This window comes from Lolium perenne, chromosome 7 (assembly GCF_019359855.2).
Source record: "Lolium perenne isolate Kyuss_39 chromosome 7, Kyuss_2.0, whole genome shotgun sequence".
Lineage (NCBI taxonomy): Eukaryota > Viridiplantae > Streptophyta > Magnoliopsida > Poales > Poaceae > Lolium > Lolium perenne.
This window is the reverse complement of record NC_067250.2, coordinates 226,708,347-226,780,435: the sequence shown is the minus strand read 5'-3', so window position 1 is coordinate 226,780,435 and position 72,089 is coordinate 226,708,347. Positions and strand designations below refer to the sequence as shown.

General features: G+C 44.0%; 1 protein-coding gene across 1 annotated transcript; it reads left to right on the top strand.

Annotated features, from left to right (window-relative positions):
- Positions 1 to 44,356: 44,356 nt before the first annotated feature.
- On the top strand, positions 44,357 to 45,588 carry LOC127312063 (uncharacterized). Its single transcript, XM_051342537.2, has 4 exons — positions 44,357 to 44,565; positions 44,655 to 44,882; positions 45,033 to 45,224; positions 45,324 to 45,588. Exons 1-4 carry the CDS (start codon positions 44,545 to 44,547, stop codon positions 45,381 to 45,383), a joined length of 501 nt encoding a protein of 166 aa, XP_051198497.1. The 5' UTR covers positions 44,357 to 44,544; the 3' UTR covers positions 45,384 to 45,588.
- Positions 45,589 to 72,089: the final 26,501 nt, after the last annotated feature.

Sequence of the window (72,089 nt, the reverse complement as noted above, 5' to 3'; positions counted from 1 at the left end):
CTCCAAGTAAAGCGCATAAGATGTGATGGAATAAAAATATAGTTTCACTAGAGGAACCTGATAATGTTGTCGATGAAGAAGGGGATGCCTTGGGCATTGTAACATCCCAAGTTTCAATAAAAGGAACAAGAGAGATAGAATTCAAGAATCCAAAAATCAGAGCCAACAAAAACTTTTTCTCATCATTTAGGACTATGCATATAGCTCACCTTAGTAATTTATTTGAGTGTGCTTTTGCCATGATGCTTGATTATGTGTTTACTCTCACTCTAAAACCCTAACAATAATCACTTGATCATCCATAGTCAAATAAAAAAATAAAATAGAAAAGAAATTCTAAAAATCAATTTCACACCCACATATGGCCTATGCCATTTTTACAAATCTTTAATCTAGGCCATTTTGGTTTGCACCATTAGTTGTAAATGGATACTAAACACTTATTAACACTTTTGGAAACAACCAAACTCAATTCAAATCAAAATTGAATCAAATTTGTGATCACATGTGATTATGGTCATATGAGACAATTTCAGCAAGATACCCACTTTGAGCCCCTGTTTTTCAACTTTTCCTTTCTACACTTGGCCAACTCTTTGTACCTCTTCCAAGATCTCATCAAGGACTACAACTTTGCTCAAGACCCTCACCTCAAACTCTGCCTAGATTTCAAATTATAATCAAGCCAAGATGAGACATTGAAACAAAACTAAGATCATATGCATTTTGAGATTTTGCAAACCAACTCCAAATTGAACCAAACCACCACCATTCTACTCCACTTAATATATGATTACAACCCACCAAAAAGAATTGCAAAATTCAAAAACATTTTTCTTTCGGGCATTATGTCAAACACCTTTAGGGCAGGGTTTAAATTGTTGCCCATACCGAATTGTGGAGAGGACCAAGTCCACTCTGGCCCTCCTCTGATGCTCTGGACCCTCCTCTCACCTCACCCCAGCATTGCCACCACTTGCCCTGGCCAATGCTCGATCACATCATCAACACCAAGCCATGCCGTGGCATGGCATGCCACCACCATGCCACCCTCACCTCTGGCCATCTCTGGACCGCACCATCGTGTCAAACTTCTTCCTCTCACCTCCCTGGACACGCTCGTGCACTCCCTTGACCAAGACCGAGCCTGCACGCTCCAGCACACGCGCGCCCAGTGGCGCCCAGAACATGCCCATGCCGCGCCAGAGCGCGCATGGCATCCACTCTGGACGCGCCAGAGCGACGGCCACCTGGAGCCCCTGCGTCACCTCCGCTCACCATCTCTCGCCAGTGGATGCGCCAAGACACCAGCTCGCTCGTGGACACGCCCGTTTGACCGCTGCCTCGCCATGACCCTCGTCATCGTCGACGCGACGCAGCTCTGGCCTGCCCCTTCCTGTCAAGCTTCCCATCGCCACTGAGCCACTGCCGCGCCACGACCAAGCGATCCGTCATCACCAGTGCAGCAGCAACCCAGAGCCACCATCCCTTGCCTCTTCGCAACGCTGGAACGGTGACGACGACGACGACTGCCGCTCCGCCCCTCGGCCACCTCCCGCTCCTATAAAAGGAGGGCCTCTCCCACTGAATTGAGCACGCCAACTTCTTCCTCTCATCCTCACAGCACTCCTCGCCACCTCAATTGAATCGATTAGCCACCCCATCGTCGGAATTGCAAGCTCGCCGCCGCCAGTACACGGAGCAAGCCGGCGAAGGAGACCACCTCAGGCGACGCCACTGCTTCCAGGCGCCTCCTCGTCGACGACACGGTCCCTGCGCACATCGCCGACGACCGTCGGAGCTCCGACGAGCTCGCCGACCCCCTACCGCCGTCTCCAGTGAGTTCACCTCTCGTCGTCGACGACGACGCTCCTCGACCGTGCGATCCCCTTCTAATCGCACGGCTCCCATTCAACGTACCGCTTCGCGCGTTTAAACCCACCGACAGGTGGTTCCCACCTTGTCAGCTGGCCCGCGGCAAAGCTGGGCCGGCCCATTTCCTTCTCACCCTTCTCGGCCTGTTAGTTTTCCCGCCAGCCCACGTTTTGAATTCAAATAGGAAAAATAGAGAAATAATCCAATCTGATGTAAATTTGAAATTTAATAGGGAAAAATCTACTAGGACAAATTTTGCAAATTTTATATATTTGGAAACCTTATGAAATTATCTACACAATGCCACTGGTTTGAACCCTATATCTGTTGTAGAATTAAAGTGAGGAAATAAACAAGACAGGGACTTTTCCGCCTTAGAATAATTCTTAAAAATCAACCATAAGTGCTTTTCAATTAATTCCAACTCCTATAATTCACTTTTCACTTATACTAATTGTTTCTACAAAAATATGTCATGCTTACTTTGAATGATCATGGCCTAGTTGAATTAAATGACTTTATGGCTATTTCTAGTCAAAGATATTGTCCAAAACTATTAAGAAATCTTATGGGAGTGTTTTCTCTCATTTAAATCTTGTCACCACCAATTTCAAATGAGGTAGAGACTCTGGTCAATTAGGTCTCATAGGAATTGTTGGTGATATTAAATCTTTGCCATGCTAGAATTAAATGGTATGAGGTACTCACCTCATTTAAATCATTCTCTTAAATGATAAGTGTGAAGAGATTGACCTTGGTCAACCTAGGTCACATATTATACATGAGAGAGATTAAATCTTAATAAGATAATAAGAGGAAATTATTTCTCTGAATAATTAAAAGTAACATTCAAGGTTAGTATGAGAGGAAATTATTTTTCTTAAATGATAAGAAGAACACATCCACCAACTCAATAGTAATGTGTGATGCTAGTTTAAAGTGTGTAGATCATGAGTGTGCCTAGTTTAGTAAATTAGTTTGGTATAATGATTGTGTACCCCGTATTCGTATTTTAGACGCTAGTACCGAGGAGTATCAAGAGGAGGAGGAGGTCTACTTCCAAGGAGAAGAAGACCACTTTGACAAATTCCCCAACCAAGGCAAGATAATACTCTTGCAAAGTGCAAAGCTCACCATGAGCAAAGCATTACCCATTTACTTAATGTTTATGATCCTATTTCCCAGTTTTACTTTACAAGCTTTAATTATTCTTGTTTTATCAAAGTACTTTTTGATTCATGATTCACTTGGATAGTGTTGGATTAGTACAAGAGTATCAAAGTTAGCCTAGAAGCAAAGCAAAGTACTTAGCACCCCTCATACTTAGATGCTAGTGCTAAATTAAAAATGACTACTCTAGATGGGAACATGTGTTTATGAAAATGATGATGTTGAAAACTTTGGAATGATGAGTCATTTCCAATGAAGGATTTTGAAGGTGAATATGACATGAAATTGACTTGGTGAAATGACTAAAACTGATGATTGAGTTGGATGCGATACCCTTCCAATTTTTGAGTACCCCCACAATACCTGATTATGGGTAAGGCTTAACTGGAAATTTATGTGTCTTAGTATGGGTTCCCTCTGAACACACGTCATAGGGGTTACGCTTGAGGCTGCCTCCGTTGTTGAGAAATGATGTGAATTGAGGTGAATTGTATGGCCAAGCCCTGTGCAGTTCCCGGGTTAACAGTTGGTTTTCACCGGGAGGCCAAGCTCATGGGGAGAGGTGCCTATACTAGGGTGTGTAAGTGAAAGGTTAACGGTTGATGATCCGCGTACTGAGTTACGATTATTCGGGGTTTATCCCTGACGGATGTAATCAAATGTTGTGGCACAAGTGTGCAACCTCTGCAGAGTGTAGAACTATTCGAATAGCCGCGTCCGCGGATATGGACAATTGGAAAGGCCATACTGTTTCCGTCATCAGAATTTATATCTATGTGACTGGTGATTATGAGCTTGAACTTGAATGTGACTTTGAATTTGAATCACAGCAGAGTTGTGGGAATGACACTAATGTTCCCACTTGAGTTAGTTAGCACATGAGGAGTTGTTTACTAAAATGTTTATCAAATAAAATTGGCTTTATGCAAATAAACTTAGAGCTTAGACCACTCTCCATAGTAATGTTAGTACTTACATTAGTATTAGATTGCGAGTACTTAAAGTACTCACGGCTTTGTCCCTGGCTATTCAAATGGCCAGAATATGAAGCCGAGCAGTAGTACGAGGATGACGATCAGCAGGACGTCTACCACAACTAGGAGCTTCTAACATCAAGCGTTGGCATGTGGACTACAGAGTCCTTGTATCTTACGCTTCTGCTATGAACTTGTGTTTGTTCGTTGATCATTAGATCAACTATTCGTGTAATATGGATCATGTGATTCCAATTTGTAAGACATTATGGTTTGTAATGAATGATGACTGTGATACTTAACTATTATGCCTCGCAACAACAATTTCCTGGGATTGCGATGTATGACATAATAGGCATCCGGACTTAAAAATCCGGGTGTTGAAAAGTTGGTATCAGAGCATCAGAGGACCTTAGGAGACCCTAGTTAGAAATGGACGTTCGGAAAGATTAGTTTCAAAAATGAATGGAGTATTTCTGAAAAACTTAGTCTTTGTCTTCTCCTTGAGTTCTTTGGAAAAATAAGAAATCATGCTCTTCCTTAAAAATATAACTAAAATTTTGCTACACTTGTTCACTTCTCTAACTTAATCCTTCACTTTCAGATGGAGCCCATGAACACAAAGTTTTACCAGCTCGGGAACGGGGGAAGCTTGGTCTTTGAGCACGACCTCAACGCCCTTTCCGACCACCTTGGTCGCCCGCACCCGGAGTTCCATGGAGTGCAGGTCAATGACCAGCCAGGAGGCAAGTTGCAGTGGATCATCACCGCTGACTTGAGGGGCAAGATGGAGCCTCCCACTTCTGAGAGGATCCTCTTCTCCTTCAGGGAGAGCAACTGGCTGGACGGACTTGCTCGCGCCCTTCAGGAGGCACTCGCACGCTTGTGCGGGATGAGCGGGGAGGCACTCAGGAGCCCTCGCTTTTCTCACCTCGCGAGGCGTAACTCTGCTGGAGAGCCCATGGACATGTTGCCCCACCCGGAGCTGAAGCACCATGTGGAGCACCTGGACTTCATCCTGTACCACACTCAGCAGGACCTCGACCACGCGCGTGAGTACGCCAACCAGACTCACGCCCACATCATCGAGCAAGGTGAAGCCATCAAGCTCCTCAACAACGACCGCAAGACTCTCCGCCAGCAGCGGGAAAAGAAGGATGCCACCATCACCCGCCTCCGCGCAAAGATAGCAGCGCTTGAGGCCACTGTCAAGAACCAGGAGGAACAGATGAAGAAGATGGAGGAAGATGGAGAGGACATTCAGGGAGGAAGTGCCTTCCTGAGTGACGACGACGACTTCGAGGAGGATGAGAACACCGAGGAGGAAGACTACGAGTTCGTCGACGCTGGAGAAGATGACCATGTCACCATAGATGTAGATGAGGATGAGGAGTAGTTCACTTGTGCACTATCGTAGGTGTGAGTTGTATCCCGCCCCATGTATAGTAGCTTGGAGAAGAAGGGTTCTTAAAACCCTTAGTGTGTTAGCTTGTAATGTGTGTTGTTTGTCATGAATGAATGTATGTTTGTGTTGTCATGAAAAGACTTCAAGTTTTAAACTTTTTAAACTTAAACACAAAACAAGCCATAGAGAATTTCCCTCTTATCTCATGATCTATCTCACTACTCAGATGGCCCCTTCAGCTCGCAACGTGACTCAAGAAGCAATGATGCAGATGTTGCAAACTATGCTGGAAGGTAGAGAAGCCGAAAGAGCTGAAAGGCAAGCCAACATTGCAGCACTTCAATAGCTTGCCAACAACAATCAAGGCCATCATGATCATCCCGGATCAAAGCTCAAGAACTTCCAGAATACCAACCCGCCAGTTTTCAGCAAGACTGAGGAACCACTGGATGCAGATGATTGGCTCCAAACTATGGAGAACAATCTAGAAGTAGCTGGAATTGAAGAGAATGAGAAAGTGCTGTTTGCCACGCACTACTTAGCAGGACCAGCAAGAGCTTGGTGGACAAGCACCCGTACCATGAACGCGGGACAGTTTATGACTTGGACTGATTTCAAGCTCAAGTTCAGCAAGTACCATGTGCCCCCGGGTCTGATAAAGAAGATGAGAGATGAATTCCGAGAACTGAAGCAAGGCCGGATGTCCGTGGTGGAATACCGCGACAAGTTTCTCACACTGTCAAGGTACGCCCCGGATGAGACCGACACTACTGAGAAGAGGAAGGAAAGGTTCCTGAATGGACTGCATGATGAGATGCAGACTGTGTTGATCAACATCCCCTTCGCCGACCTCGAAGCCCTTGTTGACTCCGCCATCCAAATGGAGGGCAAACTGCACCAAGCCAGCGAGAACCGCAAGCGCCGCATGATGAACCAGAGTGGGCCTAGCAATGCCCCAAAGTATCGCCCCAACTCAAGCGGAGGCTTCCGGAACAACAAGCCCAATGCACAGATGTCACGTCCGGGTTATCAGAACCGGAGTGGAGGAAACTCGAGGCCAGGAGGCCACTACAACAACAACAAAAATAGCAACTACAACAACAACAACTACTACAACCGCGCTCCGCCAAGAGCCCCCAACAACAACAACAGCAACAACAATAACACCAACACCGCACCAAGGACCGGAAGCAACGCAATCCCTGTTGCGAACAAGCAGGACAAGACCACCATCACTTGCTATGAGTGTGGTGTAGTGGGGCATTACTCCAATGAGTGTCCCAAGAGGCTCGCCAAGCTCGCAGGCAACCCCGCACCACCAGCTCAGCAGCAACGCCGTGTCTCCACCGGCAAGAAGTTCGCCCCCAACAACCCGAACAACCGCGGAGGTCGCCTCTACCACATGAACGCCAAGGAAGCCTAGGAAGCACCTGACGTGGTGCTGGGTATGTTCTCTGTTAACTCAATACCCGCCAGAGTGTTGTTTGATTCTGGAGCATCGCATTCGTTTGTTACAGAAGATTTTGTGTGCACTAGTAAGATTCAACCAATCAGCTTGAAACATGTCATGATAGTTCAAATACCTGGATCACCAACTAAAGCTAGAAAATTTTGCAAAGATGTACCCATCAGAATTCATGAAATAGACTTTTATGCAAACTTGATTGTTCTGGGAACAAAAGGATTGGAAGTAGTCCTGGGTATGGATTGGATGGCGAAACATCATGGATTGATAGACTGCGCCAAGAAGGCCATCACCATGACTAGTAGCACCGGAATAATAATAGAACACCTGTCGGAAAAACTACCCAGAAATTTCACCTGCAACCAAAGTGTAGCCAAGCCAACTCTAGATCAAATCAGGGTCGTTTGTCGATACCCTGATGTGTTTCCGGATGATCTACCCGGTATGCCCCCGGATCGGGATATCGAGTTCATCATCGAGCTAATCCCTGGAACAGGACCTATAGCCCAGAGAGCCTATAGCATGAACCCCGCAGAGTTAGTGGAGCTGAAGAAGCAACTGGATGATATGCTATACAAGGGTCTGATTCGACCAAGTGCGTCGCCTTGGAGATCACCAGTTTTGTTTGTGGATAAAAAGGACGGTGCCACTCGTTTGGTTACGGATTATCGTAAGCTTAACAATGTCACCATCAAGAACAAATATCCCTTGCCAAAGATAGAAGACCTGTTTGACCAGCTAACCGGTGCCCAAGTATTCTCAAAGATTGATCTGAGGACAGGTTACCATCAACTAAAGATCCGAGCAACAGATATTCCCAAGACTGCCTTTACCACCAGATATGGACTGTATGAGTACAATGTCATGTCCTTTGGACTGACCAATGCCCCCGCTTACTTCATGAATCTCATGAATAAGATCTTCATGGAATTCCTGAATAAGTTTGTCGTTGTCTTCATCGACGACATTCTTATCTACTCCAAATCAGAAGAAGAACATGAGCAACATTTGGAAGTGGTCCTAGAAACCCTGAGGCAGCACAAGTTGTACGCCAAGTTTAGCAAATGTGAGTTTTGGCTGAAGGAAGTAGGATTCCTGGGACACATCTTGTCTGCAGGAGGAATTGCTGTAGATCCATCTAAAATTAAAACCGTTGAGGAATGGAAAGCCCCAACCACCCAGACTGAAGTCCGAGCATTTCTGGGATCAGCGGGATGTTACCGCAGATTCGTAGAAGGATTTTCAAGCATCGCAAGACCAATGACTCAACTGCTGAAGAAGGACAAGAAGTTTGACTGGAATGACAAATGTGAAGAAAGCTTTCAGCTACTCAAGCTCAGATTAACCACAGCCCCAATATTGATCATGCCCGATGTCACCAAGCCATTCGATGTCTATTGTGATGCATCCAAGACTGGTCTTGGATGTGTGTTGATGCAAGGAGGCAAGGTGATATCTTACCTATCAAGGCAACTGAAGCAACATGAACAGAACTATCCAACTCATGACTTGGAGTTAGCAGCCGTAGTTTTAGCCCTGAAGGTTTGGCGTCATTACCTCATGGGTAATCGATGCGAGATATATTCAGATCACAAGAGCCTGAAGTACATTTTCACCCAGAAGGAGCTGAACATGAGACAGCGCAAATGGATTGAATTAATCAAAGATTACGACATGGAAATTCACTACCACCCCGGCAAGGCCAATGTGGTAGCGGATGCTTTGAGCAGACTGCCGTGTCAGTTGAACTCCATGATCGCAATAGAGCAACAAGCCTGTATCAAGAGTTTGAACAGTTCAGACTAGAGCTAGTGAGCGAAGGATTCCTAGCCAACATCGAGCTCCAACCCACCTTGATGAGCCAGATAAAGGAAGCCCAGAAGGGAAACGCCAGCATTGACGGAATCAAGAACCAGATAGCAGCAGGAAAGGCACCAGGATTCACCGTAGATGAAGGAGTTCTTTGGTACAACGAACGCCTGTGTGTACCGTCAGATTCAGAGTTGAAGCAAGTCATTCTGAAGGAAGCTCACGATACCCTGTATTCCATTCATCCCGGAGGAACCAAGATGTACCAAGACCTGAAGGAACAATTCTGGTGGCACGGAATGAAGCGAGAGATATGAAGCTACATCGCCAAGTGCGATATCTGTCAACGAGTCAAGGCAGAACATCAACGCCCCGCAGGACTGTTGCAACCCTTACAGATTCCTGAGTGGAAATGGGATTCTGTCGGTATGGACTTTATCACAGGATTGCACAAATCTAGCCGAGGAAATGACTCCATTTGGGTAGTGATGACCCACAAGTATAGGGGATCGCAGCAGTCTTCGAGGGTAGTATAACCCAAATTTATTGATTCGACACAAGGGGAGGTAAAGAATACTTATAAGCCTTAACAACTGAGTTGTCAATTCAGCTGCACCTGGAAAAGCACTAGCAACAGGGGTGATGTGAAAGTAGCAGTAATATGAGAGCAGTAGTTGAATAACAGCAGTAATAGCAATATGAGAGCAATGGCACCAGAAGATAGTTGATACTACTTCCAATGACATATAGAACGAGTATATAATGATGAGAGATGGACCGGGGTTCCCAGCGATCTACACTAGTGGTAACTCTCAAATAAGTGACAAGTGTTGGGTGAACAAATTACAGTTGGGCAATTGATAGGATTCAAAGCATTAAGATAGAACATCAGGCTTATTAATTATGTAGGCATGTTTTCCGTATATAGTCGTACGTGCTCGCAATGAGAAACTTGCACAACATCTTTTGTCCTACCAGCCGGTGGCAGCCAGGCCTCAAGGGAAACTACTGGATATTAAGGTACTCCTTTTAATAGAGTACCGGAGCAAAGCATTAGCACTCCATGAAAACATGTGATCCTCACATCACTACCATCCCCTCCGGTTGTCCCGATTTCTGTCACTTCGGGGCCTTTGGTTCCGGACAGTGACATGTGCATACAACTTGTAGATACAATCTAAGCAATAAGTATAGAGCTCAAATCTAAGATCATGCCACTCGGGCCCTAGTGACAAGCATTAAGCATAACAAGATTGCAGCAACAATAACTTCACAAACTTTATAGATAGACTAATCATAATGTATCATCCATCGGATCCCAACAAACACAACACCGATTACATCAGATGAATCTCAATCATGTAAGGCAGCTCATGAGACCATTGTATTGAAGTACATGGGGGAGAGTATACCGACATAACTACTGCTAGAACCCGTAGTCCATGGGGGAACTACTCACGGAGCATGGCGGAGGCGGTGGCGTTGATGGAGACGGCTTTCGGGGGCACTTCCCCGTCCCGGCAGGGTGCCGGAACAGAGAGTTCTATCCCCCGAATTGGAGTTTCGCGACGGTGGCGGCGCCCCTGGAGTCTTTCTGGAGTTTCGTCAATTGGTACGGTGTTTTTAGGTCGAAAGGGATTTTATAGGCGAAGAGGCGGCGCAGGGGGGCACCTGGGGGCGCCTCACCCTAGGCCGGCGCGGCCAGGGTCTGGCCCGCGCCGCCTTGTGGTGTGGTGGCCCCCTGGCCCCTCTCCGACTCTTCTTCGGTGTTCTGGAGCCTTCCGGGAAAAATAGGAGGTTTGGCGTTGATTTCGTCCAATTCCGAGAATATTGCCCGAACAGCCTTTCTGGAACCAAAAACAGCAGAAAACAGGAACTGGCACTGTGGCATCTTGTTAATAGGTTAGTTCCAGAAAACGCATGAAATCATCATAAAGTGCAAGCAAAACATGTAAGTATTGTCATAAAACAAGCATGGAACGACAGAAATTATGGATACGTCGGGGACGTATCAGGTAGTCATCGATAGGTTGACCAAAGTTGCACATTTCATCCCCGTCAAGACCACATACCAAGGCCCAAAGCTCGCAGAGTTATACATATCCAGAATAGTTAGCCTGCACGGAACACCGAAGTCAATTGTGTCAGATAGAGGATCTCAATTCACCTCAAGATTCTGGCAGAAGGTGCATGAAGGACTAGGAACCCATCTGAATTTCAGCACAGCTTATCACCCACAGACTGACGGGCAGACCGAGAGAGTCAACCAGATACTGGAAGATATGTTGAGAGCCTGTGTGCTAGAGTACGGATCCAAATGGGAAGACTGCCTACCATACGTAGAATTCTCCTACAACAATAGCTATCAAGCCAGCTTACAGATGGCCCCCTTTGAAGCCCTGTACGGAAGGAAATGCCGTACCCCTCTGAACTGGTCGGAAGTCGGAGATAGTCAAGTTTTCGGCCCCGATGTTCTCCGCGAAGCCAAAGAGAAGGTGCACAAGATCCGCGAGTACCTCAAGACCGCCCAGTCAAGACAGAAGAGCTACGCCGACAAGAGACGCCGAGAGATGACATTCGAGATCGGAGATTTTCTGTATCTCAAAGTCTCACCCCTCAAAGGAATGCAGAGATTCCAACTCAAAGGAAAGCTCGCCCCCAGATATGTCGGACCATTCAAAATTCTGAGTCGCCGAGGAGAAGTTTCATATCAGCTGGAACTACCGGAAGAAATGTCCGCCGTGCACAATGTGTTTCACATCTCACTGCTTCGGAAGTGCCTAGAAGTTCCGGAGAAGACCGAAGTGTTCAAGAACATCGACCACAGAGCCATTGATATCAACAAGGATCTAACCTACCGCGAAGTGCCTATTCGCATCCTTGAAGAAGCATTCAGGACCACCCGCACCAGAAGTATCAAGTTCCTGAAGATACAATGGAGTAATCACACCGAAGAAGAAGCAACTTGGGAACGCGAGGAAGACATGAAGAAGGAATACCCAGATCTCTTTAGTACCTAGTTTTCTCTAGATCTCGGGACGAGATCTTTTGTAAGGGGGAAGGGTTTGTAACATCCCAAGTTTCAATAAAAGGAACAAGAGAGAGAATTCAAGAATCCAAAAATCAGAGCCAACAAAAACTTTTTCTCATCATTTAGGACTATGCATATAGCTCACCTTAGTAATTTATTTGAGTGTGCTTTTGCCATGATGCTTGCTTATGTGTTTACTCTCACTCTAAAACCCTAACAATAATCACTTGATCATCCATAGTCAAATAAAAAAATAAAATAGAAAAGAAATTCTAAAAATCAATTTCACACCCACATATGGCCTATGCCATTTTTACAAATCTTTAATCTAGGCCATTTTGGTTTGCACCATTAGTTGTAAATGGATACTAAACACTTATTAACACTTTTGGAAACAACCAAACTCAATTCAAATCAAAATTGAATCAAATTTGTGATCACATGTGATTATGGTCATATGAGACAATTTCAGCAAGATACCCACTTTGAGCCCCTGTTTTTCAACTTTTCCTTTCTACACTTGGCCAACTCTTTGTACCTCTTCCAAGATCTCATCAAGGACTACAACTTTGCTCAAGACCCTCACATCAAACTCTGCCTAGATTTCAAATTATAATCAAGCCAAGATGAGACATTGAAACAAAACTAAGATCATATGCATTTTGAGATTTTGCAAACCAACTCCAAATTGAACCAAACCACCACCATTCTACTCCATTTAATATATGATTACAACCACCAAAAAGAATTGCAAAATTCAAAAACATTTTTCTTTCGGGCATTATGTCAAACACCTTTAGGGCAGGGTTTAAATTGTTGCCCATACCGAATTGTGGAGAGGACCAAGTCCACTCTGGCCCTCCTCTGATGCTCTGGACCCTCCTCTCACCTCACCCCAGCATTGCCACCACTTGCCCTGGCCAATGCTCGATCACATCATCAACACCAAGCCATGCCGTGGCATGGCATGCCACCACCATGCCACCCTCACCTCTGGCCATCTCTGGACCGCACCATCGTGTAAAACTTCTTCCTCTCACCTCCCTGGACACGCTCGTGCACTCCCTTGTCCAAGACCGAGCCTGCACGCTCCAGCACACGCGCGCCCAGTGGCGCCCAGAACATGCCCATGCCGCGCCAGAGCGCGCATGGCATCCACTCTGGACGCGCCAGAGCGACGGCCGCCTGGAGCCCCTGCGTCACCTCCGCTCACCATCTCTCGCCAGTGGATGCGCCAAGACACCAGCTCGCTCGTGGACACGCCCGTTTGACCGCTGCCTCGCCATGACCCTCGTCATCGTCGACGCGACGCAGCTCTGGCCTGCCCCTTCCCGTCAAGCTTCCCATCGCCACTGAGCCACTGCCGCGCCACGACCAAGCGATCCGCCATCACCAGTGCAGCAGCAACCCAGAGCCCCCATCCCTTGCCTCTTCGCAACGCTGGAACGGCGACGACGACGACGACTGCCGCTCCGCCCCTCGGCCACCTCCCGCTCCTATAAAAGGAGGGCCTCTCCCACTGAATTGAGCACGCCAACTTCTTCCTCTCATCCTCACAGCACTCCTCGCCACCTCAATTGAATCGATTAGCCACCCCATCGTCGGAATTGCAAGCTCGCCGCCGCCGCCAGTACACGGAGCAAGCCGGCGAAGGAGACCACCTCAGGCGACGCCACTGCTTCCAGGCGCCTCCTCGTCGACGACACGGTCCCTACGCACATCGCCGATGACCGCCAGAGCTCCGACGAGCTCGCCGACCCCCTACCGCCGTCGCCAGTGAGTTCACCTCTCGCCGTCGACGACGACGCTCCTCGACCGTGCGATCCCCTTCTAATCGCACGGCTCCCATTTAACGTACCGCTTCGCGCGTTTAAACCCACTGACAGGTGGTTCCCACCTTGTCAGCTGGCCCGCGGCAAAGCTGGGCCGGCCCATTTCCTTCTCACCCTTCTCGGCCTGTTAGTTTTCCCGCCAGCCCACGTTTTGAATTCAAATAGTAAAAATAGAGAAATAATCCAATCTGATGTAAATTTGAAATTTAATAGGGAAAAATCTACTAGGCCAAATTTTGCAAATTTTATATATTTGGAAACCTTATGAAATTATCTACACAATGCCACTAGTTTGAACCCTAGATCTGTTGTAGAATTAAAGTGAGGAAATAAACAAGGTAGGGACTTTTTTGCTTTAGAATAATTCTTAAAAATCAACCATAAGTGCTTTTCAATTAATTCCAACTCCTATAATTCACTTTTCACTTATACTAATTGTTTCTACAAAAATATGTCATGCTTACTTTGAATGATCATGGCCTAGTTGAATTAAATAACTTTATGGCTATTTCTAGTCAAAGATATTGTCCAAAACTATTAAGAAATCTTATGGGAGTGTTTTCTCTCATTTAAATCTTGTCACCACCAATTTCAAATGAGGTAGAGACTCTGGTCAATTAGGTCTCATAGGAATTGTTGGTGATATTAAATCTTTGCCATGCTAGAATTAAATGGTATGAGGTACTCACCTCATTTAAATCATTCTCTTAAATGATAAGTGTGAAGAGGTTGACCTTGGTCGACCTAGGTCACATATTATACATGAGAGAGATTAAATCTTAATAAGATAATAAGAGGAAATTATTTCTCTGAATAATTAAAAGTAACATTCAAGGTTAGTATGAGAGGAAATTATTTTTCTTAAATGATAAGAAGAACACATCCACCAACTCAATAGTAATGTGTGATGCTAGTTTAAAGTGTGTAGATCATGAGTGTGCCTAGTTTAGTAAATTAGTTTGGTATGATGATTGTGTACCCCGTATTCGTATTTTAGACGCTAGTACCGAGGAGTATCAAGAGGAGGAGGAGGTCTACTTCCAAGGAGAAGAAGACCACTTTGACCAATTCCCCAACCAAGGCAAGATAATACTCTTGCAAAGTGCAAAGCTCACCATGAGCAAAGCATTACCCATTTACTTAATGTTTATGATCCTATTTCCCAGTTTTACTTTACAAGCTTTAATTATTCTTGTTTTATCAAAGTACTTTTTGATTCATGATTCACTTGGATAGTGTTGGATTAGTACAAGAGTATCAAAGTTAGCCTAGAAGCAAAGCAAAGTACTTAGCACCCCTCATACTTAGATGCTAGTGCTAAATTAAAAATGACTACTCTAGATGGGAACATGTGTTTATGAAAATGATGATGTTGAAAACTTTGGAATGATGAGTCATTTCCAATGAAGGATTTTGAAGGTGAATATGACATGAAATTGACTTGGTGAAATGACTAAAACTGATGATTGAGTTGGATGCGATACCCTTCCAATTTTTGAGTACCCCCACAATACCTGATTATGGGTAAGGCTTAACTGGAAATTTATGTGTCTTAGTATGGGTTCCCTCTGAACACACGTCATAGGGGTTACGCTTGAGGCTGGATCCGTTGTTGAGAAATGATGTGAATTGAGGTGAATTGTACGGCCAATCCCTGTGCAGTTCCCGGGTTAACAGTTGGTTTTCACCGGGAGGCCAAGCTCATGGGGAGAGGTGCCTATACTAGGGTGTGTAAGTGAAAGGTTAACGGTTGATGATCCGCGTATTGAGTTACGATTATTCGGGGTTTATCCCTGACGGATGTAATCAAATGTTGTGGCACAAGTGTGCAACCTCTGCAGAGTGTAGAACTATTCGAATAGCCGCGTCCGCGGATATGGACAATTGGAAAGGCCATACTGTTTCCGTCATCAGAATTTATATCTATGTGACTGGTGATTATGAGCTTGAACTTGAACGGTGACTTTGAATTTGAATCACAACAGAGTTGTGGGAATGACACTAATGTTCCCACTTGAGTTAGTTAGCACATGAGGAGTTGTTTACTAAAATGTTTATCAAATAAAATTGGCTTTATGCAAATAAACTTAGAGCTTAGACCACTCTCCATAGTAATGTTAGTACTTACATTAGTATTAGATTGCGAGTACTTAAAGTACTCACGGCTTTGTCCCTGGCTATTCAAATGGCCAGAATATGAAGCCGAGCAGCAGTACGAGGATGATGATCAGCAGGACGTCTACCACAACTAGGAGCTTCTAACGTCAAGCGTTGGCCTGTGGACTAGAGAGTCCTTGTATCTTACGCTTCTGCTATGAACTTGTGTTTGTTCGTTGATCATTAGATCAACTATTCGTGTAATATGGATCATGTTATTTCAATTTGTAAGACATTATGGTTTGTAATGAATGATGACTGTGATACTTAACTATTATGCCTCACAACAACAATTTTCTGGGATTGCGATGTATGACATAATAGGCATCCGGACTTAAAAATCCGGGTGTTGACAGGCATCACCAAGCTTAGATGCTTGAGTCTTCTTGAAATATGCAGGGGTGAACCACCGGGGCATCCCCAAGCTTAGAGCTTTCACTCTCCTTGATCATATTGTATCATCCTCCTTTCTTGATCCTTGAAAACTTCCTCCACACCAAACTCAAAACAACTCATTAGAGGGTTAGTGCATAATCAAAATTCACATGTTCAGAGGTGACATAATCATTCTTAACACTTCTGGACATTGCACAAAGCTACTGAAAGTTAATGGAACAAAGAAATCCATCAAGCATAGCAAAACAGGCAATGTGAAATAAAAGACAGAATCTGTCAAAACAGAACAGTCCGTAAAGACGAATTTTTAAGAGGCACCAGACTTGATCATATGAAAATGCTCAAATTGAATGAAAATTGCGTACATATCTGAGGATCACTCACGTAAATTGGCAGAATTTTCTGAGTTACCTACAGAGAATTCTACCCAGATTCGTGACAGCAAGAAATCTGTTTCTGCGCAGTAATCCAAATCTAGTATGAACCTTACTATCAAAGACTTTACTTGGCACAACAATGCAACAAAATTAATATAAAGAGAGGTTGCTACAGTAGTAACAACTTCCAAGACTCAAATATAAAACAAAAGTGCTGTAGTAAAATCATGGGTTGTCTCCCATAAGCGCTTTTCTTTAACGCCTTTCAGCTAGGCGCAGAAAGTGTGTATCAAGTATTATCAAGAGACGAACCATCAACATCATAATTTGTTCTAATGATAGAATCAAAAGGTAACTTCATTCTATTTCTAGGGAAGTGTTTCATACCTTTCTTGAGAGGAAATTGATATTTAATATTACCTTCCTTCATATCAATAATAGCACCAACAGTTCGAAGAAAAGGTCTTCCCAATATAATGGGACAAGATGCATTGCATTCAATATCCAAGACAACAAAATCAACGGGGACAAGGTTATTGTTAACCGTAATGCGAACATTATCAACCCTTCCCAAAGGTTTCTTTGTAGAGTTATCAGCAAGATTAACATCCAAATAACAATTTTTCAATGGTGGCAAGTCAAGCATATTATAGATTTTCCTAGGCATAACGGAAATACTTGCACCAAGATCACATAAAGCATTACAATCAAAATCATTGACCTTCATCTTAATGATGGGCTCCCAACCATCCTCTAACTTCCTAGGAATAGAAGCTTCTCGATTTAATTTCTCTTCTCTAGCTTTTATAAGAGCATTTGTAACATGTTTCGTAAAGGCCAAATTTATAGCACTAGCATTAGGACTTTTAGCAAGTTTTTGTAAGAACTTTATAACTTCAGAGATGTGACAATCATCAAAATCTAAACCATTATGATCTAAAGCAATGGGATCATTATCCCCAACATTAGAAAAAAATTCAGCAGTTTTATCACAAGCAGTTTCAGCAGTTTTAGCAGTTTTAGGCAGTTTTTCACGCTTTGTATGAGAAGTGGAAACATTGCCAACACCAATTATTTTACCATTGATAGTAGGAGGTGCAGCAACATGTGAAGCATTAGCATTACTAGTGGTGGTAATAGTCCAAACTTTAGCTACATTGTTATCTTTAGCATTTTCTTCTTTCTCCCACCTAGCACGCAATTCAGCCATCAATCTTATATTCTCATTAATTCTAACTTGGATGGCGTTTGCTGTAGCAAATGACTTAATATCTTTATTTTCATTAGGCATAACTTTCGATTTCAAAAGATCAACATCAGCAGCAAGACTATCAACTTTAGAAGCAAGCATATCAATTTTCCCAAGCTTTTCTTCAACAGATTTGTTAAAAGCAGTTTGTGTACTAATAAATTCTTTAAGCATGGCTTCAAGACCAGAGGGTGTATTCCTATTATTGTTGTAAGAATTCCCATAAGAATTACCATAACCATTACCATTATTATAAGGATATGGCCTATAGTTGTTACTAGAATTGTTCCGATAAGCATTGTTGTTGAAATTATTATTTTTAATGAAGTTCACATCAACATGTTCTTCTTGGGCAACCAATGAAGCTAATGTAACATTATTAGGATCAACATTTGTCCTACCATTCACAAGCATTGATATAATAGCATCAATCTTATCACTCAAGGAGGAGGTTTCTTCGATAGAATTTACCTTCTTACCTTGTGGAGCTCTTTCCGTGTGCCATTCAGAGTAATTAATCATCATATTATCAAGAAGCTTTGTTGCGTCGCCTAGAGTGATGGACATAAAAGTACCTCCAGCAGCTGAATCCAATAAGTTCCGCGAAGAAAAATTCAGTCCTGCATAAAAGGTTTGGATGATCATCCAAGTAGTCAGTCCATGGGTTGGGCAGTTTTTAACCAAAGATTTCATTCTTTCCCATGCTTGGGCAACATGCATGCTCATTATCCAATTGTTTAAAATTCATTATACTACTTCTCAAAGATATAATTTTAGCAGGAGGATAATATCTACCAATGAAAGCATCCTTGCATTTAGTCCATGAATCAATACTATTCTTAGGCAGAGATAGCAACCAATCTTTAGCTCTTCCTCTTAATGAGAAAGGAAACAATTTTAATTTTATAATGTCACCATCTACATCCTTATACTTTTGCATTTCACATAGTTCAACAAAATTATTGAGATGGGCAGCAGCATCATCAGAACTAACACCAGAAAATTGCTCTCTCATAACAAGATTTAGTAAAGCAGGTTTAATTTCAAAGAATTCTTCTGTAGTAGCAGGTGGAGCAATAGGTGTGCATAAGAAATCATTATTATTTGTGGTTGTGAAGTCACACAACTTAGTATTTTCAGGAGTACCCATTTTAGCAATAGTAAATAAAGCAAACTAGATAAAGTAAATGCAAGTAACTAATTTTTTTGTGTTTTTAATATGGAGATTGCAAACAAGACAGTAAATAAAGTAAAGCTAGCAACTAATTTTTTTGTGTTTTGATATAATGTAGCAAACAAAGTAGTAAATAAAATAAAGCAAGACAAAAAACAAAGTAAAGAGATTGGAAGTGGAGACTCCCCTTGCAGCGTGTCTTGATCTCCCCGGCAACGGCGCTAGAAAATCTTGATTGCTTTGTTACGCGTACAGCACGCGTCCGTTGGGAACCCCAAAAGGAAGGTGTGATGCGTATAGCGGCAAGTTTTCCATCAGTAAGAAACCAAGGTTTATCGAACCAGTAGGAGCCAAGAAGCACGTTGAAGGTTGATGGCGGCGGAGTGTAGTGCGGCGCAACACCAGGGATTCCGGCGCCAACGTGGAACCTGCACAACACAACCAAATTACTTTGCCCCAACGTGACAGTGAGGTTGTCAATCTCACCGGCTTGCTGTAACAAAGGATTAGATGTATAGTGTGGATGATGATGTTTGCAGAGAACAGTAGAACGAGTATTGCAGTAGATTGTATTCGATGTAAAATAATGGACCGGGGTCCACAGTTCACTAGTGGTGTCTCTCCGATAAGAATAAGCATGTTGGGTGAACAAATTACAGTTAGGCAATTGACAAATAAAGAGGGCATGACCATGCACATACATGTTATGATGAGTAGTGTGAGATTTAATTGGGCATTACGACAAAGTACATAGACCGCTATCCAGCATGCATCTATGCCTAAAAAGTCCACCTTCAGGTTATCATCCGAACCCCCTCCAGTATTAAGTTGCAAACAACAGACAATTGCATTAAGTATGGTGCGTAATGTAATCAATAAATACATCCTTAGACATAGCATTGATGTTTTATCCCTAGTGGCAACAACACATCCACAACCTTAGAACTTTCGGTCACTGTCCCAGATTTAATGGAGGCATGAACCCACTATCGAGCATAAATACTCCCTCTTGGAGTTACAAGCAAAAACTTGGCCGGAGCCTCTACTAGCAACGGAGAGCATGCAAGATCATAAACAACACATAGATGATAGATTGATAATCAACATAACATAGCATTCACTATTCATCGGATCCCAACAAACGCAACATGTAGCATTACAGATAGATGATCTTGATCATGTTAGGCAGCTCACAAGATCCAACAATGATAGCACAATGAGGAGAAGATGACCATCTAGCTACTGCTATGGACCCATAGTCCAGGGGTGAACTACTCACACATCAATCCGGAGGTGACCATGGCGTTGTAGAGTCCTCCGGGAGATGATTCCCCTCTCCAGCAGGGTGCCGGAGGCGATCTCCTGAATCCCCCGAGATGGGATTGGCAGCGGTGGCGTCTCTGGAAGGTTTTCCGTATCGTGACTCTCGGTACTGGAACTATTATCGACGAGGGCTTAAGTAGGCGGATAATAGTTCCAGTACCGAGAGCCACGATACGGAAAACCTTCCAGAGACGCCGCCGCCGCCAATCCCATCTCGGGGGATTCAGGAGATCGCCTCCGGCACCCTGCCGGAGAGGGGAATCATCTCCCGGAGGACTCTACGCCGCCATGGTCGCCTCCGAGTGATGTGTGAGTAGTCTACCCCTGGACTATGGGTCCATAGCAGTAGCTAGATGGTTGTCTTCTCCCCATTGTGCTTAATTGTCGGATCTTGTGAGCTGCCTAACATGATCAAGATCATCTATCTGTAATTCTATATGTTGCGTTTGTTGGGATCCGATGAATAGAGAATACTTGTTATGTTGATTATCAAAGTTATGTCTATGTGTTGTTTATGATCTTGCATGCTCTCCGTTACTCGTAGATGCTCTGGCCAAGTAGATGCTTGTAACTCCAAGAGGGAGTATTTATGCTCGATAGTGGGTTCATGTCTCCGTGAATCTGGGAAGTGGCAATCTCTAAGATTATGGATGTGATGTTGCCACTAGGGATAAAACATTAGTGCTATGTTCGAGGATATAGTCACTGATTACATTACGCGCAATACTTAATGCAATTGTCTGTTGTTAGCAACTTAATACTGGAGGGGGTTCGGATGATAACCTGAAGGTGGACTTTTTAGGCATAGATGCATCTTTGGATAGCGGTCTATGTACTTTGTCGTAATGCCAAATTAAATCTCACAATACTCATCATAATATGTATGTGCATGGTCATGCCCTCTTTATTAGTCAATTGCCCAACTGTAATTTGTTCACCCAACATGCTGTTTATCTTATGGGAGAGACACCTCTAGTGAACTGTGGACCCCGGTCCAATTCTCTATACCGAAATACAATCATCGCAATACTGTTCTACTGTTCTCTGCAAACAATCATCATCCACACTATACATCTAATCCTTTGTTACAGCAAGCCGGTGAGATTGACAACCTCACTGTTTCGTTGGGGCAAAGTACTTTGGTTGTGTTGTGCAGGTTCCACGTTGGCGCCGGAATCCCTGGTGTTGCGCTGCACTACATCCCGCCGCCATCAACCTTCAACGTGCTTCTTGGCTCCTACTGGTTCGATAAACCTTGGTTTCATACTGAGGGAAAACTTGCCGCTGTACGCATCACACCTTCCTCTTGGGGTTCCCAACGGACGCGTGTTGTACGCGTATCAAGCTCTTTTTCTGGCGCCGTTGCCGGGGAGATCAAGACACGCTGCAAGGGGAGTCTCCACTTCCCAGTCTCTTTACTTTGTTTTTGTCTTGCTTAGTTTTATTTACTACTTTGTTTGCTGCACTAAATCAAAATACAAAAAAATTAGTTGCTAGTTTTACTTTATTTGCTACCTTGTTTGCTATATCAAAAGCACAAAAAAATTAGTTACTCGCATTTACTTTATCTAGTTTGCTTTATTTACTACTGCTAAAATGAGTAATCCTGAAGTTGAAGTTCGTACGTTTAAGCAACGAGGGGGAGAATGTTTAAGAGATGTTTGGTATAGAATTATTGATGCCCATAATAGGTGCACTAAGAAACACTCCACCACTATCCTACTTAGGAATTTTTATGTTGGTATCTCTAGCTGGAATAGGCATGTTCTTGATAGTCTCGCAAAAGGGAACTTCCTAAGTACTCCTGCACTAGAAGCTAGTTGCATTATTGAGAGTCTATTTGGAATACCCCCTGTTGATGAAGTTAAAACTGAAATCTCTCTTGAAGATGTTATGAAAAAATTGGAAACCATAGAGAAATTTTTTCCAAGTATTGAAGCTAAATTGGAAATGTTACTTGATAAAACTGATGAACTTGATAAATCCTTAGGAGGAATTGATGAAAGAATTAGTGTTCTAGGAACTTGTGTTGTCCATGACGATCAAAGCAATAGGATTGACGAACTTGAAAAAGCTATGGGAACCTTGGGTTCAACATTTTCTTCTCTTAAATATAAGGAGAAAGCTTATGTGCGTAAGGAGCAAAAGTTTATGTATGTCTCTAAAGTGCCTAAACCAAAGAAGTATTATTATAGGCCTAAAATTGACAAAGCCCTTAGTACCACTACGGATGGGGGAGCTCATGATAACAATGCACCACCCTCCGATAATACTTGATACACACTTTCTGCGCCTAGCTGAAAGGCGTTAAAGAAAAGCGCTTATGGGAGACAACCCATGTTTTTACCTACAGTACTTTGTTTTTATTTTGTGTCTTGGAAGTTGTTTACTACTGTAGCAACCTCTTCTTATCTTAGTTTAGTGTTTTGTTGTGCCAAGTAAAGTCGTTGATAGAAAAGTTCATACTAGATTTGGATTACTGCACAGAAACAGATTTCTTTGCTGTCACGAATCTGGGCTGTTTTCTCTATAGGTAACTCAGAAAATTATGCCAATTTACGTGAGTGATCCTCAGATATGTACGCAACTTTCATTCAATTTGAGCATTTTCATTTGAGCAAGTCTGGTGCCTCGATAAAATTCGTCAATACGAACTGTTCTGTTTTGACAGATTCTGCCTTTTATTTCGCATTGCCTCTTTTGCTATGTTGGATGAATTTCTTTGATCCATTAATGTCCAGTAGCTTTATGCAATGTCCAGAAGTGTTAAGAATGATTGTGTCACCTCTGAACATGTTAATTTTTATTGTCGCTAACCCTCTAATGAGTTGTTCTAAGTTTGGTGTGGAGGAAGTTTTCAAGGATCAAGAGAGGAGTATGATGCAACATGATCAAGTAGAGTGAAAGCTCTAAGCTTGGGGATGCCCCGGTGGTTCACCCCTGCATATATCAAGAAGACTCAAGCATCTAAGCTTGGGGATGCCCAAGGCATCCCCTTCTTCATCGACAACATTATCAGGTTCCTCCCCTGAAACTATATTTTTATTCCATCACATCTTATGTGCTTTGCTTGGAGCGTCGGTTTGTTTTCGTTTTTGTTTTTGTTTTGTTTGAATAAAATGGATCCTAGCATTCACTTTGTGGGAGAGAGACACGCTCCGCTGTAGCATATGGACAAGTATGTCCTTAGTTTCTACTCATAGTATTCATGGCAAAGTTTCTTCTTCGTTAAATTGTTATATGGTTGGAATTGGAAAATGATACATATAGTAATTGCTATAAATGTCTTGGATAATGTAATACTTGGCAATTGTTGTGCTTATGTTTAAGCTCTTGCATCATATACTTTGCACCCATTAATGAAGAAATACATAGAGCATGCTAAAATTTGGTTTGCATATTTGGTTTCTCTAAGGTCTAGATAATTTCTAGTATTGAGTTTGAACAACAAGGAAGATGGTGTAGAGTCTTATAATGTTTTCAATATGTCTTTTATGTGATTTTTGCTGCACCGGTTCATCCTTGTGTTTGTTTCAAATAAGCCTTGCTAGCCTAAGCCTTGTATCGAGAGGAAATACCACTCATGCATCCAAAATACTTGAGCCAACCACTATGCCATTTGTGTCCACCATACCTACCTACTACATGGTATTTTCCGCCATTCCAAAGTAAATTTCTTGAGTGCTACCTTTAAAATTCCATCATTCACCTTTGCAATATATAGCTCATGGGACAAATAGCTTAAAAACTATTGTGGTATTGAATATGTACTTATGCACTTTATCTCTTATTAAGTTGCTTGTTGTGCGATAACCATGTTCACTGGGGACGCCATCAACTACTCTTTGTTGAATTTCATGTGAGTTGCTATGCATGTTCGTCTTGTCTGAAGTAAGAGAGATCTACCACCTTATGGTTAAGCATGCATATTGTTAGAGAAGAACATTGGGCCGCTAACTAAAGCCATGATCAATGGTGGAAGTTTCAGTTTTGGACAATATTCTCAATCTCAAATGAGAAAATTAATTGTTGTCACATGCTTATGCATAAAAGAGGAGTCCATTATCTGTTGTCTATGTTGTCCCGGTATGGATGTCTAAGTTGAGAATAATCAATAGCGAGAAATCCAATGCGAGCTTTCTCCTTAGACCTTTGTACAGGCGGCATAGAGGTACCCCTTTGTGACACTTGGTTAAAACATGTGCATTGTGATGATCCGGTAGTCCAAGCTAATTAGGACAAGGTGCGGGCACTATTAGTATACTATGCATGAGGCTTGCAACTTGTAAGATATAATTTACATGATACATATGCTTTATTACTACCGTTGACAAAATTGTTTCATGTTTTCAAAATCAAAGCTCTAGCACAAATATAGCAATCGATGCTTTTCCTCTATGGAGGACCATTCTTTTACTTTCATTGTTGAGTCAGTTCACCTATTTCTCTCCACCTCAAGAAGCAAACACTTGTGTGAACTGTGCATTGATTCCTACATACTTGCATATTGCACTTATTATATTACTCTATGTTGACAATATCCATGAGATATACATGTTATAAGTTGAAAGCAACCGCTGAAACTTAATCTTCCTTTGTGTTGCTTCAATGCCTTTACTTTGAATTATTGCTTTGTGAGTTAACTCTTATGCAAGACTTATTGATGCTTGTCTTGAAGTACTATTCATGAAAATTCTTTGCTATATGATTCACTTGTTTACTCATGTCATATACATTGTTTTGATCGCTGCATTCACTACATATGCTTTACAAATAGTATGATCAAGGTTATGATGGCATGTCACTCCAGAAATTATCTTTGTTATCGTTTTACCTGCTCGGGACGAGCAGAACTAAGCTTGGGGATACTGATACGTCTCCAACGTATCGATAATTTCTTATGTTCCATGCCACATTATTGATGTTATCTACATGTTTTATGCACACTTTATGTCATATTCGTGCATTTTCTGGAACTAACCTATTAACAAGTTGCCGAAGTGCCGATTCTTTGTTTTCTGCTGTTTTTGGTTTCAGAAATCCTAGTAATGAAATATTCTCGGAATTGGACGAAATCAACGCCCAGGGTCCTATTTTGCCACGAAGCTTCCAGAAGACCGAAGAGGAGACGAAGTGGGGCCACGAGGTGGCCACACCCTAGGGCGGCGTGGCCCCCCCCTTGGCCGCGCGGCCCTGTGGTGTGGGCCCCTCGTGCCGCCTCCTGACCTGCCCTTCCGCCTACTTAAAGCCTCCGTCGCGAAACCCCCAGTACCGAGAGCCACGATACGGAAAACCTTCCAGAGACGTCGCCGCCGCTAATCCCATCTCGGGGGATTCAGGAGATCGCCTCCGGCACCCTGCCGGAGAGGGGAATCATCTCCCGGAGGACTCTACGCCGCCATGGTCGCCTCCGGAGTGATGTGTGAGTAGTCTACCCCTGGACTATGGGTCCATAGCAGTAGCTAGATGGTTGTCTTCTCCCCATTGTTCTTAATTGTCGGATCTTGTGAGCTGCCTAACATGATCAAGATCATCTATCTGTAATTCTATATGTTGCGTTTGTTGGGATCCGATGAATAGAGAATACTTGTTATGTTGATTATCAAAGTTATGTCTATGTGTTGTTTATGATCTTGCATGCTCTCCGTTACTCGTAGATGCTCTGGCCAAGTAGATGCTTGTAACTCCAAGAGGGAGTATTTATGCTCGATAGTGGGTTCATGTCTCCGTGAATGCGGGAAGTGACGAGAAATCTCTAAGATTATGGATGTGTTGTTGCCACTAGGGATAAAACATTAGTGCTATGTTCGAGGATATAGTCACTGATTACATTACGCGCAATACTTAATGCAATTGTCTGTTGTTAGCAACTTAATACTGGAGGGGGTTCGGATGATAACCTGAAGGTGGACTTTTTAGGCATAGATGCATGCTGGATAGCGGTCTATGTACTTTGTCGTAATGCCCAATTAAATCTCACAATACTCATCATAATATGTATGTGCATGGTCATGCCCTCTTTATTTGTCAATTGCCCAACTGTAATTTGTTCACCCAACATGCTGTTTATCTTATGGGAGAGACACCTCTAGTGAACTGTGGACCCCGGTCCAATTCTCTATACTGAAATACAATCTACTGCAATACTGTTCTACTGTTCTCTGCAAACAATCATCATCCACACTATACATCTAATCCTTTGTTACAGCAAGCCGGTGAGATTGACGACCTCACTGTTTCGTTGGGGCAAAGTACTTTGGTTGTGTTGTGCAGGTTCCACGTTGGCGCCGGAATCCCTGGTGTTGCGCCGCACTACATCCCGCCGCCATCAACCTTCAACGTGCTTCTTGGCTCCTACTGGTTCGATAAACCTTGGTTTCATACTGAGGGAAAACTTGCCGCTGTACGCATCACACCTTCCTCTTGGGGTTCCCAACGGACGCGTGTTGTACGCGTATCAACAGCCTTTCTGGAACCAAAAACAGCAGAAAACAGGATCTGGCACTTCGGCATCTTGTTAATAGGTTAGTTCCGGAAAACGCATAAAAACATTATAAAGTGCGAGCAAAACATGTAAGTATTGTCATAAAACAAGCATGGAACATCAGAAATTATAGATACGTTGGAGACGTATCAGCATCCCCAAGCTTAGTTCCTACTCGCCCTCGAGTAGGTAAACGATAAAAAGAATAATTTCTGTAGTGACATGCTACTTACATAACCTTGATCATACTATTGTAAAGCATATGAAATGAATGAAGTGACTCAAGGCAATGATCTATAGTTGGTAACAAATAGATAACATATAGCAAAACTTTTCATGAATAATACTTTCAAGACAAGCATCAAAAGTCTTGCATAAGAGTTAACTCATAAAGCAATAAATTCAAAGTAAAGGCATCGAAGCAACACAAAGGAAGATTTTAGTTTCAGCAGTTGCTTTCAACTTTCAACATACATATCTCATGCATAATTGTCAACACAAAGTAATATGATGAGTGCAATAAGCAAGTATGTAAGAATCAATGCACAGTTAACACAAGTGTTTGCTTCTAAGATGGAAGGAAGTAGGTAAACTGACTCAACATAAAGTAGAAGAAAGGCCCTTCGCAGAGGGAAGCAGGGATTAAATCATGTGCTAGAGCTTTTTAAGTTTTGAAATCATATAGAGAGCATAAAAGTAAAGTTTTGAGAGGTATTTGTTGTTGTCAACGAATGGTAGTGGGCTCTCTAACCCCCTTGCCAGACAGACCTTCAAAGAGCGGCTCCCATGATGTAGTTTATTTTTATTTTTGGGTGACACTCCTTCCAACCTTTGCTTTCACAAGCCATGGCTAACCGAATCCTCGGGTGCCTTCCAACAATCACATACCATGAAGGAGTGTCTATTTATTTTAGTTTTATTTAGATGACACTCCTCCCAACCTTTGCTTTCTCAAGCCATGGCTAACCGAATCCTCGTGTTCCTTCCAACATTTCACATACCATGGAGGAGTGTCTATTTGTGATTAATTGGGGCTGGGAACCCCGTTGCCAGCTCTTTTTGCAAAATTATTGGATAAGCGGATGAAGCCACTAGTCCATTGGTGCAAGCTGCCCAACAAGATTGAAAGATAAAACACCACATACTTCCTCATGTGCTATAAAACATTGACACAAATTGAGAAGCATTTTGAATTGTTTAAAGGTAGCACACGAAGTATTTACTTGGAATGGCAGAAAATACCATGTAGTAGGTAGGTATGGTGGACACAAATGGCATAGTTTTTGGCTCAAGGATTTGGATGCTCGAGAAGTATTCCCTCTCAATACAAGGCTTAGGCTAGCAAGGTTGTTTGAAGCAAACACAAGTATGAAATGGTACAACAAAACTTACATAAAAACATATTGCAAGCATTATAATACTCTACACTGTCTTCCTTGTTGCTCAAACACTTTTACTAGAAAATATCTAGACCTTAGAGAGACCAATCATGCAAACCAATTTCAACAAGCTCTACGGTAGTTCTCCACTAATAGGTTCAAACTACATGGTGCAAGAACTTAATCATGATCTACTTGAGAGCTCAAAACAATTGCCAAGTATCAAATTATCCAAGACAATATGAGGCATTTTCTGTTTCCAACCAAATAATAATAAGTGTTGTAGCTTCCAACCTTTGTCATTGACCATTAAAAGTAAAACGAAGAACAAGTGTTCATATGAAAAAGCGGAGCGTGTCTCTCTCCCACACAAGGATTTCTAGGATCCGAATTTATTCAAACAAAAAAAAAGCACACAGACGCTCCAAGTAAAGCACATAAGATGTGACCGAATAAAAATATAGTTTCAATAGAAGAAACCTGATAAATTGTTGATGAAGAAGGGGATGCCTTGGGCATCCCCAAGCTTAGACGCTTGAGTCTTCTTGAAATATGCAGGGATGAACCACGGGGGCATCCCCAAGCTTAGACTTTTCACTCTTCTTGATCATATATCATCGTCCTCTCTTGACCCTTGAAAACTTCCTTCACACCAAACTTCTCATAAACTTCATTAGAGGGGTTAGTACTCGAAAAACTTTAATCCACTTTAGTCCTGTAGTGACACATTGCAAGAACTCAATAAAACATTAGCTACAGCTCTCCACGTCTAGAAAGCCTTGCTTAAAGTCCACAAGAGACAATGCAAAAAACAGAGACAGAATCTACCAAAACAGAACAGCCAGTAAAGAAGAATTTTTAGGAGGTACTTCCGTTGCTCAAATCAGAAAACTCAAAACTAATGAAAGTTGCATACATATCTGAGGAACACGCACGTTAATTGGTAGATTTCTCTGAGTTACCTACAGAGAGCCCTGCCCAAATTCGTGACAGATAGAAATTTATTTCTACGCAGAAATCAAAATCTAGTATCAACCTTCTATTAGAGACTTCACTTGGCACAACATTGCAATAAAATAAAGATAAGGATAGGTTGCTACAGTAGTAACAACTTCCAAGACACAACAAAACAGTAGCAAAATAAAGACATGGGTTATCTCCCAAGAAGTGCTTTCTTTATAGCCATTAAGATGGGCTCAGCAATTTTAATGATGCACTCGCAAGAAATAAGAGTTGAAGCAAAAGAGAGCATCAAAAAGCAAGTTCAAAACACATTTAAGTCTAACCCACTTCCTATGCATAGGAATCTTGTACACAAATAAAATCATGAAGAACAAAGTGACAAGCATAAGAAGATAAAACAAGAGTAACTTCAAAAGTTTCAGCATATAGAGAGGTGTTTTAGTACCATGCAAATTTCTACAACCATATTTTCCTCTCTCATAATAATTTTCAGTAGCTTCATGAATAAACTCAACAATATAACTATCACATAAAGCATGTTTTTCATGATCCATAAACACATAATTTTTATCAAGCTCAAAAATAATGGGATTAAAACTTTCAAACCCACTTTTATCAATAATATAACAAGATGATTGATCAATCTCAAGAGATATGGGACTCATAGATAAAGTCAAGACTTCTCCAATCCCATTTTCATTAGTAGTACAATTAATATTATCAAGTAACATAGGACCATCATCTAGAGCTTTATCATAAACATTTGCTACGCAAAACTCTTTAGTACCATGCATTTCAACATCAGGCACAAACAAAGCATTATCATAAGATTTATCAAAGTAGCATGGATTATCATAGATAACAGTAGCATAATTATTTTCACAAGTTTTACTCATAGGTAATATTTCAAGAGAATCCACAGGAACATAACATTCAACCTCCTTTGGTAAGCATGGAGGACAATCAAATAGTGTAAGAGATAAAGAGTTACTCTCATTAGAAGGTTGGCATGGGTAGCTAATCCATTCTTCCTCCTTTTGTTCATCACTCTCCTCTTCTTTTTCATCCAATGAGCTTTCAGGTTCATCAATTTCCTCCTCTTTTTCATCCAATGAGCTTTCAGGTTCATCAATTTCCTCCTCTTTTTCATCCAATGAGCTTTCAGGTTCATCAATTTCTTCTTCCACAGGTTCCTGCAAATTGTGAGCGCATTCTTGTGCATTAATGAGTCTCTCTTTATAATCAATGATATACGGATTATCGCTATAACTTTCTATGCAAAAATTAATGATAGAAGAGACATAATCTTTAAGGTCCTTACAAACAACACAAGTTTCATAATTTTTAACCATGAAGGATTCGATCTCAGAAGCTCCCATAAATAAGACAAATTGTTCTACCTCTTCGAACCCAAGATGAATATAGCTATTCCAATTATAGTTCTTGATTAAAACTTCCTCACTAAAGCCACATTGGAACTTCAGATGTTTAGTATCCTGTTGAGAGCAACAGTTTATATCATGGCGTTTAAGCAAGATTTTAGCAATTGTATTCAATTTTTCTATCACAGCACTCATGACTTTACCCGTTCTTGATTCTCTATAATTATTATAAATTTCAATAAGCTCCAAATAGGTTGTGGGTTCTCCCATAACAACAGTTTTTAATTTTTCGGTTTTTCAAATTTTTATGGATTTTTGGGTATATGGGAAAAATAAAACAAGACAAAAAGAAACTAAGCAAAAGTAAAACTAAGAAAAATAATACTAGACGGAAATAAACTAAGCACAAATAAACTAAACAAAATTAAACTAAGCAAAACAAAATAAAATAAAACAGAGAGAGAGGTAGAGTGTACTCCCCAGGTGAACTTATGAGTAGAGCTATGCCTCCCCGGCAACGGCGCCAGAAAATAGTCTTGATAACCCACAAGTATAGGGGATCGCAACAGTCTTCGAGGGAAGTAAAACCCGAATTTATTGATTCGACACAAGGGGAGGTAAAGAATACTTATAAGCCTTAACAACTGAGTTGTCAATTCAGCTGCACCTGGAAAAGCACTAGTAACAGGGGTGATGTGAAAGCAGCAGTAATATAAGAGCAATAGTAACAGTAACACAACAACAGTAATAGTAACACATAGGCAATGGCACCAGAAAATAGTTGATACTACTTCCAATGTCATATAGAACGAGTATATGATGATGAGAGATGGACCGGGGTTCCCAGCTATCTACACTAGTGGTAACTCTCCAATAACAAGTGACAAGTGTTGGGTGAACAAATTACTGTTGGGCAATTGATAGGATTGAAAGCATTAAGACAGAACATCAATTTATTAATCATGTAGGCATGTTTTCCATATATAGTCATACGTGCTCGCAGTGAGAAACTTGTACAACATCTTTTGTCCTACCAGCCGGTGGCAGCCGGGCCTCAAGGGAATCTACTGGCTATTAAGGTACTCCTTTTAATAGAGCACCGGAGCAAAGCATTAACACTTGGTGAAAACATGTGATCCTCATATCACAGCCTTCCCCTCCGGTTGTCCCAATTTCTGTCACTTTGGGGTCTCGGGTTCCGGGCAGCAATATGTGCAAACAACTTGTAGATACAATCTAAGCAATAATTATAGAGCTTAAATCTAGGATCATGCCACTCGGGCCCTAGTGACAAGCATTAAGCATAACAAGATTGCAGCAACAATAACTTCACAAACTTTATAGATAGACTAATCATAATGTATCATCCATCTGATCCCAACAAACACAACACCGATTACATCAGATGAATCTCAATCATGTAAGGCAGCTCATGAGATCATTGTATTGAAGTACATGGGATAGAGAGTACCAACTAGCTACTGCTAGAACCCGTAGTCCATGGGGGAACTACTCACGGAGCATGATGGAGGCGGTGGCGTCGATGGAGATGGCTTCCGGGGCACTTCCCCGTCCTGGCAGGGTGACGGAACAGAGACTTCTGTCCCCCGAATTGGAGTTTCGCGATGGCGGCGGCGCCCCTGGAGTCTTTCTGGAGTTTCGTCAATCGGTGTCGCGTTTTTAGGTCGAAAGGGCTTATATAGGCGAAGAGGCGGCGCAGGAGGGGCAACAGGGCGCCCTCCCCATAGGCCGGCGCGGCCAGGGGCCTGCCCGCGCGGCCCTATGGTGTGGGGGCCCCAGGCCTCCCCTCTGACTCCCCTTCGGTGTCCTGGTCCGTCTCGGTGAATTATGATGTTTGGTCTTCGTTTCGTCGAATTCCGAGAATATTGCCCGAACAGCCTTTCTGGAACCAAAAACAGCAGAAAACAGGAACTGGCACTTCGGCATCTTGTTAATAGGTTAGTTCCGGAAAACGCATAAAAATATTATAAAGTGTGAGCAAAACATGTAAGTATTGTCATAAAATAAGCATGGAACATCAGAAATTATAGATGTGTTGGAGACGTATCACCCCCCCTCTGGCCGCGCCGCCATGGTGTGTGGAGGCCCTGGGCCTCCCCTCTGGTCCCTCTTCGGTTTTCTGGAAACTTCATGGAAATATAAGATCGTGGGCCTTCATTTCGTCCAATTCCGAGAATATTTCCTGTGTAGGATTTCTGAAACCAAAAACAGCAGAAAACAGGAACTGTCACTTCGGCATCTTGTCAATAGGTTAGTTTCGGAAAATGCATCAAAACGATATAAAGTGTGAACAAAACATGTAGGTATTGTCATAAAACAAGCATGGAACATAAGAAATTATAGATACGTTGGAGACGTATCACCGTGCGGAAGTCCCCCCTGCCCCCCGCCGCCATGCCACCCAGGCTTTGCCTAGTGACCTCTAGTGGCGGCGGGGGCGGGAGGGAGAGAGGAGAGGGCTGTGGATTTGATTCAGGTTTTTTTGTGATGTTTGATGCTATATATTCCTTGATGGCGCAGTATGGACAACTTTGGAATTTAAATGCTTAAATCAGAAAACCATTGTATAATGAATATCATTGTTTTTTTCGAGAGTGCACCAATAGCACACCATATAGATTTTTTTTACAAGAACCGGATCCAAGTTGCGAACAACTAAGCCGGTGAACACTCCCACTCACACCTAAGCCTACTCTCATGACACGATTGGCCTCCTTCCTACTCTCGCTGCCTCCCAAAGCCTAAACTCTGCCATGACGCTGTTTATGATTTGTTCAGTGTTCAACTAAAAGAGCGTGTTTCCGAACTTCCCCGTTTTCCTCTCCTTCCATAATGTCCAAGCCACCAGGATCACTAGGGTGTTGAGCCTCTTCCTATCCCTCTTCAGCAGATGTCTTATGAATTATGATCCTGGTCCATCAATCCTCTAGGTTGCTCTCTGGCTATGGACCCTGAAGCTGAAGCATGTTCATGTGCGTCCTCCTCTTGTAATCAAGTCTAGCAAGGCTATATTTGCTCCACCATACCATGCCTAAACCTCATGTCTGCAGTGCAGAGTATGTACCTAAGCGCAAGCCAAGCGAAGGTTCTGCATTTCAGAGGCGCGAAGGACTTCCAGACCAATTTATGCATGTCGTCGATCACCATCCCCTGTCAGAACAACATATAGGTGTGTTTCGCCGTGTACATGCCAACCTTTCCAAATAAATTGATCCGGCGTGTTCACCTCCCTGACCATTTCGTCCAAAACCTCCCATAGCCGAATGCACTGAGACCAAATCTCCAACGTGATCAGATCCGGGGGTATGTCCTTGATCCAATCATTTTCGATTAGGGCATCCTACACCAACCTGATTTTCTTCCGTCTCGTAGTGACCACCGCGAACACTGCCAGTACCACCTCTCCCACCAACCGTATAGCCATCGGTCTTTCTAGAATAGGATGCTCTTCCCATCACCAATGACGATGCTGACACAACTCTGGAAAACCTCTTTGGCCTTGTCATCCGCCCCCAAGTTTATCCCCTGCCATGGCCTATTAGGATCGGTTCTTCTCGGCCACTCCCACCGTACACGGAGCGCCATACCATGCATCCTTAAATCCTTGACGCCAAGCCCACCGTAGCACATCGGTTTGCAGATGTTGTCCCACACTACCAGGCACTGTACCGCATGAATCTCCTTCGCGGCCCAGAAGAAGGCTCTCAGCCACTTGGTTACCTCCTCCAACAGCCAAGCCGGGGCATCCTCTACTACTAACTGGTGTATAGGCCTCGCGGTGATCACGGCTTTGATGAGTGTGAGCCGACCAGCCCTCGCGATCATACCCTTCTGCCACGCCAACACACAATGAATAACCCCGACCATCAGAGGTTGCCATTCAGCTTTGGTCAGCGGCCTAAGAGCTAGCTGGAGCCCTTGGTATTTGATCGGGAAGGAAGCTAGCTGGCACCCTAGAACCTCCTTAACAACAAATTCAGCCTCCGTATCACCTCTGATGAGAATAGCCGTAGTCATGTTGTAGTTCACTTTAAGCCCCGAAGCCTCGCCGAACAGCTGAAGAATTTCTTTAACAACACTCAACTCCAGTCTCTCTGGTTTGAAAAAAAAAAGCAGCACATATCATCTGCATAAACCGAAATACGCTGGACGTGAATATCATTGTCAATGTTGAGAAATTCCCCGCAAAAAAAAAATGTTGAGAAACAAAAATGAGACAAACTTTTGTCTAATATGCATAGTTTATTCAAAATCAACCTGATTTTGGTTTAGCGCATGTGTGCAGGAGATCTACTCTGGTACCACCCGAGCCATACCACAAAATTGGTTTGCGGTAAAAACTTTTTGATATGGCTTTTTTGTGGTATCTGATAAAGATGCTCTAACAGAGCGGGAGATTTGAGAGAGATCTTGCTTTTTTTTCCATGCTCTTTTTTCGTCGCAACTATATCTTTTTTTTTCCAGATCGAAGACCTCTCAGGCCCAGCTTATGTTGAACGCTTTTATAGTGTCTTACAACACAAAAAAGGAAAAAAAAAAAAGAAACTGGCAAACAAAACGGGAGTGGTGTTTTGGAACATGGGAGCATATGCTCCCTATATTTTGAAATGCATCTTATACATATTTTAATTTTTAAAAAATTGAAACAAAAAATTCGCACGTACATCTTCATGTGCTACGCGCTCACAAAGTTGTTTCATAAAAAATGAACTTATCATGTGACGTGTGTAAAAAAGACAAAATTCAGTGCTGAAAACAATGCTTTTCACAGGATAAGTTTTCTCTTTTTTACATAGGTCACAAAAAATATTATTTTTTTCGTGAAACTTGATGCATACACATATATTATGGAGATGTACATGTAGAATTTTTTGTCAAAATTTTTCCACACTTCGAAATATGTTTTGTTGGTAGAGGGAGCATACGCACCCAGGAGCCGAATTGAATTTCCGCAAACATAGACAGCTGAGAACCACACCAGGAAGGCAGCAAAAAGAAAAACTTTAGTTAGCTCTTTGTTCGTTGAAGATTAGCAACCCCACTTGATCGCTAGCCGTCCGACGGAGGGAAAATAAGTTGGCAGTCTTGGAGACGTTGATTGACTCGTGGCCGAGCGTCGGAGAGTGAGTGTCCCTTTGCGGTGAGGAGGTGGGCACGCATGCAGCAGGCATGCGACGCGCGCCACACGACGCGTACGTAATAGTAAGTGCTATTAAATGATCATGGATGCAGTAACTGGCATAGATTGCGCAATCCATGTTGCATGCATTCCCCGGCCGGCTCACGCAAGCAGTTAAAACGGACCAGCGAGCGGCACTCGTTCAATGATGCCTCGTACGTACGGAAAGAGAACTGAACCGGAACGGACCTCCCAGAGTACTCCCAGCCCTGACTATTCTGGACGCGTTTGGTTGCATAGACGGTCCGCCTAAACATAGTTGGAACCAAAATCAGAAGTTTACATCTTTAGAGCATCTCCGGCCGTATCCCAAAAGTATTTCCAAAGGCCACCGAATTAAACGTTTGGATGACATGTTTTTTTATGCTGCGTTTAGGAAGACGTCGATCTAGCCGCGTTCCGGACGCCCCCATACATTAAAATAACTCTTTTTTTTTTGCATTTTTTTACTTCAATAGAGAAGAAGAAATCTGTAGGTACAATCGAGATTTTCAAAGTACTGCAACATATTGTAATAAATTACACATAAGAAATTCGAAAAATATGAACTAATTTTTTAAACTACTTCTTTGATGGCCCCGCCTCGTCGTCCTCACGGAGGCGTTTCCTGCTCGTCACCTCTTTTGAAGAGATAGTGGCGATCGACACGTCCGAGGAGCTTGTGTCCACCTCCGACGAGTAGTCCTTGGTGTATTCGTCGTCGTCGGTGCTCGCCGGCTGCGACTCCGCCGATGCCTTCGCCTTCGCCCAGGCCCTTGCCTCCTTCTTTGCCATCGTCGCCTTCTCACCCACCTCCAGCCGTTTCCACCTGCCATCTCCATCCTCTTCCTCCTCCTTCTCATGGCCGCTGTCGGCCTCCCACTACTCCTCGTGGCCGTTCGTCGGCGGGGAACTATAGCTGCTAGGCATCGTAGCTCTATCCCACCAATGGCGTCATCCCGGCAGCTTCCCCTCGCTATCGGTGTCCGATGGCAAAGAGAAGTTGCTCATGGTCAGAGAGGGAGAAGACATATGAAGGGCAGGTTGGAGATCAGAATGCACAGACGTAGGGGTCTTATTGAGCGGAAATGAATGGCGGTGCAGATATCGAAGAGGGCTTCAGTTGGTCTTCCGGAGTTCGCGCTCCATTCCAGCGGTTCGCGCGTTGATCGACGCGGTTGCCACTGCGACGGTTCGCCTTCCTGGCAACTGCACCATCGCTAGGTAGGCGACGGTTGGGTTTCGTTTGTGTGTTAATGACGTGTTGGGCCTGCCACTCCCCGTCTCGCTTCTCACTCTGTCCGGCGCGTCCGGAGCGTCCCCTGTGGACCGGGACAGGCTCGGGGCGCCGGACACCGTATTGGGCCGCGCGGGCGGAAAGCGCCTTTGGGGCGCGCGACTGGGAACGAAACAATGTCTGGCGTGTCCCAAAAACCTTTGGGGGACGCGGCTGGATATGCTCTTATTCTTCACTCCGTGCTGACCGCCGAAATCACAAATCACTTTTCCCCCTTTCGGGCCTCGTCAGTCAGTGCTTTGCATCCTCCATTGAGCGCCGTCGATAGTACTGCCTCGTTATTGTCGAGTTGTCCATCCAGACGCCGAAGTTGCCATGCCAAACTGGAATGACAGCGAGAGTTAGACCCCGTCGCTCCTACAGGTTGGTTCAAAATTTCACAATTTCTTGATACAGTTAGGGTTTGTTAGTGATTTGGGATTTTATGCTAGGACATGCCTTATACTCGAATCGGTTGCAATTTCGTGTGTACTAGGACTTCCAGGACATTGACTATGCTACAGAGTTCATCGAATATCCCTTATTTTGCGGCATAGCACACGATTGTCCTAAGGTGTGCCGAATGCACAAGTTTGAGCTTGTCAGGTGTGTTGCATTTGAAGGAAGTAACATTGGCCGCAGATTCTAGCTCTGTTCTGTGCAAAATGCAAGGCTCAAAATTTAGCTTTCACGGTTATCAGCATATCCATGCTTCCTCTGCATTGCCCGCACATTTCAAAGTTTGTTCACCATAGCTATATGTGACCAGGTTATGTTGTTATGTGCATGAGGTATAGAACTGTGGATTTGTCGGTTGGATGGATAAAAATGGTCGTTCATAGCCAAAAATTCTCTGGAAAGATTTTGGGGAATGTATAATGACTGCATCACTACAAGGATGGATGAGACTTGAGAGGGTCAACAATGCATAGTTGGTGAAGGAGATTTGGGATGAAGTACAATAGTTTTGTTGTTGAAGTGAAGAAACCTGATGGATGAGGCGCTGAGAAAAGAGCTGTGAAGGAGAACTTGGCCCGGACTAAGGACATCACTTCAACTGCTGAGAAGGAGTTGGGGGAGACGGAGAGAAGTAGTTGATGAGATTCATATGCTTAAGCTGCAGAAATCTCAAGCACAAATTATAAAGATGAGATAGAAGAATTGAGATCATGAAAAGGAGGCCACAAATGAGGAAAAGAGAAAGCTTGAGTACATCATCTACAATATTCTCCAAGCAAAGGATGCTAATAAGGATAATTTAAAAATAATCAAGATAATTTGAGAGGAGTGATTCGGCTATCTCACATTTTAGTTTGTAGTTGTACGAACTTTTGCTCATGCTGTCATGTAGAAAGATTTTGTTTTATGCTGTAAATCGATGGTAAACCCACCACCTTAACCGGTCTATAGTTGGCACCGAAGGTTATTTTGCATTGCAAGGACCATATACATAGCCTACCAAACAAGTGCGGATAGTGACCCAACTAATGCGAGTTATTTTCATGCAGGCTACCAAACAGTCTGCATAATATGGCCCCATTCATGCTTCTGCCCAGCCATACCCACCCCCACCACTGTTAGACTGGGCTAAAAAAAGTGCAACCTACTCCCTTCGGGTTTTTTTAATTAACTTGAATTTAGTATAGAGTTATACTAAATGTAAGTCAATTAAAAGAGATCCGATGAAATATATACCAACCACTCCATGTATGACCCACATCGACTGCGTGATTTTGGTGCGGTCAAGATAACATATCACCCAACTAAAATCACCTAACCAAATCAATATGGCAAACGGAACAGCAAAAGTGCAAAATGAGTTTGAAACCTTCAATAAATTACCAATTCTGCAAATAAATAAATAAATTAGTATTGTGCCGTCAAAAAATGGTATTGTGAAATGCAGGAAGCCAGTATGTATTCCTCATAGATTTAGTACAAAACTATCATAAATTAGTGACATATAATTTGGGGTGTAGGTAGTATGTAGGACTCGGGGTTGATTTAAGGTGTAAAGTTCACTTTTTTCGCAGCCCCCTCCGCTGCTCCGCCTAACGATTCCGGCCAAATCCGCCACAACAATACAACACCTCCGCGGCATGATGTGGCCGATGAACAACTCAATCTGTGCGGGGCGATGATGTGGAGGTCGCTCCACGTTGCCGTGTGGCCATGAAGCTCTAGACGAGCGTGGAGAACTTTCCGTCGCGGAAGTGGACGATCGTTGTCAGTCGAAGGGCGCGTGGAACGCAATACCCTTGTGCGAACATGTTGGGTCACAGGCTCGATCATGGATATCTGCGCGCCATTCATCGCCGAGCACCGCACACACGACACAGAGGCAGGGAGATCGTGTGCCGGACTTCCTCATCGCAGCGAGCCACCTCCATAAATGAGGACTCCGACGAGGCCGCGAATGAGGATGCCGGCAACGACTATGTTGTCCCTGACTTCGCCAAGGAGAGTGTTATAGTGCGGATGAAGAAACTCTCACTTCGCACCACAACCGAGGAGGTGAAGCGTTGCCGTGAGGTGGTTGAACGGCAAGTAGCTAGAGTGGGGGCTCCGTTCGAGTTGCGGGAGACTCGCGTAGAGCCAGGAGGCCAAGCTCCAACCCTATTTAGAGGTCTCCGACATCGAGTGAAGCTCTCTGTCGCCGCTCGCCCATAGGCCCCGGCGAGGTATCCCCAACTTTTAGCTTTTAGGATTAGTGTTAGGCTACATATGTGTCTGATTAACAATCTATGTATGGTTGTATGAAATTCATCTACGTTTCCATGTTGAATTTTGCCTCGTAGGCTTTTTTTTTTATGGTTTTGCTAGTTCTCATCTAGCTGATGAGAACTAACTTAGTTGTCAGTCGAGTTCTACACCATCAGATTTGCATCATTTATGCATTTGAGTTGCAAGTTGAGTTGTAACTGAGATTTTTCAGTTGCAAATTGGGTTGCAAAACTTTTTCAGTTGCAGCCGAGTTTGGAACTAGAAAAGTACCGCCGAATCGTTAGATTTTTTTGTGATTTGTGCTAATGGTGAACTGCAACATGTGTTGCAGCTTGCAACTAAGATCCGATACACACTATGGGAGAGATGAAGTATGCCGACGGCCGCCAGCCGTCGGCACAGTCCAGAAGGCCGTCGGCACAGGCTGTGCCGACGGTGACCGTCGGCGTAGCGTCGTCGGCACAGTTCTGGTCGGGGTCTGCCCAATCACCGTCGGCACAGACTGGCCGCGGTACAGATTGTTGTGCCGACGGTTTTACCGTCGGCATAGTATTTCAAAATTTTCAAATTTATTTTTGAAAAAATATTCAAAAAAAATTTGAAAAAAAATAAATATTTTTTTTATTTTTTTCACTTTTCTTCTTCTACTTTTTTACTTATTAATCTTTCACAATCACACTTAGTACACTTAATCTTAGCTCAAATTGCTCTTGTGGTCAAACTTCCCAGTTGGTCACCCATCCTCACACTACTCCCGCCCCGGCACGCTTAACTTCTTGGTTCTCTTCGGATGAGCTTCCATGAAACAAATGACACCTTGATGTTAATATTACCATATCTATCGTATTAACCCTTTGATCGTGATGTCACACCTCTATATTTTTGAATTCTAAATAATTATTTAAGTAAACAACAATGAATATATATAAATAATAATAATATAGAATTTGAAAAAACAATTAAATGATTTTATTTTTTTGTCTTTTTATTTAATATGGAATAATCAATATCAGTAAATGCGAATTTGGCAAATAATATGTCTAAATTGATCAGAAAATTGAGAGGAATACAAATATGATATCCATATCATCTTTCGAACCTACAAAGTTAACTTACCCAAAAATCATGAGCATTAGATCAAGTACCTCTAATTTAAATTTGACTGACTTTATCGAAAATGAGGTGGGAAACGGCCTCGGCATGGCACAGTTTGCCGAAACAAGGTCATATTTGGCACGTGTGTGGACCCTAGGATGGGAAGCAAGACTCCGGACGCGGATTTCTAATCCGACCCACGGACAGCCATCTTTTCATTTTTAGCGTGCCCAAACGGTTTTTATTTGTGAAGCGGCTACATGGGGCGCATTTTAGTATGACGTGAAACCTCCGTGCGATGATAGTAGACCACCTACGCACCACCTATCACATGACATGTGCACGCGTTAGCTTTTTGGGAACCCATGCGGCTTCCGGCGGTGTCCCGCCGAATCCGCTGGAAACTGGCCGGATTTGAACTAGGGGTGAATTATCCGTCGCTCCAGAAATTCCGAAAAAATTGTTTTTAGTTCAACGACGCATCACTATATGTGCTATTTTTTGTCCGTTTAGTTTGTTCGCGAATGGGTGCACCCGCACGCCCGGTACGGCGATACCGCATGTCTCGGGGGTCCTGTTTTGGCCAGATGGTAATTTGAACGAAGTCAAAAAATCCCACGGAGTCGCGTGACGTCATTTTATATGTCATAGTAACTATTCCGTTTGTTAAAACTGGGATACGCAAATTATTTTGAAAAACCCTTCACGAAAAGGGCTATCACGTCCGGAGTTCTATGGATTTCAGGGGAAATGAGGTGGGAAACGGCCTCTGCATGGCATAGTTTGCCGAAACGAGATCATATTTGACACGTGTGTGGACCCTAGGATGGGAAGCAAGACCCCGGATGCGGATTTCTAATCCGACTCACAGACGGCCATCTTTTCATTTTTAGCGCGCCCAAACGGTTTTTATTTGTGAAGCAGCTACATGGGACGCATTTTAGTATGACGTGAAACCTCCGTGCGATGATAGTAGACCACCTACGCACCACCTATCACATGAAATGTGCACGCGTTAGCTTTTTGAGAACCCATGCGGCTTCCGGCGGTGTCCCGCCGAATCCGCTGGAAACTGACCGGATTTGAACTAGGGGTGAACTATCCGTCGCTCCAGAAATTCCGAAAAAATTGTTTTTAGTTCAACGACGCATCACTATATGTGCTATTTTTTGTCCGTTTAGTTTTTTCTCGAATGGGTGCACCCGCACGCCCGGCATGGCGATACCGCATGTCTCAGGGGTCCTATTTTGGCCAGATGGCAATTTGAACGAAGTCAAAAAAATCACACGGAGCCGCGTGATATCATTTTATATGTCATAGTAACTATTCTGTTTGTTAAAACTGGGATACGACAATTATTTTGAAAAACCCTTCACGAAAAGGGCTATCACGTCCGGAGTTCTATGGATTTCAGGGGAAATGAGGTGGGAAACGGCCTCTGCATGGCATAGTTTGCCGAAACGAGATCATATTTGACACGTGTGTGGACCCTAGGATGGGAAGCAAGACCCCGGACGCGGATTTCTAATCCGACTCACAGACGACCATCTTTTCATTTTTAGCGCGCCCAAACGGTTTTTATTTGTGAAGCAGCTACATGGGGCGCATTTTAGTATGACGTGAAACCTCCGTGCGATGATAGTAGACCACCTACGCACCACCTATCACATGAAATGTGCACGCGTTAGCTTTTTGAGAACCCATGCGGCTTCCGGCGGTGTCCCGCCGAATCCGCTGGAAACTGACCGGATTTGAACTAGGGGTGAACTATCCGTCGCTCCAGAAATTCCGAAAAAATTGTTTTTAGTTCAATGATGCATCACTATATGTGCTATTTTTTGTCCGTTTAGTTTTTTCTCAAATGGGTGCACCCGCACGCCCGGCATGGCGATACCGCATGTCTCGGGGGTTCTATTTTGGCCAGATGGCAATTTGAACGAAGTCAAAAAAATCACACGGAGCCGCGTGATGTCATTTTATATGTCATAGTAACTATTCTGTTTGTTAAAACTGGGATACGACAATTATTTTGAAAAACCCTTCACGAAAATGGCTATCACGTCCGGAGTTCTATGGATTTCAGGGGAAATGAGGTGGGAAACGGCCTCTGCATGGCATAGTTTGCCGAAACGAGATCATATTTGACACGTGTGTGGACCCTAGGATGGGAAGCAAGACCCCGGACGCGGATTTCTAATCCGACTCACAGACGGCCATCTTTTCATTTTTAGCGCGCCCAAACGGTTTTTATTTGTGAAGCAGCTACATGGGGCGCATTTTAGTATGACGTGAAACCTCCGTGCGATGATAGTAGACCACCTACGCACCACCTATCACATGAAATGTGCACGCGTTAGCTTTTTGAGAACCCATGCGGCTTCCGGCGGTGTCCCGCCGAATCCGCTGGAAACTGACTGGATTTGAACTAGGGGTGAACTATCCGTCGCTCCAGAAATTCCGAAAAAAATGTTTTTAGTTCAACGACGCATCACTATATGTGCTAATTTTTGTCCGTTTAGTTTGTTCGCGAATGGGTGCACCCGCACGCCCGGTATGGCGATACCGCATGTCTCGGGGGTCCTGTTTTGGCCAGATGACAATTTGAAGGAAGTCAAAAAATCCCACGGAGCCGCGTGACGTCATGTTATATGTCATAGTAACTATTCCATTTGTTAAAACTGGGATACGGCAATTATTTTGAAAAACTCTTCACGAAAAGGGCTATCACGTCCGGAGTTCTATGGATTTCAGGGGAAATGAGTTGGGAAACAGCTTCGTCATGGCATAGTTTGCCGAAACGAGATCATATTTGGCACGTGTGTGGACCCTAGGATGGGAAGCAAGACCCCGGACGTGGATTTCTAATCCGACCCACGAGCGACAATTTTTTCATTTTTGACGTGTGTGAATGCCATGAAACCTCGAACATTATAGCTCATTTCTAAAAGATTTGTTTAGGTATTTGAAATATTACATTTTTTATATTTTTCTATAATAGATCTTGTTTTTTCTGCAAAATTTGATATATTATACTTATTTTTCTCAATTAGAATGATTTAGTTATGCTTTTTTGAAGACTGTCGTGCAGAAATAGAAAAATGCTATGCCGACGGTATAACCGTCGGCACAGGTCTATAGTAAAAAAAAAGAAAAAAAATGTTGTGCCGACGGTCAGACTGGTCCTATGCCGACGGCCAGAACTGTGCCGACGGTGACCGTCGGCACAACCGGCTTGTACCGACGGCCATTTTAACGCCGACGGCCATCCTTATCGCCGCGATCCGGAGGCTTCTGTGCCGACGGCCCCGATATTTGGCCGTCGGCACACACGGCGGCCGTCGGCACATCTGTGCTCTCCCGTAGTGACATTATCTAACTGGGAATTAGTTACACCTTTTCTAAATTATACAGAGTGAATTTAAGGTTTTGTTTGGGCAGACGAATTGGCATACGGAACTAGTTTTAAGGGGATAGCAGTTTAAGGGATCTGCTAGATGCTCTAATTAGGCTGGGCACCGTTTTTGGCAGGAGCATGTTCACTTGCACATGCCATGGCACGTACCATATAACTCAGCGTGCAGCTGCCCCTAGCATGCATGCAGACTGCCTGCCCGTCCAGTTTTTGCTCCCCCTGTGCCGTCTACGTGCAGTAACTTAATGGCACACGCTCCTGCCTGCATGGACTGGCACCCCACGACGAAGTGCTCCTCACACTCGTCCGCCGTGGTATAAATCTGCAATCCAACACCACCTTTCTGCTGGCCGCTCCATTGTTCCTCACAAAAGCAGTACACCTGATCGATCGATCTGTTCATCCACACAAACATGATGGACATGGAGATGGAGGTAACCAAGTCCACCAAAACATGTTACTGGTGTGCCTGACAATCTATCTCATATTCTCATGTGTTGCTGATGCCTGTGTGTATTATCAGAGGATGCTCGGCTGTCAGATCCCGGCGTTCGGGGTGTGGAACTACTGCAGCGACCTCCCCATCACGCAGTACTTCGACCTCGCCATGCAGGCCAGGCTGCTCAAGCGCACTAACCGCCGTCGCTGCTGCTCCGGCGAGGAGGATCAGGTCCGCGTCGGCCGTGGCGAGGGGCGGCTTGTGCTGTTCAACACCTCGCACCCGTCCCCACGCAAGCCAGCCCAAATCAAGGTACGCGTGCAGGGGAGCGATCGAGCGAACTACAGCTCGATCAAGCTGTTTTTGCGATTTCGTTTTATATCTTCAGCATTGCAATCTACTAGGTAGTAGTAGTAGTATATATTTCTGCAGCTCGCTGTCATGTTTTGGCTTTTGGGTCAGGTGATAAGGAGAGAAGTAGACAAGCAGAGCGACGTGGACGGCAGCGAGCTGCTGCGGGAGGAGGGTGATGGCGGCAACGGCAAGGGAGCTAGAGTGTCTGACAGCGCAGTGAAGCGTATGGTTGCTGCTGGCCCTGTGGATGAGGACCTCTACAAGGTGCCACGGCCGCTCATATACCAAAAACCCAGAAAGGTATATTGGTAGAAGTAGAAATGTCGACCCATGTGCCATGTTGTCTCCTAGGTTGTTACTGCTACCCTGCAACAGTTAACATCTTTGTTCATTTTACAGATGAGGAAGGTGGTCTGGAGCTTGTGGATTGGGTGCCTGGGGCTGGACTGCATTGCCTAATAACAAAGCTGGAAGGAGCTAGTTATCTGTGTCTTCAAGCTACCACGTAGGCGTTTCCCTGTGCACCCTAATCCTTTGGCTCTCCGATTCGTGTCCAAATATCAACCCAGGAGTTCTGTATTTGGTTTGCTTTCCTGTATTAACACTGTTGTATTTGTAACTTGTGTAGCAAGTCCTGCACTTCCGTTCTATGATGGAAAATTTCGTAACCCAGGGTTGGGCTTTATTAATTTAAAGCAGGGCACTCTGTGCCTACTGTTTAAGAAAATGGCTATAGTGAAGTTTGAAATGAACAATTGTAACCAAAGAATAAATTTCTTGTGTCAACTAGCAAATCTTGGCAGGAAATAGTTTTTTAAGAAAGTGAGGAATTATCATTGAACTTTAGATTTGAAATTATAAAAGATTTAAATTGAATGGGAACCTTGTATTCCCCATGTTTTTTTTCGAAATGAGGCAAAAGACGGGTCATTTTCATTAATAGAGAATATGTTTTAGAGTTTTTTGGACAATTGCCTAGGACACATCCTAGGGCTTTAACAAAAGCCTACTCTCCCGGAATTACATCGCTTAATTTTTTTTGCTCTGGCCAGACACTAACCTCTTGCCTCATCCTTGATCTTGGTGACTACCACAGCCGTCTGCTGGCGTGCACTCGTAGTACGTACACACGCTGTTGGGAAACCCCAAGAGGAAGGTGTGAAGAGCACAACAACAAGTTTTCCCTCAGTACGAAAGCAAGGTTTAATCGACCAGTGGGAGAAAGGCGTGACTTCTGAAGGTGTTGCTGGCTGACTAGTGGCAGGGCGCACTACCAGCGTCAGCAATAACGTGGAACCTGCGCACAACACAAACCAACTACTTTGCCCTAACTTACAGTAAGGTTGTCAATCTCACCGGTTTGCTGAACACAAAGGATTAGACGTATCGAATGGAAGGATATGTTTGCAGAAAGTAAATAGAACAAGTGTAATAACCCAGAACATAGGAACAACGAAGGGTAGATTTAGAAATGGGATGTGCATTTCATCGCAAAACAGGGGAAATTTTCGCGCCTTATTGCAACTAAACCTAAGAGGGATCGAGGCTCTCTCTCATTTTGCACTTAGGGATAGGCAATGTGAGTTAGAGAAATTTCGACATGATCTCTTTTGTATCTTGTTGATTTGGGGAATGATGTCATTTTCCAAGTTATAACACATTAAACAATAAGCAATAAGCACTATGAATATTGAATTCACAATTCAAATACAACATATGAATTCAAATGACTTTGAATTTCAAATTGAATATTAAAATACAATATTTAATCAAGAATATAAACTGTACATAAATCAAAAGCTCATAAACAAAAACTTGAGCTTTATTGATACACAACACAAATTACATTGTCTTTACAATATTCTTGATTACAAGAATTGATGAATAATAAACAGAAATGAAAAAGGAAAAAATACAATATTGTCCTAAACTAAAACCTAGACTAAATGCCTTGAAGAATATCTTCTGGTCATATTCAACTTCAAACCTGCAAAACAGAATCACAAGTGCTAGCCAGAATGTTAAGTGATAGAAATTCAGGTTGGACAGAGTAAACAGAATTCAGTTTGGACAGAGTACACTGTCACTGCACACTTGTGCTTGTCCAAAGCCTGGACAGCACAAGATAGGATCAAGCAGACCAAGACTGAGCACCACAGAGGGCTCAAGTTTCAGCATATGAGAGCTTGAGCTGGGCAAGCCACAGCAAGGCCATGCATCAGCTTAGTCACAAAGCAAGCCAGGCTTGTGTGTCAAGGCCAGGGAAGAAGTAGGGCTCATATAAAAGCAGCACAAACCCTAGAAACTGTAGCAGTCGACCAGATAAGAAATTCACCAGGTAAGGGTGAAGCTAGAGCAACACAGAGTTCATCTAGTCCTTACTCAAGAACAGAACCAACACACACAAACCCTCAGCCACCAGAAATCATGGTGACCTAGAAGATCAACCAGGACTGGAGGTGAAGGGCTGTGAACAAACCACAAGTCTGCATCAACACAAAATCTCATTCTAGGAGCTGGAACAAGGTATACCAAGTTCCTGGAAAAGATCTAATGGATCAAATCCATAAATCATGCATGACACGGTCATGGGATTGAGCAGATGCTCAATAGGGTGAATCATCACTTGGTTTTCACCAAGGATCACTGCTAGTCTAAAAAGCCACTAAAATAGAAACCATCCAGATACAGATCTTGTGCACAGAAGCAAGATCTTATGCACAGATAGCACCAGTAGATGTATTGCAATAATTAGCAGCTAGTAAAGACTACACAGAAAATCCTAGGCACATAACCATCAGGAAAACCCTAGATTTCATCACAGGCAAGCATATTGGCATTCATAGTTAATATGATCCCCAAACATGCAAACAAAGTTGAGTAGCCCACAAGATCCAACCAAACAGATGAGCAACCAATCAGTAGCAAGGCTACTGAGGTCACATCACACTTAGCATCATTAAAAGTAAAGCCAAATACAGAACATCATTATCCAGAGTTGGATTCAGATTCATTTGCTTGTTAAATCATTATGAACAACAAATTCATATACAAGCAAGTAATTTAAATCATCACTGCATAAGCAGTTCATCATGAATTAATTATTCAAGCATGAATATATCACAGATCCATGCTATTTACTGACAGTAGCACACTGTAAGGCAACACAGCACCAGTCACTGCATCATAGCCACTGGATCAAGTCCAGTGAGCTAGAATAAGCAACATCACATGTTTTCAGTAGCATAGTGATGCTTGAGCATCAGCATCAACAAGGAAAATAATTCACTTAGCCACAGGATTAATTAGCAACCAAACACTGACATTTAATTGATCAAATGGATCAATTGAATCAAGTCAAGCCACACATATAAGCTAGCCAACATGAAATGGTTGATCCAATGGATCATTGGCTTACACAGGAGGCACAGAAGCACCTCACACACATCACTGACATTCACAAGTGTCACAAATGCACAACAGTACACCTAGACAAGCAAGTGTAGATTTCCAGTAAGCATAGCATGCCCATAAGCATGAACATCATGGTATATCAAGCTTGTAAGCAAGTACAGCATAGCATAGCAAGATCAGAGCATGCTAGGAGCAATAGATAATCAACACATGGCATGTACAGCAAGCAAGGCAACACGGGTCAGTACCAGAAATTGGTAATTTGGCCATAACTTGCAGCAAATGGAAGCATAGGTAGATTAGGCAGCAATGGCAAAGCTCTGTGTGATCACAGGATCACCAGAGAGCAGTAGAACAGGAGGAAGAAGAAGCACAGTAGCTTGGGAGGCGCACATGCATGGAAAGGAGAAGGAGAAGGAGCAGGTTACTTACATGCGCCTGGTGGCAGAGGCTATGGCATGGCGAGGCAGTGCTCGTGCGGCCATAGCAGCTGCAAGACCCAGGGTAGACGCCGGCATTACGCCGACGAGCACGAACATCACCACAGCAGCACGGCACGGAGACGACGGCACTGGTACTGCAAGCAGCACCGCACCAGGTCGGTCTCAGGGGGCGCGCACGTCGACGGCGAGTACGAGAGTTCGCCGGAGACCACCAATCGCCCGAGGCGATTCTCCAGTGGATCCAGCGCGGAGGCGATTCGCCAGGAGAGGAGGAAATTGGAGAAACCACGCGGACAGATCGATAGATCGTCTCGCGGCGGTCCAGATCAGGTAGGTGGCGAAGGTAGGGAGGCCAGGAGATGGCCGGAGCATGGCGGCGGCCATGGCGGCGACGCCATCGCCACGGGAGTCGCGAGAGATTAGGGTTAGGGCGAGCGAGTGAGAGAGACGCGTAAGTGAGAGAGGTGGGCCGCGTCGGCGCCACCGACCCGCTATGGGGCATGCCTTAGTGGGCTGTCCCATGGGCTTAGGTTATTGGGCTGGCCCAATAGGGGCCAGGGGGTATTTTGGACTTTTCACAATTTAGAAAAAGGCCAGAATTTCACCAATTTTTAGTAAATAAAATACAACTCTAAAAATCCATTAAAAATTGGATTGGTGAATGAAAAATAAATCTTAACCAAAATAAAATATGAAATAGAACTTAAGAAACAAATTCAAATTTATGAATTTGATGAATTTAAAATAAAAACTTGTAATTTCAAACTATTATCTCCTTGCATTTAAAAAATCAAGGAAAAATCTCAAATAAGTTCAAATACTTATTTTCAAACATTTCAAAATGAAATTCTATTATTCCAAGTCATTTCTATTGAGAAGGGTATTTTTTAAAGAATAATACTCTATTCCCTTTTTATTCCAAAAATATAGAGGCAACTCTATTATTTCAACTCATTTTTTGAATGAATAATGAATCACCAAGTAAAGTAGTTTTACTTGGAATTATTTTACTTTATGTGAATTAAAGTGGTTTACACCTTAAATCAATTGCAAGTTACTGCCAAAGGCATAAATCTTAACTCAACCCTAAATTGTAATAACTCATTGGGGTAAAGGGATTCAACATAAAATAATACATCCATGATTGCATTATTTGGATTTTATAACATTGTCCTTACCGGACAATGATGCTTCTTACAGAACCCGAGGTCCAGGTTCCATCAACTGCATTGAACTGCACTATCTCGCAGTCCACAGGCAAGTTCACCCTTGCTCATGTCAACTTGATTATTTTCTACTACTTTAATGCAAAGCTATATACTTATCATTCCTGCATCGCAAATAAAATGTTATTTTCCAACTATGAATATGACTATGTGGCTGGCAATGGAACCATGGTATGTGTTGATATGGTGGAGGTTCCATTGCATGGGTTATATTAACCTAGGATTAACCACCAATGTCGTCCAGTGATTCTAGCGCCGTACAAATCGCGTTAACCATGAGATCTATAATGGCTCTAGTGAAGCCAGCCGTATCTTTTCCCTTCTGCACGCCAACGGACTGGTAGAGCTGCGGGGTGTTGGAGGCACTGCCATAGGTTGGGATAGCCTTTTAAATCCCCATCCATTAGTGATGTTGAGCTCTACGGTCTATGATGGATTGTCCAAAGTACACCGTGAGTAAAGCTGTATTATCGGGAGAAGTCTACTGGGGGTGTACGGGTGGACAAAAGGGTGGGTTTGCAGTCGCGGAGAAGGCGGTGTGGGCTTGGATCTTTATACCTGGCCTCACACCAAAGGAAGTGTGAACGGGGGAAAGTCCCTGCGGATGGCAAAAAGGGTGGGATCTCTTGTGGGAAAAGTAATGCACCTCTGCATAGTGTATCAAATTGTGGCTGTCACTCCTTGTTCCGGGAAGGGAACTGCGAACGCGGCAGGAAAGGAACTCCACGAAGTTCTGGTCAACCTGTGAAGACTGACGGGCATAGTTTTCATAATAAAAGCAACCTTTTGAAGAAATGTTTTCAAAACATGCATTGACCTGCGATTTCCTGATCAATGGTCGTAGCTAGTGCATCAAACACCTTTTTACTCTTTTAGAACTTGCTGAGTACCTCTGTACTCACTTTCTTTCGACACCCTTGCTAGACTATGATCCGGAAGTGGAGGCCATCAACGATGGAGCACCAGAAGGAAGCTACGAGCTGGTCTACGAGGAACCTGATCTTACCGGCGGAGTGGAAGGAGTAGACTATGGGATAGTCTACAGACCCGATGACACGGAGGTGGAGGAGTAGTGATAAACCCTAGCATCATAGAGCCGAGCAACGTAGAACTTACCTAAATAAGTTGTTGAGCTCTCTTTTATATATGGTTATGAGTTGTAATCGTACTTAAGTAGTATCTTAGGGTGTTCTCATAGGACCTGTGAGAATACCAACTTGTTAAGACAATGTTGTAATAATATATAGAGTGTTATGACCTGCAATGTTTCTGTTGTACCACTCTGAGGGATATGGCAATTTGTGAAGAAATCCCTTCACAAAGATCATATCAACGACTTGTATACTACAACATGCAGTGGTATGCTGGGTCACCGCAGCTGGTATCAGATTAAATGTTGCGACCTTAGGTTGGAAAAACCTAGTATAGGGAAGAAACCTGTAGGAGTCAAGTAGAAATAGTAAAGGATTCTCTAGAAATATGGTGATTATTCACATGAGAATAGCAAAACCATATATTTTAGTGCGATAATTCTTTATTATAGCTATTATGATGCATTATCACTACTAATATTCTTCTTTTGTATACAGCCATAATGGCGAACACTTTTCCTAAGAGGACTTTGAGGAAGGTTGAGGGATGGCTCGGTGATTATGATGGACAAATCACAGATCTCATGCGTGGGATGCTGAAGGAACTCCATTGTGACCCACGGATATCCGTTATCAAGTATATCTATTACGATGGGGAAATCCTAGCCAAGTGCAGAGTTGATACGTCTCCGACGTATCGATAATTTCTTATGTTCCATGCCACATTATTGATGTTATCTACATGTTTTATGCACACTTTATGTCATATTCGTGCATTTTCTGGAACTAACCTATTAACAAGATGCCGAAGTGCCGATTCTTTGTTTTCTGCTGTTTTTGGTTTCAGAAATCCTAGTAAGGAAATATTCTCGGAATTGGACGAAATCAACGCCCAGGGGCCTATTTTGCCACGAAGATTCCAGAAGTCCGAAGACGAGACGAAGAGGGGCCACGAGGCAGCCAGAGCATAGGGCGGCGTGGCCCCTGCCCTGGCCGCGCGGCCCTATGGTCTGGGCCCCTCGCGCCGCCTCTTGACCTGCCCTTCCGCCTATTTAAAGCCTCCGTGACGAAACCCCCAGTACCGAGAGCCACGATACGGAAAACCTTCCAGAGACGCCGCCAACGCCGATCCCATCTCGGGGGATCCAGGAGATCGCCTCCGGCACCCTGCCGGAGAGGGGAATCATCTCCCGGAGGACTCTACGCCGCCATGGTCGCCTCCGGTGTGATGTGTGAGTAGTCTACCCCTGGACTATGGGTCCATAGCAGTAGCTAGATGGTTGTCTTCTCCCCATTGTGCTATCATTGTCGGATCTTGTGAGCTGCCTAACATGATCAAGATCATCTATCTGTAATTCTATATGTTGCGTTTGTTGGGATCCGATGAATAGAGAATACTTGTTATGTTGATTATCAAAGTTATATCTATGTGTTGTTTATGATCTTGCATGCTTTCCGTTACTAGTAGATGCTCTGGCCAAGTAGATGCTTGTAACTCCAAGAGGGAGTATTTATGCTCGATAGTGGGTTCATGCCTGCATTGACACCTGGGACAGTGACAGAAAGTTCTAAGGTTGTGTTGTGCTGTTGCCACTAGGGATAAAACATTGATGCTATGTCTAAGGATGTAGTTGTTGATTACATTACGCACCATACTTAATGCAATTGTCTGTTGCTTTGCAACTTAATACTGGAGGGGTTCGGATGATAACTCGAAGGTGGACTTTTTAGGCATAGATGCAGTTGGATGGCGGTCTATGTACTTTGTCGTAATGCCCAATTAAATCTCACTATACTCATCATGATATGTATGTGCATGGTCATGCCCTCTTTATTTGTCAATTGCCCAACTGTAATTTGTTCACCCAACATGCTGTTTGTCTTATGGGAGAGACACCTCTAGTGAACTGTGGACCCCGGTCCAATTCTCTTTACTGAAATACAATCTACTGCAATACTTGTTCTCTTGTTTTCTCGCAAACAATCATCTTCCACACAATACGGTTAATCCTTTGTTACAGCAAGCCGGTGAGATTGACAACCTCACTGTTTCGTTGGGGCAAAGTACTTTGGTTGTGTTGTGCAGGTTCCACGTTGGCGCCGGAATCCCTGGTGTTGCGCCGCACTACATCCTGCCGCCATCAACCTTCAACGTGCTTCTTGGCTCCTACTGGTTCGATAAACCTTGGTTTCTTACTGAGGGAAACTTGCTGCTGTACGCATCACGCCTTCCACTTGGGGTTCCCAACGAGCGTGTGCTTTACGCGTCATCAAGCTAAATTTCTAGCGCCGTTGCCGGGGAGATCAAGACACGCTGCAAGGGGAGTCTCCACTTCTCAATCTCTTTACTTTGTTTTTGTCTTGCTTAGTTTTATTTACTACTTTGTTTGCTGCACTAAATCAAAATACAAAAAAATTAGTTGCTAGTTTTACTTTATTTGCTATCTTGTTTGCTATATCAAAAACACAAAAAAATTAGTTTACTTGCATTTACTTTACTTGATTCATCATGTTTCCTTTTAATTTTACCACAAAATACATACCGGTAGGACGCGGGTCTATAGTTGGGAGAAATAATATAGAAGAATTTTTCAATCATGTTAGTACTATTGAAAATTTTGAAGATAGACATTTGGTAGACCTTGCGCCTACTTATGAAATTGCTGCTGCGCATTTAGTTCGCCTGTTGGAAACTAAATTTGTTAATCTCAATCCTATAATCCAACACATGTTTCTCACACTTGGCAATATGGAAGAAGGGGAAAAGAAAGATTTTGTTTTAGAAACCCTTCTTAGAGAATTTGGCGGTCTAGCAAGAGAAGCTAGAAAGGTGTTTGCTAAATTTAATATGCTTGGTTCTCATACTAATTTTGTTAGTCTCCTTGAAAAGATGGACATGGATAGAATAAGATACACTAATAATATTGATGATGGTGGGGAGATCAAAGCACCAATACCATGTAAACTCTTAGCTATGAATGATGCACTAGAAAATAACTATGCTTGGCTTGTTCCTGAAAATTTGTTTGATGAGAGTAGCACACCTAAGACTAATGAAAAGGGAGATGCTAAAACTTATTTATCTAATATACTATGCCTGGTTGAGAAAACTCCACACCCCACTGACAATGCACCATCTCTCGATAATACTTGATGCACACTTTCTGCGCCTAGCTGAAAGGCGTTAAAGAAAAGCGCTTATGGGAGACAACCCATGTTTTTACCTACAGTACTTTGTTTTTATTTTGTGTCTTGGAAGTTGTTTACTACTGTAGCAACCTCTCCTTATCTTAGTTTTGTGTTTTGTTGTGCCAAGTTAAGCCGTTGATAGAAAAGTAAGTACTAGATTTGGATTACTGCGCAGTTCCAGATTTCTTTGCTGTCACGAATCTGGGTCCACCTCCCTGTAGGTAGCTCAGAAAATTAAGCCAATTTACGTGCATGATCCTCAGATATGTACGCAACTTTCATTCAATTTGAGCATTTTCATTTGAGCAAGTCTGGTGCCATTTTAAAATTCGTCAATACGAACTGTTCTGTTTTGACAGATTCTGCCTTTTATTTCACATTGCCTCTTTTGCTATGATGGATGAATTTCTTTGATCCACTAATGTCTAGTAGCATTATGCAATGTCCAGAAGTGTTAAGAATGATTGTGTCACCTCTGAATATGTTAATTTTTATTGTGCACTAACCCTCTAATAAGTTGTTTCGAGTTTGGTGTGGAGGAAGTTTTCAAGGATCAAGAGAGGAGTATGATGCAACATGATCAAGGAGAGTGAAAGCTCTAAGCTTGGGGATGCCCCGGTGGTTCACCCCTGCATATTCTAAGAAGACTCAAGCGTCTAAGCTTGGGGATGCCAAGGCATCCCCTTCTTCATCGACAACATTATCAGGTTCCTCCCCTGAAACTATATTTTTATTCCATCACATCTTATGTGCTTTGCTTGGAGCGTCGGTTTGTTTTTGTTTTTTGTTTTGTTTGAATAAAATGGATCCTAGCATTCACTTTATGGGAGAGAGACACGCTCCGCTGTAGCATATGGACAAGTATGTCCTTGGTTTCTACTCATAGTATTCATGGCGAAGTTTCTCCTTCGTTAAATTGTTATATGGTTGGAATTGGAGAATGATACATGTAGTAATTGCTATTAATGTCTTGGGTAATGTGATACTTGGCAATTGTTGTGCTCATGATTAAGCTCTTGCATCATATGCTTTGCACCCATTAATGAAGAAATACATAGAGCATGCTAAAATTTGGTTTGCATATTTTATTTCTCTAAGGTCTAGATAATTTCTAGTATTGAGTTTGAACAACAAGGAAGACGGTGTAGAGTCTTATAATGTTTTCAATATGTCTTTTATGTGAGTTTTGCTGCACCGGTTTATCCTTGTGTTTGTTTCAAATAAGCCTTGCTAGCCTAAACCTTGTATCGAGAGGGATTACTTCTCATGCATCCAAAATACTTGAGCCAACCACTATGCCATTTGTGTCCACCATACCTACCTACTACATGGTATTTTCCGCCATTCCAAAGTAAATTGCTTGAGTGCTACCTTTAAATTCCATCATTCACCTTTGCAATATATAGCTCATGGGACAAATAGCTTAAAAACTATTGTGGTATTGAATATGTAATTATGCACTTTATCTCTTATTAAGTTGCTTGTTGTGCGATAACCATGTTCACTGGGGACGCCATCAACTATTCATTGTTGAATTTCATGTGAGTTGCTATGCATGTCCGTCTTGTCTGAAGTAAGAGAGATCTACCACCTTATGGTTAAGCATGCATATTGTTAGAGAAGAACATTGGGCCGCTAACTAAAGCCATGATCCATGGTGGAAGTTTCAGTTTTGGACATATATCCTCAATGTCAAATGAGAAAATTATTAATTGTTGTTACATGCTTATGCATAAAAGAGGAGTCCATTATTTGTTGTCTATGTTGTCCCGGTATGGATGTCTAAGTTGAAGAATAATCAATAGCGAGAAATCCAATGCGAGCTTTCTCCTTAGACCTTTGTACAGGCGGCATAGAGGTACCCCTTTGTGACACTTGGTTAAAACAGTGCATTGTGATGATCCGGTAGTCCAAGCTAATTAGGACAAGGTGCGGGCACTATTAGTACACTATGCATGAGGCTTGCAACTTATAAGATATAATTTACATGATACATATGATTTATTACTACCGTTGACAAAATTGTTTCATGTTTTCAAAATCAAAGCTCTAGCACAAATATAGCAATCGATGCTTTTCCTCTATGGAGGACCATTCTTTTACTTTCAATGTTGAGTCAGTTCACCTATTTCTCTCCACCTCAAGAAGCAAACACTTGTGTGAACTGTGCATTGATTCCTACATATTTGCATATTGCACTTATTATATTACTCTATGTTGACAATATCCATGAGATATACATGTTACAAGTTGAAAGCAACCGCTGAAACTTAATCTTCCTTTGTGTTGCTTCAATGCCTTTACTTTGAATTATTGCTTTATGAGTTAACTCTTATGCAAGACTTATTGATGCTTGTCTTGAAGTGCTATTCATGAAAAGTCTTTGCTTTATGATTCACTTGTTTACTCATGTCATATACATTGTTTTGATCGCTGCATTCACTACATATGCTTTACAAATAGTATGATCAAGATTATGATGGCATGTCACTCCGAAATTATCTGTGTTATCGTTTTACCCGCTCGGGACGAGCAGAACTAAGCTTGGGGATGCTGATACGTCTCCGACGTATCGATAATTTCTTATGTTCCATGCCACATTATTGATGTTATCTACATGTTTTATGCACACTTTATGTCATATTCGTGCATTTTCTGGAACTAACCTATTAACAAGATGCCGAAGTGCCGATTCTTTGTTTTCTGCTGTTTTTGGTTTCAGAAATCCTAGTAAGGAAATATTCTCGGAATTGGACGAAATCAACGCCCAGGGGCCTATTTTGCCACGAAGCTTCCAGAAGTCCGAAGACGAGACGAAGAGGGGCCATGAGGCAGCCAGAGCATAGGGCGGCGCGGCCCCTGCCCTGGCCGCGCGGCCCTATGGTCTGGGCCCCTCGCGCCGCCTCTTGACCTGCCCTTCCGCCTACTTAAAGCCTCCGTGACGAAACCCCCGGTGCAGAGAGCCACGATACGGAAAACCTTCCCGGAGACGCCGCCAACGCCGATCCCATCTCGGGGATCCAGAGATCGCCTCCGGCACCCTGCCGGAGAGGGGAATCATCTCCCGGAGGACTCTACGCCGCCATGGTCGCCTCCGGTGTGATGTGTGAGTAGTCTACCCCTGGACTATGGGTCCATAGCAGTAGCTAGATGGTTGTCTTCTCCCCATTGTGCTATCATTGTCGGATCTTGTGAGCTGCCTAACATGATCAAGATCATCTATCTGTAATTCTATATGTTGCGTTTGTTGGGATCCGATGAATAGAGAATACTTGTTATGTTGATTATCAAAGTTATATCTATGTGTTGTTTATGATCTTGCATGCTTTCCGTTACTAGTAGATGCTCTGGCCAAGTAGATGCTTGTAACTCCAAGAGGGAGTATTTATGCTCGATAGTGGGTTCATGCCTGCATTGACACAGGACGTGTGAGAAAGTTCTAAGGTTGTGTTGTGCTGTTGCCACTAGGGATAAAACATTGATGCTATGTCTAAGGATGTAGTTGTTGATTACATTACGCACCATACTTAATGCAATTGTCTGTTGCTTTGCAACTTAATACTGGAGGGGGTTCGGATGATAACCTGAAGGTGGACTTTTTAGGCATAGATGCAGTTGGATGGCGGTCTATGTACTTTGTCGTAATGCCCAATTAAATCTCACTATACTCATCATGATATGTATGTGCATGGTCATGCCCTCTTTATTTGTCAATTGCCCAACTGTAATTTGTTCACCCAACATGCTGTTTGTCTTATGGGAGAGACACCTCTAGTGAACTGTGGACCCCGGTCCAATTCTCTTTACTGAAATACAATCTACTGCAATACTTGTTCTACTGTTTTCTGCAAACAATCATCTTCCACACAATACGGTTAATCCTTTGTTACAGCAAGCCGGTGAGATTGACAACCTCACTATTTCGTTGGGGCAAAGTACTTTGGTTGTGTTGTGCAGGTTCCACGTTGGCGCCAGAATCCCTGGTGTTGCGCCGCACTACATCCCGCCGCCATCAACCTTCAACGTGCTTCTTGGCTCCTACTGGTTCGATAAACCTTGGTTTCTTACTGAGGGAAACTTGCTGCTGTACGCATCACGCCTTCCACTTGGGGTTCCCAACGAGCGTGTGCTTTACGCGTCATCAAGAGTATCGGTCCAACTACCGACACAACTGCCGATGAGTCGTATAATGCCATACGGAGAAGCCAAAACCATCACCACATCCTATCACATGGCCCTATTCAAGGCAATCCTTGAGATAAGGCAGCACAAGTCAGTAGAGCTGCTATGTTCAGCGTATTCTCATGTACCTCATGCTGAGGAAGATGAGGATCCCACTCTGAATCATCTGGTGTTGGCACACAGAAGCCCTGAAGCTGCACCACAGCACATGGATAGCTGTAAGTCTTTATTGACCATGATGTACCTTTTACACATGAAGATGAGGGGTGAGACTGAGCACATGCTAACTGAGTTCACGGACCCTGATAAAGTCCAAACTCGGATGCGTGATTTGAGGGCACAACCACAGCACACTACACCTTTCTTTAGCCTAGACAGCTATGTAGATTTGAGTGACCAGTTGTCCCATAAAGATCCACTCACACCCAACTTTGTCCCACACTATCCGCATGTGTCAGCATCGTATGAGTCTGGATATGGGGGAGATGATTCCAGGAACCTAAACTGCTCGGAGTCACCAATCGAGAATTCGACTGGTTGGCGTTTCGGGGAACCATTTGGGGATGAAGGAGAACCCATCACTTGTGATACAGAGGATGAAGGAGGCGCGGTTAACCAGAACGTTAACCAAAGCTTTGGGCAGGAAGAGAAAGACACCAACTCCATTTCTTTAGATCTGGAGATGGGATTACCCAAACCATCCCAGTACGTTGTAGGTGAGAGTTCTGGAACCAAGAAAAAGAAGAAGAAGAAGATGAGAGGTCAAGTGAGTAGGAATCCTCCATGGATGGCAGAAGAAGGTGAGTTGTATCCTACTGGGGATACATATGAGTCTTTATCCAGCTACTTTGGCATGACAGATCTCTGTCTCGGTACTTCGTCCGATTCAGATTACATACATACTGAAGGGCCTTCATTCCGGACGGTGTTCGGAAGACAAACCGCTGTACCGGATGGACCCCAGGGATGTACGCGGAGGCGAGTTATGATGACGAGGAGTAGAGCTCCAAGGAAGAATAAAGTAATCTAGGTGGTATTGTAATAGAACGTATTTTTAAATTCCGTTGGCTTGGGCTTTAAGCCAAATAAGTGGTTTATATATACCACATGTAATATAAGTGTGTGTGTGTTATGTAATATACAAAGTATATGCATAATAAATGTTTTTTTATTTACTTCTTGATTTCATTGTGTGACTAGTTCTGGGCAATGAGTTGAGCTCAGAAAACATTTGCATGATGTAATTATGAGTAATCGCTCTTTGTTACAGGACTAGGGGGAACATGGCATTAGTAGAAACCGAAGAGGCTCGCAGAGAGCGGGAGGCGAGAGAAAAAGAGGAGGCAGATGCAGCAGCTAGAGCAGAGAATGCACCACCACCACCACACCCAATGATGCACCCAGACTTCCAACAGTATATGAGAGCAATGGAGGAAGATAGGAGGCGTTACCAGGAAAGTCAAAGCAAGAACATGCAAGACTTCTTTACCCACGTCATCAATGATAAGGGTAATGAAGGCAAGGGAGTAACCCTATCAGACTTCCAAAATGCAAGACCACTACCTTTTACATCAGCTCCAGAACCAATGGACGCTGAAGATTGGCTCATGGATACGGAACGGAAGCTGAAGACCGTTGGTTGCAATGATGAGGAGAAGATTAGATATACGACTTATCTGTTGTCAGGACCAGCAGCGTCATGGTGGGAGAATCTTGTAGCAGTACACCCTCCAGATAAGGTGTTCACCTGGGAGGAGTTCAAGAAGAAGTTCCGGGATGCTCATGTTCCGGAGAGCGTGGTGGAGTTGAAGAAGAGGGAGTTTGACGAACTACGTCAGAACACTGCACCCATTATGCAGTATGTTCGGTATTTCAACAGGTTGTCAAGGTATGCACCTGAGGATGTTGATACGGAGGAAAAGAGAAAGAAGCGGTTCATGAAAGGCATGAATCCATATATGAAGATGCAACTGAGGTTGGCACGGACTGCTGAATTCCAGGAACTGATTGACTCGGCAATCACTTTCGAGGATGATTACAGGCAAGTCCAGGAGGATAGGAGGAAGAGGGCTCGTATCGAGCCAAGGAAATACCCAATTAGTAAACCAACACCTGATCGGAGTTTCAAACCCCGATTTCGACCTACTACTGGTAGTCAATACAACCGGGGAGGTCAGAGTCAGAACCCAATCAATCAGATCATCTGCAACAACTGTGGCCTGAGGGGTCATTTGCAGAAGGATTGTCAGAAACCCAGAATCATCTGTTATTGTTGTGGGAAGGATGGACACATCAAGCCGGAGTGTCCAAACAAGTCGTCTTGGAGCGGACAGAGCTCAGGAGGACGAGGTGGAAACAACAACAACAACCGCAGCAACAACAACAACAACAACCGCAACAACAACAACAACAACAACAACAAGAGGGGAAAGCCTTATGGAAAGCTGAATTGCACATCTTTGGAGCAAGCGGAAGAGTCGGATCAAACAGTCTTAGGTACGCTAAGCATTCTTACTCATCCTGGCAAAGTCTTATTTGATACTGGAGCAACCACATCATTTCTTGCATTGGAATTTGTGGAAAAATTCGGACTTAGATGTTCTAAGTTAGAAACCCCTATAAATGTTCTATCCGCGGGGGGGGGGGGGGGGGCGATCTTAGTAACCCACGTGAAAGAAGCACAAGTCATAACCATATGTGACTGTGTGTATTTCGCGGACCTATTCATCATACCCATGAAGGACATATCCGTCATCCTAGGGATGGACTGGTTGACAGAGAATGGAGCAGTGATCAACTGTGGAGACAAAACAGTATCACTTCGCAACTCCATTGGAGGCCGAATAGTTTTCCAAGGAGACAGATATAGTGAGTTGGAGATAGGATTGGAACTCAATAGTCTGAAGGAGGTGAGGATTGAAGATATCCCTATAGTGAATGAGTTTCAAGATGTATTTCCTAAGGAACTACCGGGTATGCCACCCGATAGGGAGATAGAGTTCACGATCGATCTGATTCCACGCACAGCACCAATAGCTCAACCACCATATAAGATGGGACCAAAGGAATTAGTGGAAATGAAAGCTCAGATAGATGAGTGATACGCGTACAGCACGCGACCGTTGGGAACCCCAAGAGGAAGGTGTGAGGCGTACAGCAGCAAGTTTTCCCTCAGTAAGAAACCAAGGTTTATCGAACCAGTAGGAGCCAAGAAGCACGTTGAAGGTTGATGGCGGCGGAGTGTAGTGCGGCGCAACACCAGGGATTCCGGCGCCAACGTGGAACCTGCACAACACAACCAAAGTACTTTGTCCCAACGTAACAGTGAGGTTGTCAATCTCACCGGCTTGATGTAACAAAGGATTAGATGTATAGTGTGGATGATGATGTTTGCAGAGAACAGTAGAACGAGTATTGCAGTAGATTGTATTCGATGTAAAAGAATGGACCGGGGTCCACAGTTCACTAGAGGTGTCTCTCCCATAAGAATAAGCATGTTGAGTGAACAAATTACAGTTGGACAATTGACAAATAAAGAGGGCATGACCATGCACATACATGTTATGATGAGTATTGTGAGATTTAATTGGGCATTACGACAAAGTACATAGACCGCTATCCAGCATGCATCTATGCCTAAAAAGTCCACCTTCAGGTTATCATCCGAACCCCCTCCAGTATTAAGTTGCAAACAACAGACAATTGCATTAAGTATGGTGCGTAATGTAATCAACAAATATATCCTTAGACATAGCATTGATGTTTTATCCCTAGTGGCAACAGCACATCCACAACCTTAGAGGTTTCTGTCACTCCCCCAGATTTAATGGAGACATGAACCCACTACCGAGCATAAATACTCCCTCTTGGAGTTACAAGCAAAAACTTGGCCAGAGCCTCTACTAGCAACGGAGAGCATGCAAGATCATAAACAACACATAGATAATAGATTGATAATCAACATAACATAGCATTCATTATTCATCGGACCCCAACAAACACAACATGTAGCATTACAGATAGATGATCTTGATCATGTTAGGCAGCTCACAAGATCCAACAATGATAGCACAATTAGGAGAAGACGACCATCTAGCTACTGCTATGGACCCATAGTCCAGGGGTAGCCTACTCACATGTCACTCCGGAGGCGACCATGGCGGTGAAGAGTCCTCCGGGAGATGATTCCCCTCTCCGGCAGGGTGCCGGAGGCGATCTCCTGAATCCCCCGAGATGGGATTGGCGGCGGCGGCGTCTCTGGAAGGTTTTCCGTATCGTGGCTCTCAGTACTGGAGTTATTCTCGATGAAGGCTTAAGTAGGCGGAAGGGTAGGTCAGGGGGCGCCACGAGGGGCCCACACCACAGGCCGGCGCGGCCAGGGCCTGGGCCGCGCCGCCCTAGTGTAGCGTCGCCTCGTCGCCCCACTTCGTATCTCCCCCGGTGTTCTGGAAGCTTCGTGGAAAAATAAGATCCTGGGCGTTGATTTCGTCCAATTCCGAGAATATTTCCTTACTAGGATTTCTGAAACCAAAAACAGCAGAAAACAGCAACTGGCTCTTCGGCATCTCGTTAATAGGTTAGTGCCGAAAAATGCATAAAAATGACATAAATTATGTATAAAACATGTAAGTATCATCCATAAAGTAGCATGGAACATAAGAAATTATCGATACGTTGGAGACGTATCAGCATCCCCAAGCTTAGTTCCTACTCGTCCCGAGTAGGTGAACGATAACAAAGATAATTTCTGAAGTGACATGCCATCATAATCTTGATCATACTATTGTAAGCACATGTAATGAATGCAGCGATCCAAGACAATGGTAAAGACAATGAGTAAACAATTGAATCATATAGCAAAGACTTTTCATGAATAGTACTTTCAAGACAAGCATCAATGAGTCTTGCATAAGAGTTAACTCGTAAAGCAATAAATTCAAAGTAAAGGCATTGAAGCAACACAAAGGAAGATTAAGTTTTAGCGGTTGCTTTCAACTTATAACATGTATATCTTATGGATATTGTCAACATAAAGTGATATAACAAGTGCAATATGCAAGTATGTAGGAATCAATGCACAGTTCACACAAGTGTTTGCTTCTTGAGATGGGAGGAAATAGGTAAACTGACTCAACATAAAAGTAGAAGAAAGGCCCACTACTAGAAAAAAGGCTTTCAGTGGCGCACCACATATAGCCATCAGTGGCGCACTAGTGGTGCGCCACTGTTATCACGCCACTGCTAACTCCTAGTAGTGGCGCACTAGGGGTGCGCCACTACTAGCCTGGATACCTGTGGCGCACTGCCTGGTGCGCCATTGACATGTCCTCCAGTGCGCCACTATTACTCCAAAGTGGTGCGCCACTGTTGGTCAGAGGCAGTGCGCCACCACTGCGTAGAAGAGGTGCGCCACTGCTACCGTCTTGCGTGCGCCACTGGTCCAGCGAGGAGGTGCGCCACTGCTGCGTGTGTACGTGCGCCACTGCCCTCTCTAGGACGTGCGCCACTGCTGCTTATCCTGGTGCGCCACTGCTAGTCTCGGAGAGGATCACAGGGCAGTGCGCCACTGGATCCAGAGCAGTGCGCCACTGCTACTTAGTGGTAGTGCGCCACAGATGGTCCACTAGTGCGCCACTGCTAAGATTTCAATTTTTTTTGTATCTTGGCAGGTATTTATACAGGTTGTATATGACAGTACAATAGCACAATACAGGATATATAACAGCATATAAACAACAGCACAGCTTATCCATACATAGTTCTTCACATTAGCCCCACATGATTCACAAGCATTCGCATTAGAGAAGAGGTTACAATGCAAGTTACGGTGTTACAAGTCACAAATGAGCTAGTGGTTACACAAGGTCGATCATCTAAACTAGCATCACATAGAAGAGAGCTAGAGTCACTACTAGCACCGTCCCGATGAAAGTGGTCTTCATCCGGTTCCTCCTCCGCTCCGTCCTCTCTCCCGCCAGATAGCGTGCGTATCTGTCTTCGGCCTCCGCTCTAGTGGTGTACCCTTTGTAGCTGTTACCGCTAAAACAGTGAACCTGTCTCCGACACTCCTCCCAGTCATTGTAGACTCCGGGAACCTTGCCCTTGTACACGACATACCATGTCATATCTGCACATATATGAACAAGCCAAAGAAACATTAGTGCACGCTCATAGATGTTTGCAACGAATAAGAGCAAACTCAAAAACGATCCAAGTAGTATGAACTAAATGGAATGCCTCATACATTGTTGGTCGAAACAAATATGAACATCCCGGGATGGCGTCAGTGAGGCCAGGTAGGATGCACAAGAGATTGATATTTGTGCCATCACACCAGGCTCACTAGCGTCACCCTGGAGTGTACATTTGACCAAACACTCTAATCATCGGCATTTTGAGATACCAAAGCAAATGGAATGACAAGGGCGTCATACATTGTTGGTCCAAACAAATATGAACATCCCGGGATGGTGTTAGCGAGGCCAGGTAGGATGCACAAGAGATTGATATTTGTGTCATCGCACCAGGCTCGCTGGCATCACCCCGGAGTGTACAGTTGACCAAACATTCTAATCATCGGCACTAAAATGGAAGAAAGGCCAATGCAATTAAGAAGTGCCAACTCAAATAAGAGACAAGTAGCTATTATGAACTAAATGGAATGCCTCATATTTTGTTGGTCAGAACAAATATTAACATTTAGAGAAGGGGTAAGCGAAACCAAGTAGGATGCACAAGAGATTGATATTTGTGTCATCGCACCAGGTTCACTGGCCCCTCCTCCAAGTGTATAGGTGACCAAACATTCTAATCATCGGCATTCTGAAAAACCAAAGCAAATGGAATGACGATGGCCTCATACATTGTTGGTCCAAACAAATATGAACATCCCGGGATGGCGTAAGTGAGGCCAGGTAGGATGCACAAGAGATTGATACTTGTGCCATCGCACCAGGCTCACTTGCGTCACCCCGGGGTCCTCTATTGACCGAACATTCTAATCATCGGCACTAAAATGGAAGAAAGGGCAATGCAATTAAGAAGTGCCAACTCAAATAAGAGACAAGTAGCTATTATGAACTAAATGGAATGCCTCATATTTTGTTGGTCGGAACAAATATGAACATTTAGAGAAGGCGTCAGTGAAACCAAGTAGGATGCACAAGAGATTGATATTTGTGTCATCGCACCAGGTTCACTGGCCCCTCCTCCAAGTGTATAGGTGACCAAACATTCTAATCATCGGCATTCTGAAAAACCAAAGCAAATGGAATGATGATGGCCTCATACATTGTTGGTCGAAAAAAATATGAACATCCCGGGATGGCGTAAGTGAGGCCAGGTAGGATGCACAAGAGATTGATACTTGTGCCATCACACCAGGCTCACTTGCGTCACCCCGGGGTGTAAAGTTGCCCGAACATCCTAATCATCGGCATTCTGAAAAACCAAAGCAAATGGAATGACGAGGGCCTCATACATTGTTGGTCAAAACAAATTTTAACATTCAGGGATGGAGTAAGCGAGGCCAGGTAGGATGCACAAGACATGGATATTTGTGCCATCACACCAGGCTCGCTTGCTCCACCCCCGAGTGTACAAGTGACCAACCATTCTAATCATCGGCATATGCACACAAAATTAACGACCAAGTCAAGTGCGGAAAACGACAGAGCCATATATATAAGTTCACAAACATAGTCAAACTAGTAATTAAACAGACATGCAAGTAAAGTGCTGGATAAAGTTTATTACAACACAAGCTCGTCTTTAGTTCACAAATACATAACTAGGCTCGCACATCAAGACTCGGCTATGTGGACTTAGGAGCGTGGATAAAACCGCCGCCTTTCTTCAAGCACATCCATGAGCGGTAGTCGTCACCCTGCATTTGGAGCATTGTGTCTATTTCACTGTTCGACGGCTGATAGCCGGCATAGAACTCCCCCGCGCTTCTAATGACATCTTGAAAGATGATTTCACAGAACTCTACTTGGATGCGAAAGAAGTCTTGCTTGATGTCGTCGTCAGGGACCCGCGACAATTTGTTGGCCCAGTCTCTGAGATGCTCAGGTAGCATAAGCTGCTGCTGGTCCCGTATGAACTTATCCATGTGATAGAGGGCGTAGTAGGCATCCTTGTTACTAGAAGGCGGCTTCTTGACGCAGGGAAACTTTGTTTGGTGCTTGAACACATGCTTCCTGTACCTAACATTTGGCCTCTGCATGTGGCCTTTCGCTTTGACGTAGCCATTGAGAGCATCATCAAGTACGGCCTTGACATTCGTGTAGTCCGTGGTTGACTCACCATCCGCATCGAGGTATGTGGCCACGGAATGTTTCGGGGTTATGGAGATGAGTGTGCAGGTTTTGTCTCTGCGTAGAACACATAATGTTTAAGAACATGACGATTGAAATCTAAAAAAATCACGAGTTAAGACCGGTACGGTGAGGGGTGACTTACTCGGGAAATACAGGCAGGAGGAGGTTACACTTCTTCTGGTTCGCTAGGAAGAAGTCTTTGAGGTATCCACTCGCAACTGCCCGGTCTCCGGTGGTGGCCAAGTGGACGGCACGCATGTAGAAGGGGTCGGCTATCGCGATGTCCGGGATGTTGTTTCTAATGATCCGCATCGCCTTGCTAAGCGAGTATAGGCGAATGAAGGTGTAGTGCAGCGGATAACTGTTCAGCATGGCGAAGATGTCATCATACCGCAGGAAGATCTTCTCCGCGTAGCCACTATCGACAAAGCCATGGCCCGAGGGCACCTTCGCAACATACACTGGGTATCCATGATCTTTCTCCCTGATACGCCGCTCCTCCATAAACTGAATACCGTCAACCAGAGATCGCATAGGACCGAGTGCAGCATCGTACAATCTTGGAATTAGCATCCGCTCACCCGACACATGCACCCTCGACTCGATATTCTTGGGCACTGGTGGCCCGTCCTGAGCACGGATCGGTGCCGGCTGGCTGGCAGACTTGTCGTTCTTATTCTTTCTTTCCCGTCCCTTCGGCTTCGTATTTATTGGGACTGCTTTCTCCTCTCCGCAAGCCTTCTTCAGTGTGTTAGGACTGATAACACTTCTCACCTCGGCTATCGGCTGAGTCTCGGTGAAGTCGGCAGCTGGAGGTGTCTCCTGAGAACAGAATAGGCGCCGCTTGTTGCAATAGGTTTTCCCCTCGGCGGCAGCTTGAGAGGGTTGGCTACTGAGATCGTAGTCCGCCCCAAAATCGAAGTGGCAATCCAGGTTGGCGAACGTACTGTCCTCGTCCGGACCATCGTTCGGATCCTGTGCCATATGCATGTCCTCGTCGGCTGATGGCGGCACCGTTGGGGTGGTCTTGCCATGGCTTGGCGCCGGCACGGCTTGGGGTGCTGTCCGTGGGGTGGTGTCGCTCGCCCCCAAACGAATCTGGCTCTTTGGCCAAACCATGGACCAATTGAAGCATTGGTGGAGGGCAAGGACCTCATCTGCGTCGGCGCCATGGGGTTGAAAGGGAGGTACCACGTCGTCATAGCCACTAAGCACCCGAACCAGTTGAATCCTATACACGTCGGGTGCCATGGGTACACCGTGTAACTGGCGGTTGCTCGGTTGAACGATTTTGGCCTTGGCAACATCGATCAACTCGCCGTTCACAAAATGCAGGAGAGTGCATGGGACGTCGGCGGCGGCACCCTGCGGAAAACATGTAGGGCGTTAGGGATGGCTAGCGTAGTCAAAGGCAAGGATATGGAAGTCATCGGAGACGAGGGTTGGTTACCGTGATGGCGTCCAGCTCGGCTAAGGTCGAGGCACCGCCGGCGGCGGGCGTGCCACTGATGGAGTGGCCGCTTGTTGGCGCGGTGCCGGGCGGCGTATTATCCGCAACGACGGGTGCATTGAGCTGAAGTAATGGCGCCGCGGGAGACACCAAGGTTGGCGCCACCAGAGCCACCAAGGTTGGCGCCGCGGGAGCCACCAATGTAGGCACCGCCGGAGACACCATTGTTGCCGCCTGCGGACTCACCGATGGCTCCACGTTATGGGAGTTGTTGCCCGTGAAACTGGGAACCGGGGGAGGCCCCTTTTTTCCTCCCCTATACCACGCGTCCAGACCGGCAACCAAGGTAGGGATGATGGAGCTAAGCGTCGTGCCCACTTGGTCCTCCACTTGCTGTCGTTGCGTCCTCTGTTGGGTCTCCACGATATGTTGCACTTGTTGCCGCACTTGCTCCTCGACCAATGTCTCGACCAATGTCGGGATCTGCACAACTTGTGCCTTGAGATGTGCGACCTCCTTCTCATCGATGGTGGCCTTTTTCTCCTTTTTCCCCGACTTATAGTATTCTGACCATTTCATAGAGCATCCTTCGCCGACCACACGACCAGCCGACGTCAGCTTACTCAATGGATCCCTCTTCTTGTGGGCATTCAACGCCCTATTTAAAGGGTTGTCCCAAGGGGCACACTGCGAGGAGCTCGTGGACCCCGCGCCGCTACTAGCTTCCTTTTCACTTTCCGCAGTGAGCTCCTTAGCCTACGGGATGAACATGCATGAACCATTTAGAAATTTGGATTCATCAATAAGAATGCAACCATAAAGGAGCTAATTAAGCGGGTGCATTCCTTACCAGAAGAGCCTCAAACTCCTTCACATCCGGAGTGGTGGTGAGCTCCTTTGTTTTCGGGTCAATACGGTACCGGGCCAGGAGAAAGTTCCTGGTTTGCTTGTTTTTGTATTGCGGGAAGAGGGGCTCGAGGCCGTTCTTCACACGCTCCTCATCCGCGGCGTCCCATTTCGGTTGCGCCACCCTAAAACCACCAGGACCAAGTTTGTGGGTGCCTAAGTTCAGTTTTCGCATGTCCTTCCCCCACTGACTAGAATCCGACGTTGACTCGCTCTCGCACTTGATCTTGAAATCAGCGTAGTCTTGCTCGTTGATCGAGGGATTTAACTCCTTGATCTTCTCGTAACTCTCACCACTATTAATCATTTTCTTCACTCGGTTCCTCCAACTAGCGAGGGCGGTGCTCATCTTCGTGAGGGCGGCATTGTGCACTTTGTTCCGCATGAGACGTTTTTCTGAGCAGTCCACCGGGAACTCGTATCGTTCGTGCAGCTTCTTGAAGAGGAGGGTGCGCAAATTCGCTCGGTCAGGATGCCTGAGGTTCTCGGTGTTGATCGAGACCGTGCTCCGGAGGATGCACCCGAGTTGGGCCGAGTACCCTTTGACTAACTCAGGGGGCGCCGTTGGATGCCCACTGGCGTTCACTTCGGTGAATGCCTGCTTCACGGTGCTGAGCACATTTGGGCGACGCTCCCTCCGTAGCTTCTTCCGTTTGCCGGTGTCATCCTCGCCGGCACCATCCGTGGTGTGGTCATCCTCGCCGGCACCATCAGTGGTGTCATCGTCGGCGGCATCGTCCGCTCGGTACTCTGGATCGGTGCCATCATCCTCGCCGTCGTTACGGCGAGGTTGTGACTCCATCACCTCCATTTCATCGGTTAGCATCCAAAATGGCTTGCTGCCGCTGCCACCGGCCTCATCGTTGTCGGCCATGTTCGAACTAAGTAGGAAAAAATGCATAAATTAGCGCAAGATTTCACGGAAAAATTGGGCATGACCTATGCTAATTTATGTACATATGAGTGCCCCATTTTCGCCGAAACGGAAATGAATCAACATTTCGGCGATAATGGGCAACTCTGTCGATCCCTGCACAAGAATATGACAATATATAATGTTGATACCACCACATTCACACCAGCAAGCAGTACCAGCTAGCAGCACCAGCTAGCAGCAGCAAGCTAGCAGCAACAGCATTAGCTAGCAGTAGAAACAGCTAGCAGTAGCATCATCATCCATCCATGAAGAAATTATTCATCAACAATACATCATCAACAACAAAATGCACTAAGTGCTTCTCCAGGTGCTGCTCCATGGGCATACATCAAGCAGCAAGCAGCAACAAGCAGCAAGCAGCAACAAGCAGCAGCAGTAGCAAGCAACAGCTACCTTTCTGCAAGTGTGGCGGCGGTCCTCTGCGGCGGCGTCAGCGGTCGAGGGCGGCGCGGCGTGCTTCTCCAGCTGCTGCTCCAAGGTACGCGTGGCGGTAAGGGCGGCGCGGCGTGCAACAACTAGTGTGGTAAATATCAAAATGAACACTGTGAGCAACCAGACTATTTATAAAAACAAAATACCAGTACTGTAAACTATTAAATGAAAGGAAAGCAGCTAGCTAGCAAGCAACAGCAGTTAGCAGCTACAGCTAGCAGCTAGCAGCAACAGCAAGCAGCTAGCAAGCAACATCAGCTAACAAGCAACATCATTTAGCAGCTAGCAGTAGCAAGCAGCAGCAGCAAGCACCAGCAGCAAGCTCACCGTGCGTCGTGTGGAGTCGCCGAGAGGTGAGCTGTTGCTCCGGGTCGAGGAAGATGCGGCAGCGATGGTCAGGTGCTATTGTTCCAGGGCTGTGAAAGAATGACCATATGGTAGTAAAGTGAGGTTGTATGATCACTATAACAGAAAATAAAATGCTGATACGGTAGCTGCAGTGTAAGAAACACCACTCAAAACATTAGTGAAATCAGTTGCTTTAAACAAACATCAACTAAGCTAATTCTCATTTCTTGTACAGAATATCAACTAAGCCATTTCAGTTATAGGTGTTAGTTTCAGTTAACACTTAGCCTTTTTTCTTCAGTCAAGGGTTTACCCTGATCTGTTAGGGTCTAGCAACTAGCAAGCACCTAGTAGCAGCAGCACCTAGCAATGTTTGCAGCAGCAACACCTAGCAAGCACCAGGAAGCACTAGCAGGCACCAACAAGCAGCCTTTCAAGCAGCAAAGACTGCATTTGGTGTGATTTTTCATCTATTTTGATTTAATTAACAGTATTGGCACTTGGCTCCAACATTTGGCTCAAGCTATCATCCAAGGCAACATCTTATAAAAGGAAATTAGTAACTATTAGCTACTAAGCAACCTAGCAACTAGAAGCAACCTAGCTAACATCAAGTACCTAGCAACTAACAACCTAGCAACTAGCAAGTAGCAAGCACATAGCAACTAGCAGTAGCAAGCTAGCAAACACATATGCAGCAAGAACATCAAGCTTTCATCCAGTAAGCTAAAAAAAACTAACTGCTTCCGGCAGAAAGAGAGATCCAAGGGAAACAAACAAAATGTTCATGGTACTGTGGAGTTCAAACAGAGAAGCTTTCTTTTTTTCACCTTTAGGGAAACAGAGATATGAAAAATAATAGCACATGTAAGTTGTTTAACTTAAATATCAATTGATTTTACTGAAAATAGGCCAAAATAGAACATGGTGGTTTTACTGATTTTTTTTTACACTTGTTACAATAACTCTCTCTCACTCTCTACATACATCATACCCAATGTGACATCTAAACCATACTACATGATACATTCATCATGATCACAAACCACTTGGCATTTTGAAGGTTTGCCAATGGGCTCTATAACAAAATGAATGATTTTTCAATGCATTTGTTCTAAAAAATAGAGGATATGTAACCTAACAGCAGCAGCACCTAGTGATGCATACATAGCATCATTGCATAGTGCATACAGAGCATCGAAAATCAAACTTCCACTGTTACACCT

What these genes read in the sequence shown, in the direction of transcription:
- LOC127312063 (XM_051342537.2), top strand. Translation starts at nt 44,545, where the DNA reads ATGATGGACATGGAGATGGAG. An exon ending in TGATGGACATGGAGATGGAG is followed by an intron (nt 44,566 to 44,654) that starts GTAACCAAGTCC and finishes GTGTATTATCAG; the next exon opens with AGGATGCTCGGCTGTCAGAT. An exon ending in TATACCAAAAACCCAGAAAG is followed by an intron (nt 45,225 to 45,323) that starts GTATATTGGTAG and finishes TTCATTTTACAG; the next exon opens with ATGAGGAAGGTGGTCTGGAG.